The following is a 72,089-nucleotide window of genomic DNA, read 5'->3' as shown; positions in this document are numbered from 1 at the left end:
CGATGTTTAGGATGTTACAAATCTCCCCCTTATAAAAATTCATCCTCGAATTTTCATTGCACAAAAAGGTAGGGATATTGCTTCCTCATATCTTCTTCACGCTCCCACATAGCTTCTTCTACTTGATGGTTTCTCCATAAAACCTTAACTAGTGGAATAGTCTTGCTTCTTAACTGGTCCAACTCTTTTAAGAACTTCACAGGGTCCAATGAACTTAGGACTAAGTTTTCCTTTACGTCCAAAATAAAATACTTTCTTCCAAGGCGATACTTTTAGGAACACTTTGTCACCTACTTGAAATTCAATTTTTCCTCTTCAAATTTGCATATTACTTTTGTCTGTCTGATGCCACTTTAAGATTTTGTTAAATCACCTGAACACTTTCTTCAACTTCTTTAATCAATTCTGGACCATGAACTTCCCGATCTTTTAATTCATACCAATTAAGTGGCGTTTGACAGTTCCTTCCATACAATGCTTCATATGGCATCATTCTAATGCTAGATTGGTAAATGTTATTATATGAAAATTTCGCAAGCGGTAAATACTTTTCCCACGATCCAAAAAAATCAAACACGCACGCTCTCAATATATCTTCTAGAATCTGAATTATTCGCTATGATTGACCATCGGTTTGAGGATGAAAAGCAGTGCTAAAATTCAATCAGGTACCCAAGCTCCTTGCAAAGAATTCCAAAATCTCGAAGTAAATCTAGAATCTCTATCAGAAACTATTGAGATCGAAACACCATGTAGTCGCACTATCTCCTTGATATACAATTCAACATGTTTTTATTGAGAAATTTGTACGCACATGAATAAAATGCGCAGTCTTTATGAGGCAATCCATAATTACCTAAATTGAATCCTTTTTATTTGGTGATAAAGGCAAACATGTTACGAAATCCATAGTAATTCTTTCCCATTTCCACTGAGGAATGGAAATCAGTTGCAATAATCCTGAAGGCACTTGGTGATCAGCTTTTACTTGTTGACAATTAAGACACTTTGATACAAACTCTGTAATGTTTCTTTTCATGCCTGGCCACCAAAAACATCCTTTTATGTAACATCCTCCATACTGGGTTAGTGATTAAATTGTAAAGTTTCAGAATTTGGTGATTAAATTAGAATGATGGAAAAGTTCAACGACTTATTTAAGTCATTTTGTGTAGGATTAAATTATAAAGAAAGAGGATTAGAAGGAAAAAATGGTCTTTTCATAGCAAGATAATTATTTGGGGTTAGTATTATATTAATCACGTGAAAGTATAGGAAATCAAAACAAGCTTCCAGAGTTCACTTCTTCTTTCTTCTTCTTCATACGTGAGACCCAAGCTAAAGGTAAGATCTCTTGTTAGTGAATTTCTTGATGAATTTATGGTTGATTTATGACCATTAGGTAATAGTTAAGCTTAAAGGAAGTTTAATTTGTTTTAAAACCTCAAGATGAGAAGTATATGAAGAATTAAAGAAATGAAGTAGAAAAGTGAAATCTTAGATTAGAGTTCATAATAAGAATTGGAAGTGAGATTTGACTTGTCATCAAGTTAATTAAGGGATAGGAAGTGTTAGAATAGGAATTTGAACATGTTGCAAAACTAGTATGATTTTTGCTATTATATAGGAATGACTAGATTTAGAGTTTAAAGAAGTGATTATGGAGTAGATATTAGTTTAAGTATGTGTATTAAAGTTAGAAATATTAAAGGGAGTTAAATAGAAAGGTTTGAGCTGAAATAAGGTGATTTTTGAGCTCAAAATGGGATTTCTGGGCTATCGGTACCCATTCAAGGGGAATTGATTCCCCCTCAAACGAATATGAATTCCAGAATGCTAGAGGGGAATCGATACCCCCACAGGGAGGAACTGATTCCCCTATAAAAAAAACTATCAATTCCTTAAATTTGTTTAGGCTATTAGAGGTTAATTTCAAGACTTAGGCATCTGATAATCATCTTGAAAATTATGCTTATGTAGATATTGAGCCTAATCGAGTTCTGGAACAATCGAAAAGTAGGATCGATCGAGGGAAAGACAAAGAAATCTAGGTGAGTGCATATCCATAGCATGAATATAGTATTATAATCAGTTTTAGACTTATGATAAGTTTAGATTCAATATTTTGATACATGATTACATTCCATATTATGAAACATGATATGAGTTTATACCATATGCATTATGTGACATGAATATGCAGGAAATGATATGTGTATGTGATAAAGGTATGAAAATACTATGTCTACGTGATACACATTATGTGAATTGTGAAAGCCCATGTTATGTAGATGAGAACTATAGGTATAGTTGGCATGCCAAGGGTACAGGGTCTACGCGGTCCTTCGGGATATATATATATTCTTTGGAACATGTGTGAAGTCTTGTGAGACACATATTTGATCCCTAGTATATGTAAATGATTCTTAAGGAATGATATGTGGTCCTTATGGACATTATTATATGGCACTCCGGTGCAATTCTACGTGGCACTTCGGTGCAATTATACGATCTGTGGTGACAATATAGTGCACAACCTCACAATACTCACATACCTTAGGTTCTCAGTATGGTATCATGGGCTAATGAACTTAATAATGTGAACTTATGAATGTGAAATTTGATAAGTCTATGTGTAAGAATATGGTTATGGTTATTGCATCGATTACATTCATATTATCATTGCAACCCATCTCATTTTGGCAATTTCCTTATATTTTATGGTTATTATTATATTGCCTCACTAAGTCGATGACTTAGCGTGTGAGTGTTGCACACGTAGGATTCGATAAAGTAGACGATCGAGGTTAAGCCACTGGACAACATTAATCCTGTAACTATCAGATCAGAAGCAACTTAATAGTATGTCATTTTGTTATGTAAATCAGTGTCGACATGTAATAGAAGGTTAAGTTGTGTATGCTCTGAGTATTTTGTGAACCTTATATAAACCTATATATATATATTTATGTATATTATCGTATTTTCTTAATATAATTCAAACGTTTTGTTATTTTGTTAAGAATAATGCTTTAAAAAGGCAATGTGATATCTTAGACTCATATTCGGGTCGGGTACAGGTTGGGGTGTTACATTTAATGGTATCAGAGCTATGGTTTAGCCGATTCTAGGCATAAACCAGAGTCTATAGAGTCTTTAAATGGAATACATGCCAACATATAGTGAGAACTTCTTATCTGGTATAGTATGAGCATGTTGTTTTGCTAATAGAACGATGTGTTTATTCTTATTAGATATCCGGACATAGTATCTCCCGAAGTGAAGCGGGAGAGGATAGGCCTGCTGAAAGCAGTAATTCACCTGCCATGGCCAGGCAAATTGAAGGACAGGCATCTCAGGGAGTGCCTGTACAAGACCAAGATACTTTCTTCAGGACGTTGGACGCTATTCTAACGCGTCTTCAACCTCCTGCTCCACCAACTCAAAGAATGAATGTAGCAAAAGAGTTGAGAGGTTTAGGAGCTCCCGAATTTAAGGGAGAAGCTGAGGAAGGTTTGGTTGTAGCGGATCTTTGGTTAAATGATTTGAAAATCATGTTGGATGGTCTCCACTGTTCTGAAGTGGAGAAGTTAGATGGAGTTGTCTCGTTGTTGAGGGGTTAGGCAAGGATATGGTGGACGAACATCACCATGAGGATGTCCAGTGACAAGTTGACTTGGTCTTTGTTCTTAGATGAATTTAAAAATAAGTACATTGGAGATCAGTTCATTCGGTAGATGAAGCAGGAGTTTTTGAATTTGAAACAGATGAACCGCTCTGTATATGAGTATGAGTGCGAGTTCAACAAGCTAAGTCGGTTCGTAGCCGAGCTTGTGCCTAATGAAAAAGATGCTTGTGAATGGTTTGTGGAGGGCTTACGCCCTAGATTGAAAGAGATGCTGATAGTATTGAATTTATCCTCGTTCCAGGAGGTGATCAATCATGCAAAAGCTCTAGAGAGAGCTCATAATGAGAGATTCAGGGATTTAAGAGTTCAAACATCAAAGAGGACAGGTGTTTCTTCCAGCTCAGCACCATCAAAAAGAGGAAGAGATTCGGGATTTCGAACACAAGCTAGATCAGAATCAGTTACATCCTCTGCTAGAGGAGCAAGTCAGGTGAAACCTAGACAGACACAATCTGTGGGATCTGGTGCTGGGAGATCCACTCAGAGTCAAGTGAGACAGTGTCAACATTGTAGAAAGAATCATTATGGGTTATATTGGATGGCTTCTGGAACCTGTTTTCGATGCAGAGATTTCAGACATTTTATCCGGGATTGTTCATTAATGGTTGGTGAGCCTGCAACATCTGAGAGAGTTGGCTCTGCCTCGCAGAGAGGACGAGGAAGAGGCAGAGGAAGGAACCAGTCTAAATCCTCTACGCAACATGAAGTTTGCTCAACTGCTCGGGTATACAGTTTGAAGACAAGTGAAGATCAGGATGATCCTGATATTATAGCAAGTACTTTTTAGCTGTATGATAAATTAGTATTGGTACTGATTGATCCGGGTTCTAATTATTCTTACATTACAAGTATGTTAGTAAAGGAATTGAGGATCCCCTTAGATGCTACGAGTAATGAGATTATAGTAACTAATCCTTTAGGCCATAGTGCTCGGGTGAACAAAGTCTGTAAGGGGTGTCCCATAAAGATTCAGGGAATTGAATTCCCTGCTAATCTGATGGAATTACCCTTTGACGAGTTTGAAGTAATTTTGGGAATGGATTGGTTGTTCCGTTACTATGAAGATGTTAATTGTAGATTGAAAAATATAACCCTGAAGAGTCCAGGAGGAACAAAAATAAGTATGATCAGTGAAAGGCTTAATCCTTTTGCAAATGTAATATCACTGATGTCTGCCAAGAAGCTACTGTTGCAAGGATGTCAAGGTTTTCTTGCTAATGTGATAGATGCTATAACTAAAGAGAAAGGATTAAATGAGATTCCAATAGTTCGGGAATTCTCTGATGTTTTCCCTGCTGAGTTGCCAGGATTACCTCCAGATAGAGAGGTAGAATTTCAAATTGAAGTATTGTCGGGAACCCCTCCAATTGCAATTTCACCTTATCGGATGGCTCTGAAAAAATTGCAAGAGTTAAAGAATCAATTGCAAGAGCTGTTAGAGAAGGAATTTATTCGACCAAGTGTGTCGTCTTGGGGAGCTCTGGTGTTATTTGTTAAGAAGAAAGATGGGTCAATGCGTCTCTGCATTGATTATCGACAGCTTAATAAAGTGACAATAAAAAATAAGTATCCCCTCCCGCGCATTGATGATTTGTTTGATCAGTTAAAAGGAGCTTCGGTATTTTCGAAGATCGATCTACGTTCGGGTTATCACCAAGTAAAGATTCAGGAGAAGGACATTCCAAAGGCGGCTTTCAGAACGAGATATGGTCATTATGAATTCATCGTAATGCCATTCGGAGTAACGAATGCACTTGCTGCTTTCATGGATCTCATGAACAGGATTTTTCAGCCCTATTTGGACCAGTTTGTTGTTGTCTTTATTGATGACATACTGGTTTACTCGAAGTCCATGGAAGAGCATAGCGCACATTTACAAACAGTTTTGCAAATTCTTAGAGATAAGAAGCTTTATGCCAAACTATCCAAATGTGAATTCTAGCTAAGGGAAGTAATTTTCTTAGGGCATGTGATCTCTGTTAATGGGATTCGGGTGGACCCTCAAAAGATAAAAGCTATAATGGAATAATAAGTTCCAAAGAATGTATCTAAAGATTAGAGTTTCCTTGGACTTGCCGATTATTATCGAAGATTTGTTAAGAATTTTTTGATGATAGTGTTGGCCTTAACGAAGTTGATGAGAAAGAACGTACCGTTTGTTTGGACTCCTGAATGTCAAGATAGCTTTGAATCTTTAAAGAAAATTTTGACAGAAGCTCCTGTATTGGTTCAACTGGAATCTGACAAGAATTTTATAGTATTCAGTGACGCATCTCATAATGGTTTGGGTTGTGTATTAATGCAAGAAGGGAAAGTGGTAGTGTATGCATCGAGACAGTTGAAACCACATGAAAAGAATTACCCCACTCATGATTTAGAAATGGCTGATGTAGTATTCGCTCTCAAGATTTGGCGTCATTATCTTTATGGGGAGCGTTGTTACTTATATACGGATCATAAGAGGCTGAAGTATCTGATGACTCAAAAAGAGCTGAATTTGAGGCAACGTAGATGGGTAGAGTTCTTAAAAGATTATGATGTGATAATTGACTATCATCCCGGAAAGGCTAACGTGGTAGCATATGCCTTGAGCAGGAAAACGTTTGCAGCCTTACGAGCTATGGATACAAGATTATCTTTAACTGGAGACGGTGGTCTATGTGCAGAGTTAAAACTTAAACCAACATGGTTGGATCCAATAGGAGAATTGCAAAGCCAAGATGAAATATGTTTGAAAATAATAGAGCAAGTAAAGAATAAAGAGATTAAGGATTTTGTGGTGAAGTTTGATGGGAAATTGTATTATAAAGAAAGAATTGTGATACCATACGATAAAGAGTTGAAGAAAGATTTATTAGCAGAGGCTCATTGCAGTCCAATGACGATGCACCCGGGGGGAACCAAGATGTATATGGATTTAAAAGATCGATATTGGTGGACAGGGATGAAGCGAAGCATTACTGAATTTGTGTCCAAGTGCTCAACATGTCAGCAAGTCAAAGCCGAACATCAAGTTCCGTCTGGATTACTACAACCACTTTCCATTCCACAATGGAAGTGGGAAAATGTAACGATGGATTTTGTTTCGGGGTTACCCCTGACTCCAAACAAAAGAGACTCAATTTGGGTAATTGTTGATCGATTGACCAAGTCAGCACATTTTCTTCCTGTCAGAACATATTTCTCTATGGAAAAATATGCGGAACTGTATATTAGAGAAATTATTAGACTGCATGGGGTGCATGTTTCTATAGTTTCTGATCGAGACCCTCGATTCACTTCAAGATTCTAGAAATCCTTGCAATGGAGCTTTGGGGACTCGCTTAAACTTTAGTACTACCTTTCATCCCCAAACAGACAGACAATCAGAAAGAACTATTCAAATATTGGAAGATATGTTGCGAGCATGAGTCATTGAGTTTAAAGGATCGTGGGAGAAATATTTATCACTGGCAGAGTTCGCTTATAACAATAGTTACCAGTCCAGTATCAAGATGGCACCTTATGAGGCGTTATATAGGAGGAAATGTCGTACGCCATTAAACTGGTATGAGCTCAAAGATCGAAGTGTTCTTGGTCCAGATTTGATTCAAGATGTGGAAGAGAAAGTTTAGGAAATTCAACATAACTTAAAAGTGGCATTTGATCGGCAAAAGTCCTATTATGAACTTAAAATAAAGGAGATTGAATTTGAAGTTGGGGATAAAGTGTTTTTAAAGATATCTCCATGGAAGAATGTGTTGAGGTTTGGTCGGAAAGGAAAGTTAAGTCCTCGGTTTATTGGACCATATGAGATTATAAAAAGAGTGGGACCAGTAGCATACCAATTGACTATACCACCAGAAATGGAAAAGATTCATAATGTATTCCACGAAGAGATCGATCGGATCCCTCCCATATCGTAACCCAGAAGAGATCGAGGTACAACTGGATTTGACTTATGAGGAAGAACCGATTCAAATTTTAGCTCATGAGGTTAAGCAATTGAGGAACAAGACTATCCCATTGGTTAAAGTTTTATGGAAGAATCACAAAGTAGAGGAAGAAACATGGGAATGTGAGGAGGATATGAGGAATCAGTATCCCCATCTCTTTTCTTATTGAAAATTTGAGGACAAATTTTCCTAAGGGGGGAGATTTGTAACATCCTCCATATCGGGTTAGTGATTAAATTATAAAGTTTTAGAATTTGGTGATTAAAGTAGAATGATGGGAAAGTTCAATGACTTATTTGAGTTATTTTGTGTAGGATTAAATTATAAAGAAGGAGAATTAGAAGGACAAAATGGTTTTTTATAGCAAGATAATTATTTGGGGTTAGTATTATATTAATCACGTGGAAGTATAGGAAATCAAAACAAGCTTCCAGAGTTCTCTTCTTCTTTCTTCTTCTTAATACGTGAGACCCAAGCTAAAGGTAAGATCTCTTGTTAGTGAATTTCTTGATGAATTTATGGTTGATTTATGACCATTAGGCAATATTTAAGCTTAAAGGAAGTTTAATTTGTTTTAAAACCTCAAGATGAGAAGTATATGAAGAATTAAAGAAATGAAGTAGAAAAGTGAAATCTTAGATTAGAGTTCATAATAAGAATTGGAAGTGAGATTTGACTTGTCATCAAGTTAATTAAGGGATAGGAAGTGTTAGAATAGGAATTTGAACATGTTGCAAAACTAGTATAATTTTTGCAATTACATAGGAATGACTAGATTTGGAGTTTAAAGAAGTGATTATGGAGTAGATATTAGTTTAAGTATGTGTATTAAAGTTAGAAATATTAAAGGGAGTTAAATAGAAAGGTTTGAGCTGAAATAAGGTGATTTTCGAGCTTAAAATGGGATTTCTGGGCTATCGGTACCCATTCAAGGGGAATTGATTCCCCCTCAAACGAATATGAATTCCAGAATGCTAGAGGGGAATCGATACCCCCACAGGGGGGAACCGATTCCCCCATAAAAAAACTATCAATTCCTTAAATTTGTTTAGGCTATTAGAGGTTAATTTCAAGACTTAGGCATCTGATAATCATCTTGAAAATTATGCTTATGTAGATATTGAGCCTAATCGAGTTCTAGAACAATCGACAAGTAGGATCAATCGAGGGGAAAGACAAAGAAATCTAGGTGAGTGCATATGCATAACATGAATATAGTATTATAATCAGTTCTAGACTTATGATAAGTCTAGATTCAATATTTTGATACATGATTACATTCCATATTATGAAACATGATATGAGTTTATACCATATGCATTATGTGACATGAATATGTAGGAAATGATATGTCTATGTGATAAAGGTATGAAAATACTATGTCTATGTGATACAAATTATGTGAATTGTAAAAGCCCATGTTATGTAGATGAGAACTATAGGTATAGTTGGCATGCCAAGGGTAGAGGGTCTACGCGGTCCTTCGGGATATATATATATATATATATATATTCTTTGGAACATGTGTGAAGTCTTGTGAGACACATACTTGATCCCTAGTATATGTATATGATTCTTAAGGAATTATATGTGGTCCTTATGGACATTATTATATGGCACTCCAGTGTAATTCTACGCGGCACTCCGGTGCAATTCTACGTGGCACTTCGGTGTAATTATACGAGCTGTGGTGACAGCATAGTGCACAACCTCACAATACTCACATACCTTAGGTTCTCAGTATGGTATCATGGGCTAATGAACTTAATAATGTGAACTTATGAATGTGAAATTTGATAAGTCTATGTGTAAGACTATGGTTATGAATATTGCATTGATTACATTCATATTATCATTGCAACTCATCTCATTTTGGCAATTTCTTTATATTTTATGGTTATTATTATATTACCTCACTAAGTCGATGACTTAACGTGTGAGTGTTGCACACGTAGGATTCGATAAAGTAGATGATCGAGGTTAAGCAGCTGGACAACATTACTCCTACAACTATCATATCAGAAGCAACTTAATAGTATGCCATTTTGTTATGTAAATCAGTGTCGGCATGTAATAGAAGGTTAAGTTGTGTATGCTCTGAGTATTTTGTGAACCTTGTATAAACCTATATATATATATATATATATATATATGTAGATTATCGTATTTTTCTTAATATAATTCAAATTTTTTGTTATTTTGTTAAGAATAATGCTTTAAAAAGGCAATGTGACATCTCAGACTCGTATCCGGGTCGGGCACGGGTTGGGGGTGTTACATTTCAAATCTTGATACATCTTATCCTCCTAGTGCATAGCTAAGGGACTACAATGTTCTTCATACATGATCTCTCTTTTCAGCTCATCATCATTAGGGATACAAATTTGGTTTTTAAAGTATAAACACCCATTCGACTTTACATCAAAGTCCTTGAGTTCACCATTTTCTAATTGTTCAAACCAGGCTAAACATTTTTCATCATTCTTTTGCAACTCTCTAATCTAATCTAACAATAACGTTTTCAACATTAACTCAACCATCAATGCACCATTATCCTTTAACACGATTCGGGCATCTAACCTACGCAAAGCGGTAAAAGTCTTCCGACTAAGAGCATCAGCTACTACATTGTCTTTTCCAATGTAGTAATCTATAATCGCATCGTAGTCCTTGAGTAAATCAATCCATCTTATTTGTCTCAAATTAAGTTCTTTTTGAGTCAACAAATACTTCAAACTTTTGTGGTCGGTGAAAATATAGCAACGCTCACCATATAAATAGTGGTACCAAATTTTCAATGCAAAGACCACCGCTACTAACTCAAGGATATGCGCCAGATAGTTCTACTCATGTGGCTTAAGTTGTCTTGAAGAATAAATAACTACCTTTCTATCTTGCATTAAAACACATCCCAAATTATTATGGGAAGTGTCGCTAAAAATCGTGAAATCCTTGTTCGATTCCGCTGCACTAACACAGAGCTTCTGTCAAAACTTTCTTCAATGCTTCAAAATTGTTTTAACAATCAGGAGTCCAATCAAAAGACACATCTTGTAATACCCCAAAAATTTGGATAATGACCAAAATAAAATTTTGAAAGTTTGATGGTCAAAGTAGAAAATTGGGAAAAAGTTTAGGGAATTAAGTGATAATTTCCTAAAAAGAATTTTATTTCCATAAATAGGTGGTTTAATCTTGAGAGTGGAGTTTTATAGAATTCATATTTTTAGATTTGGAATTTTTAGTAAAGAAAAACTAGAAAGGGTTAAAGCCGGTAAGGAAATCGGTATTTCAGATCGAATTGGAATTTTACAAAAATTGGAAGGATGTTATAAATTGGTTGGAAATATTATTTTAATATTTTAGATCAGAGAAATTGATATGGATATGTGCAATTTTTCAGATTTAATCAAAACAGTGGAATTTAGTGACTAAAACGCAATTTTTGAAAATTCAAGGGGAATTTCGAAAATGAAAGTCAAATTAACTCATATTTGACTTTGTAATATGATAGGGATCAGATGGCTTGGTTTTATGGTGAATATGCAGATTCATTAATGGAAAAAATGAAAATTCCTATTGGATTGAATAAAAAATGACATTATAATATATATTGCCATGTGATAGATTTATTTATCATTAAATATCAATCATGGAATAGCATTTCCAGCTTCTTCTTCCTCCAAGGGCCGACACTTTTAAGCAAGAAAGGTAAATATTTTTAGTTTGAATTTTGAAGCTATTTCTTGAGAATTAGACTCGGTGTGGTTAGGAAAAATGTTCTATGTTCAATTCTCTACATTTTGACATGAATATTTCTAGGATTCATGTTCAAGTTCATCTTGAGTTGATGAAGGGGATGTTGATTTCTTATGTTTCAGGGGTTATGAAGAGTTAAGTGATTTTAAAGAATTGGTTGTAAGAATTGATGAAGAACCTAAGAATGAAGTTAAAGAAAACAGTTTGAATTTTGAATCTGGCAGTAGGTTCGAAAATTCACCAGAAATTATATAAAATTAATTTGGAAGTTATTTTTATATATTATGTTCATATATTGATCTAGTTTTTTTTAAAACAAACGGGGATCAATTTCAAGATGTATACAAAAGATATGAATTTTTAACCAAGGAAATGTAAGAAAAATCGAACAACAGATTCTGCAAAACAGATTCTTCAAAACAGATTCTGTTGATCAACTTTGAAAATTCACCATAAATTGTACATAATGAATTAGAATGAGTTATTTATATGGATAGATTTGTATTCGAGTCTAGTTTTCAATGGAGAAAACGAAATTAAATTCCAGTGTGTATATCAATACAAAATATTGATTCTTTAAAGGTAGTGCGAGTTGTCTGAATTCTGGAAAATTGATGGGTTGTTGTGTAAGTGTTATATAATTGATGTACTATGTTGGAAATGTTGTTTGGGAATTGAAATGAGTGTTAGATGTGAAATATGACTATTTTGGAAGTTTGATAAGATTAGTGATTTAAGTACAACATTTGTATAGTTGGGGTACTTAAATGTAATTATGCTTTTGTAAAAGCATTTGAATGGTAATAATTTCAATGCTGGAATTATTGGTATTAAGAATTTAAGTGGTAAAATGGTGAAGGATCATTTTGAGTAAATTGGAAAAGATGGTTCCAATATTAAAAAGAATTAATAAGAGTTAAAGTTGTTGGTGGTGAATCGTTTGAAATATGATTATGGAATTTATTTTGGAAATATGTTTATGTTAGTACAATACTAACATATATATGGGTATAAATCTATATTTTGTACAGATCATGATTTACTCGGTGTTTAAAGCAATTCGAGTATAAAAGGAAAGGGTTATTATGGACAATAGTGAGGCACATATGTTGGAAATTATAAAGTGTCAAGGTGAGTGCAATACATGCATGAAATTATACATGGATGTTTTATACATCATAAGGAAGACTTGCGATAAGTCTACCTTGTTTATATCAATATTATATTATGTCATATTTTTTATAAATTGACATGACATTAATATGTTACAGTATGAAATTATAATGCATTAATTATGAAAAAATGTGATATTTCATTATGAATGTTATTTCGGGTATTAACTACTCGTTAAATATTGATAACATACTTTGCCATGGATGGATCAAATAAAATAGACAATATGCCCAAGTAAGTCATTGAGGGACAGGGTATAGTTGGCATGCCATAGAGTATACACTACAGCAAAACTATTCTGTAGCGGCGTTTTTAGCGGCGTTTGTTGATAAAACGCACAAAAGTGTTACATATAGTAGCATTTTGAATCCAAATGCCACAAATTGAGACTTTAGCGGCGTTTTTTGTAAAAACGCTGTAATAGAGTATAAATATAGCGGCGTTTTTGTTAAAAACGCCGCCATAGGATGGTATATAGTGGCATTTTTTCAACAAACGCCGCAATTAATAATAGTTTTTGCGTCGTTTTTAGATAAACGCCACAGAAAGTTTAATTAATAGCAGCATTTATAGTAAAAACGCCGTAATAGAGTATACATTTAGCGGCGTTTTAGCTAAAACGCCGTAATAGAGTGTTAATATAGCGGCGTTTATACCACAAACACCGTAATAGAGTGGTAAATTAGCGGCGTTTATATATAAAACGCCGCAATATGGTTGTTTAAGTGGCTTTTTTGTATAAACGCCGCAAAAAACATGTGATATAGTGGCATTTTTTAACAAACGAAACAAAATGTTAAATATATTGTCCTCTATTTTCTCTCACCCAAACCCTAAAATCATTTCAACTCTTTTTCCCTCACAGTTTCTTTTTTTGGTACAACAATGACCCTCACACAATTCCAAGCGACGTCGTCTTTTGTCTATCCCGGCGACCAAATCGACCCTCACAATTACTACTGATAACACAATTCCATGGTTTGATCCCTCCTATCACTAATGATCTTTTTCATTTTTGTTTTGGTTGGTATTCTGAAAATGGGGAAAACCCAAAAAGCTAACATATTTGAGAAAAAAAAAGAGCAGGTCTTGCCTTGAGTAAGAGAAATTATCATCGAAATGTCTACGTGGCGTCTTTGCTCTGACGATGGATCAAATTATTGTTGGGAGGCTATCGGTCCGGTTCCACCGTCAAAACTCGATGATGACTCGAAAGGAACTCATATTGCTCCATACCCTTCCATGGTCGATCTCCTACTTGAAGGTAATATTCTATGAATCTTTATGCCGCTATATTTCCCTTTTTGTACGCTCACTCAAATTTCATAGATCGTACGCATGTAGGATCTTCGAAGCTTATTGAGAACGATGATAGAGAAATGGATAAATACCCTATGTTTATAACCGAATTTGGTAACTATGTAGCGTTGAAAGAATCTTCAATTGAAAAAGCAGTATCGATCCTCAATGAAGACGATGTTGCCTCTACTGTTACTCCAAGTAAACGTTTATATCATCTATTTAAATTTATTTTAATGTTTGATTCAATTCGCAAGCCACCTCCAATCAAGTTTTATACTGTAGGTGGAGGGTCGTTATCTGTTTCAAGTGAAGCACTGAGGCGCGCAAGGAGTCTTCTCGGTGAACCGAAGGTAGGAGATTTATTTGGTGAAATGGATGAAGAGTTTCTCCATATAGAGTTTACACGGAGGAAAAACTTAACGATGCGTCGTCAAACAAGGAAAACAGCTTTCCTACGTCCTTTCCCCACGAATGAGCAATGAAGACTAAATTGTACTGAACAATATGGTGAAGACTGTTTATGCATAAGTACTTTAATGTTTCTAAATTATAATTTATTTTGTTGTTAAGTAGTTTTATGCATAAGTACTTCTGTCTTAATTAAAATGTATGGTTGTAACTTTAGGTTATGTATAGAAGAAATGAAATATTTAAAATATGTTAATCTTATATAAATAAAGGTATTTAGCGGCGTTTGTATAAAAAAATGCCGTTATATATTACACCTTTTACGGCGTTTATATCTAAAAATATCGCTAATGAGTAGTACAATAGCGACGTTTTCTTTTACAAATGCCGCAATAGGTGTAATATATAGTGGCATTTTTATAACAAATGCCGCAACATATTTGTATTTTAGTGGCATTTTTAAATAAAAACGCCACAAAAAATTAGATATTAATGGCGTTTATAACAATCGTCGCAATAGGTGTACTATATAGTGGCGTTTTTTACCAAATGCTGCAATATATTTGAATTATTATGGCGTTTCTAGAAACAAACGCCGCAATATATATGGACATTAGCTGTGTTTATTAAAAAACGCCGCAATAGAGTATAACTATAGCTGCGTTTGGATTACAAACGCCGCAACTGTTACTTAAATCCTGCGCGAGCATTTCCCCCCTTGAAATCTCATTCTAAACCTAATTTCATCGAAAACAAATGCTCCCCGTTGCTTCTGCTCGTCGTTGCTTGAAGGGTCCTTTCATGCTGCTGCTCGTCATCACCTACACCGTCGCTGCTCTGGAAAATTTTAACTCTGTCAAAACTCTACTCTTAATTCATCTTTAACCTCAACACCAGGTAATTATTATTTCTATCTCAAAGCTATGTTTTTTTTGTTGCTTTATAAAATGGAATTCAACGAGAGCGTAAGCTATGGTTTTACTAATACTGAGCAAAATGTTGGTCTTACTCGTTTACAATAGTCTGCCATAGTTAACTTTGCTGCTTGTTTTTGCTCATGATCAGCTATTGAAAGATATTATTGATGCGTTTTAGATTTAATTCTTGCTAAGAAGAAAGATTCAAAAGTTGTACAGTGTGTAAATCAAAAATAGGTAGCTTAATCACCATAGAGAGAATCATTCAGTTCATATACACTTGAACAAATTTCATTTCAAAAAGATATTAATGTAGGCTTCATAATGATTTTCGTTTTCCTGCATGATGCATCTTTAGTGAAACTGAGAATGTAAGAAAACAGACGAAAAACTATTGCTTACATTTCATGGCAGGAGCCTTGGTCACTGCCTTTGACTCATCGTGTGCATCCTGCACAGAAAATGAAACATAAGAACATCTTAATCAATACTCAATATTGTTGCTTACAAGATTCATCATTCACAAATCATCTGCCAAATTATGTTTAAGCAAGTTTCAACTGATAAGTGTCAACCAATGTACAATTATCTTGGGCATGAATTCATTAAACAAGATGAAAATACTATGCAAAGTTACACTGGAATTCAACAAAATAGCATAGACTCCATCATAATCTCACGCTTTAGGCCTTATGACTAGAGAGAGAGTATGATCCTAATGCTTCTGAATTAGGACTTTGAAAATCAAGGAAACACAACAAAAGCTGAACAACTTTAAAATCTGGAGGGGAAAAGACCAACTATATTACGATTCTAAAATTGTCCAACATAATACCAACTTTTCTTTCGTTTAGTCTAATGCTTCCAGAAGGACTAAACAAGTATGAAATCCTCAAGGTTTCAGTTGTGCAAAGAACAATTATGAAAATTTGCTAAAATTCAGAGTAGTGAACAAAACAGAGAGTAATGAACAAAACACTAAAGACAGATAACTTCAGGATTCATGAAGCTTTGGTATTACGTAAGTAGTAGGAAAATGTACTAAATCAGATACCTGAAGTTTTTTGAGTAGCTTATCTAGCTTCTCATATTGTTTATCTATCTCTTGAACCTGGAAAAGACGAAGGATTGTGTGAGAACAATGATTCAAGCCATGCATTATACCAAAACAAAGAATTTAAATCCACCTACGGAATAAATATTATGGCAAGAAACACAAGAGGACAAATAAAAGTTGAAGCTGTGTTTTATATACTTCTTAGCATACACGGAACAATTATATCAAAAAGTCCAGAGCACATTTTTAAAGAAATTTTGAAGGCCTAGCTCATCTGTATTCGTTTGAGCTCCTAATTCAATATCCCCACCATGAGATCCTTGACCTCGAGGGATCTCGAATGACTCCTACAACAAATATAAAGCAAGTAAGCAAAACTAAAGTCAACCAAGCTATTCTAATAGTTACTAAGCATAATTCAAGAAAGATCAACCCATCAAGTCATTCTAAACAAATCAAGAAATACCAGAGATACAAAAAAACAAATTTATAGACAAGAACGTAAGATTAAAAAAATGAAAATAAAAATATAAAAACTAATTAGTTAATCTTAAGATAAAAGAAAAATGAAGAAAAAATAATTTCTTTCACAAGCTTAAGCTATAAGTTGTAGTAATCTAGCCTTTCAATCTTATAACCAATTAGTTAATTTAAAGAAATTTCTAAATAGATCTGTATTTTGCTTGAACAAATCATATTAAATGGCGTATTCACTGTAGGTAATGAATCAATCCAACATTAAGGAATTTCAAGTTCAATGTAACCATAAAAACCACACAAGTAGTTTCATTAACCTACATTGGTTGGTAACTTTATCATTTTACATTAACCATAAAAATAAGCAGCAACATTTTGGATTATTCATCACAAATAACATATTGCTTAGAATCAGAGAGTAGGTTGCCCATAATAAAATAGATATTAAATTTCCTGCATTGTTTTGCAAACACCTCTAGCCTTTCTATATGGAATTGAAAAAGAAGTTATCATCTATAAGGCAGCTCATTTGCATCTATATTGACATAACTCAGTAAATAGCTATGCTATCCAACTCGTCATTTTTTTTCATAAAGTACCTCTATCGATCACCTATGTTCCACACATACTCATTCATGGCTATAAGTGTATGGTCCTCCAAATCTATGAAAAAATGATACATATTGTGTGTGTGTGTGTGTGTATGTGTCTATGTGTGTGTTTGACAAATATTTGTATCCAGTATTCATCCGAACAAATGCATCAATTAGCATTTTTGTAATCCAACAGCTTCACTTCAGCATCACTATTCATTTATCAAAATCAATTCTTATGCAAGACGTCTTTAAGGATTAACCTAGTTAAAGCCAGCTAGCTTACAACATATTCTTGCATATTACACTAATAACAAAGCATGTCCCCATTCTATCCTAAAAAGAAACTAAACAAAAAAATGGTATTGCAACACTGATTTTAATGAAGATGTAAACCTACACTGCTTATACTTAGTTAACAACTGAATGAATAAGTTGATGCAAAGACTTCATCCAGAACACCCATAATGTTAGTCCTGTACTGATGATTGATTTGCATTTATGTTTGTGAATTTAGGATTTTTATTTCTTTTAACCAGTGAATACTAAATTTGTGGACCCTTTGTTCAACATTTCTCTACTGTTTTTTTCTTGAGTCGTTGCCATTAAGAGAGTTTTAGGGAACATTAACCAGGTTTGTTTCTTTGAATAATTTGAACCTTTTTTTTATTTGGTTGATTGTAAAATATAAAATTTAATAAAGTATCGACATATAAATATTGTAGGTCACTAAAATATAAATATTACAACATAATATACTATTGCCTTCAAATAAAATATTAAAACATAGAAGGATAAGAGTATGAACGTTCATTGTCAAAACCAAGTTACTTCGGTGGTTAAGGGGTTTGTTATCATCCTTTGAGGTCTCAGGTTTAAGAATCGCATATATAAGATGTATGAACGTTCATTGTCAAATAATTAAAAGTCTATGAACAAATCCTACAGTATATTCATCCTAAATTTATTTAAAAAAAAAACAACAGCCTATTCCTGCATGTCAAAACCTTATATCGTATATGAATGTATAGGTGTTATATATAACTCAAATTAATACTAATCAACATAACACCACCCACCTAGCTTAGCCGTAAATCAAAACTTAATTAGAGGAGAATCAAAATTAAATAAGATAAACAACCTTCTAAATAAGCATAAAACATCCATTTATAGACTAAATTGCTAACCATATACATAAATTACTTCTATTTAGGTTTTAAATTTATCTATAATATTGGTGTATTAACATTTGAATTTGAAACTCCAGAAATACGAAATGGATAAGAGTTGGATGGATTTCTCAAGGGTAAGCGTCGAATATCGAAATGGAGTCGAAAACTTTCTAAATTTAGCTTTTCTGAATTCAAGCCAAGAGAATATGATTCTTTGCCCTTGTAAGAACTGTGTTAACATTAACTGGAATATTCGTGAAGTTGTGTACGGACATCTAGTTGTTTTTGGGTTTGTTCGGGGGAATAGAAAATGGATCTTTCATGGAGAGTTTGTATCAGATAGATCTGCTTCTACGAGTTATTATCATCCTACTTCTCACCATCCAACTTTAAGAGAAGATGACATGGAAGGGATGTTATGAGATGCATTTAATATGCACAATTATCAATCGTATGTTACAGAAAATTATTCTGAGAATGATGTTAATGATTTCATTGAGACGAAAAGAATTGGATGTGATGAAGAGCCAAATGGAGAAGTGGTAAAGTTTTACAAGTTGCTGAATGAAATGAATGAACAACTATATGAGGGATCAAAGTTTTCAAAGCTTTCTTTCTGCATTCGTCTTTTCCACTTCAAATGTCTGGGAGGGTGGACTGGTAACTCATTTACTCAATTGTTAGAATTACTAAGAGAAGTGTTTCCTTTTGCAAAAATCCCTCAATCATGCAAAGATGTGAAGAAAATGATAAAAGATTTGGGTCTTGGATATGACAAAATTCATAGTTGTCCGAATGATTGCATGTTATATTGGGGTGATCGAAAAAATCAGGAGTCTTGTCATGTATACGGAAAATCTCGATAGATGACTACGGAGGCAGAAAATATTACTGAGGATGATGCTCAAGCACGATCAAGAAAGAAACCAGTCAAGATTCTGCGATATTTTCCTCTCATACCTAGGCTACAAAGATTGTTTATGTCCTCAAAGACTGATGAGTCTATGAGGTGGCATCATGATGGCAGAACCGATGGATTATTACGGCATCATGTGGATTCTTTATCTTAGAAGTCATTTGACAAAAAGTATCCAAGTTTTGCGAGAGATCCTCGAAATGTCAGGCTCGATCTTGCAACTGATGGGCTTAATCCATTCAAAATCATGAGTACTTCGTATAGTACTTGGCCTGTTGTACTTGTTCCATACAATTTGCCTCCATGGATTTGCATAAAACAATCATCTTTCATCTTATCCATGATAATCCTCGGCGAGAAAGGTCCCAGAAATGATATTGATATTTACATGCAGCCATTAATTACAGAGTTGAAATAGTTATGGGAAGGGGTCGAAACGTACGACGTGTTGACGAATGAGAACTTTAATTTACGTGCGACTTTATTATGGACAATTAATGATTTTCTTGTGTATGCAAATTTATCTGGTTAGAGTACCAAAGGCCGTTATGCTTTTCCTTGTTGTGCTCTACAAACATGTTCGAGGTGGTTGGTTAATGGAAAGAAGTTCTCTTATATGGGACATCGTCGGTGGTTACCTGATAATCATAGATTTAGAAGTCAAAAGAATATGTTAAATGGTGATGAAGAGTTTCGAAATGATCCTGACCAAATAACCGGTTCTCAAATATTCAGAATGTTGAAAAATATCAATTTTACTTATGGAAAGATGAATCAACCAAGTAGTACACGATTAAAGAAAAAGGCAAAGAAGGTCAATGAAGAGGTTGAAGTTGATGAACAAACTGATGATGAGTCTGATGAAGAGGATGATCCAAATGAGGTAAACTTGTGGAAAAAGAGGAGTATATTCTTCGAGTTGCCTTATTGGAAAAAGCAGATTTTGAGACATAATCTTGATGTAATGCATATTGAGAAGAATGTTTGTGAGAATATTATCGGGACCATTCTAAATGATGGCAGAAAATCTAAAGATAATCTTAAGAGTCGACTTGACTTAGTGGACATGGGAATTCGACATGATCTTCATCCGCAATTACATCCAAATGGAAGAAATTTCTTACCGCCTTTTATTTTTTCTCTTTAGAAAAAAGAAAAAGAAGTGTTTTGCACGGTGTTAAAGGATATAAATGTCTCAGATGGGTATACATCAAACATTTCTCGATGTGTCAGTGTTAAAGATCGAAGACTTTATGGTTTAAAGTCACATGATTATCACATATTAATGCAAGATTTACTGCCAGTAGCTGTTCGCGGTTACATGTCGAGTAAGGTGATGTCTTGTATCATTGAACTTTCTAATATAATGAAAGTCATATATGGGAAAGTTCTAATGGTTGAAGAACTTGATAAACTATAAGATCGAGTCACATTGACTTTATGCAATTTGGAGAAGATATTTCTGCCTTCATTCTTTACAATTATGGTGCATCTGCTAATTCATCTTCCTCACGAAGCAAGAGTTGGTGGTCCAATTTTTTATCGATGGATGTACCCTATAGAGAGGTGTTAATTGAATTACATGTTTCAAATTACTACTGATTATACCTCTCACTCAAATGTATTTACGTAGTATGTTGTTTTGTGTATAGGTTCTTGGGCAAGTTAAAGTCTTATTGTCGTAATAAGCGTTATCCGAAAGGATCAATTGCTGAAGGGTATTTGGCAGAGGAATGCATGACATTTTGCTCTAGATATTTGGAAGATGTTGAAACAAGATGGAATAGACCAAATCGAAATGATGTGTTAAGTACTGATGACTTACCTCAACATTATTTGTTTGGAAGTTATGGTCAGCCATTAGGGAAAGTTGAAATTGCACACTTAGATGACACGTCTTGGGTACAAGCACACCAATATGTTCTTTTCCATCACGATTCAATAGATCCCTCTCGCACGTAAGTCTTTCAGACCCAATCCTAATGAAATCTCTTTATCTTTTATATTTATCAATTTTTAACGACATAATATTCTTTATAGTGAGTTTAAAGAAGTATTGAAATCTCGAGCTCACTCCCGAAGATTAAATCAGCGAGAGCTACATAAGTTATTCACATAAATGTTTCATGAATGGTTAGGCCAGACGGTAAGCAACTAAATCTTACGGTTTTTATATCGACGTCAATATAAATTGATTCACCATTCATGTGTAATAGGTTTGGAGTGGGAGAGAAGTTAGTGATGAAGGTAAATGGCTTTCTCAAGGTCCAAATATAATAGTTAAAAGATATAATGCCTTCCTCATTAATGGGTTCAGGTTCCACACGAAATCTCGTGAAAGATTAAGGAGGACACAGAATTGTGGAGTCATAGTTACTTCGTCAACTACAAGTTATGCTACTGTAAGGGACAATAATCCGCATGAGGGAGAGGTCGATTATTATGGAAATCTTACGGACATTATTGAGTTAGATTATTATGGAAAACGAAAGGTTGTGTTGTTTCGGTGTGACTGGGTTGATGTAAACAGATGTATAAAAAGAGATACATTTGGGTTTAAAATGGTGAATTTCTCTCGATTAATTCACACTGGTCAACGTTTGATGGATGAACCCTATATATTTTCTTCTCAAGTGAAACAAGTATTTTATTGTCACGATCTAATGGATGACGGTTGATATGTTATGCTTCGAAATACTCTCAGAGACTTGATAGACATCGGGGATGGAAGTAGAGATGACATTGAAACAAGATCAAAATGTTTACCTCTACTACCACAAAACTTAGATGAAACTATCACTAATACAACACAATTTCAATGGGTTCGAGAGGACGTTGATGAAGATATTTATGACAGCTGACATTACATAAGACTTTTGTACGATTTTATATCTTCATTTATTTATTTATAATGTTATAACCTTTAACATGTTGTCTTTCAATATATTCATTAATTAATTTATTTTTTTTATTTTTTGTGTTTGTTTATTATAGATATCATGCCGAGGAGAAAAATAACTAATTTGCAGGTTGTTCGAGCTTCTGAAAACCATGAAGAAAGAAATAACAAGGAATCGAATGCACCTGAGTATTTCGAAGTTCCTGAAACTGTTGAAGAAGAAGTAGAAATTCAAAGTAATATTCGAAACATTATTTACTACTTTTTTCATTTTCAAAACTGGCATATAATAATTTATTATATAGTTGAAAATGTTGGAATGCGCAAGACTCGAGGACGTACAACTTCGAAGGAATTATACCAACTTCCTCCTGGGCATCGTGTCAAAGTTTCAAGAAATGAAGTCGGTCAACCAATTGGCCCGGAATCACGTCTTCTAGCATGTTACTTAGGCATAGTTGGACGTAATGCGAATATGTTACCGATCAATTACGAGTCATGGCGCAAAATGCCTAATAGTAACAAAAATCAAGCGTTGGATTTTGTTAAGGTAATAATGCCATTATAATAGATACTCTATAGAAATTCAATACTAATTTATACTTACGGAGCACACTTATTTGTTGTATAAGAGAAATTTTCTTTAGAGGTCTCTGACGATTATGTGAAGCAAGCGTTAGGGAAGAGATTGAGGGACCACCAGAGCTCCTTAAAGAAGAAATACTTCAAGAATGATCTCTGCCTTGAAGAGAAGTTGCAAACAGTCCCACCAGGAATGCTCAGGTACCAATGGGAAGATGCAGTCAGATTTTGGAATTCAAAAAAATGACAGGTATGATGTATTTTTCAGAAATAATTGTAACGAATTTTAAATCATCATTAAAAGTGCTTGTTTGACATTGTAGGACCGAGAGCATGTTAGTGTTGCTAGCATGCAACAACAAAATTTTACACACACGGCTGGATCAAAGAGCTTTGCTTGTATAGCTCATGAGGAGGTATTATAGATTATTGAAATAGCTTTTTGTATTTCATGTACATACTAAATCATAATAATTATATTATGGTACATTGTAGGAAAATACATTCGGTTCTAAAGTTGGTCGAATTCAACTCTTCGACATGACACATACGAAGAAGGATGATACTCCTGTGACTACTGATGCTGTAGAAATTATGGTACGTTTATTGGGTAGATGTTTTAAATTTACCTGACTTTATTTATATTTTTACTTTGACATTTTTATTTTAATTAATTATTCACTTTATTATTAGGAAAAATTGAGGGAGAAAAAGGCGGAGCATCATGCTACTGCTTCGAGTCAAGGTCTTGTTAATGATGATGACATTGAAAATCAAGCTATTAATGACGTTTTGGGTCCTGAAAGATATGGTCGGGTGCGTTGTCAAGGATCATTCGTTACTCCCACCAAATATTTTGGTTCCAGCTCATCACAGTACATGTCATCACAGTCTCAATCTTCCCACCACGAAGTTAGTCATTTAAAAGAAAAGTTAGCTGAGATGGATCAACAAATGGCTAACTTGAAAGCGGAAAATGAAGCAAGGGAAGCAGAGAGAGCAGCAGCGGAAGCAGGCAGAGCAGCAGAGAAAGAAGCAACGCCAGCATAGAGAGAAGCAGCGGCAGCACAAAGAGAAACAACATATCAGCAGATATGTGAAAAATTTGAAAAATGACTCAATGATATGATGCTAATGATACAGAAAATGCAACCTCAAAATCCACCATCGTAGTCTCATTTATGTTATGAGCATTCTGTTAATGTTACTGAACCTCGTTTAACTGAACTTATATTACATTAATGAAAATTTATATTTATTATATTGGATTTGATGTTGTTTATTATGGATATAGAGTTTGATGTTATTGTTATTTTGTTTGTTGGATAATGGAATAGGTTGAAAAAATAGATTTGGGGTAATCAAGCATTATTTTTAAAACTGTTAAATTATGTGTTATTTAGCGGCGTTTGTAAAAAAATGCCGCAATATACCATACATTTAGCGGCATTTGTATACTGGAAATGTCGCTAATTCTCAACCCTTATTGCGTCATTTTCGATACAACGTCGCTAAATCTAAAAACCTACTGCGACATTTATGGGGAAAATGCCGCTAAAAATCATCATCTACTACGACGTTTGTGGGAAAAACGCCGCAAAATATCAAAACCTACTGCGACATTTTTAAGTAAAACGCTGCTAAATCTCAACACCTACTGCGGCGGTTTTAGCAAAAACACTGCTAAACATCAACACCTATTGCGGCGTTTTTCTGAAAAATGCCGCTAAATAACAACACCTATTGCGACGTTTGTTTTTAAAAAACGCCGCTAATTTTAGCAGCGCTTTTTGCGGCGTTTGTCATAATGCCGCATGTGTTTTTAGCGGCGCTTAAAAATGCCGCTATATGTAAAAAAGGCCGCAAAATACCTATTTTTCTGTAGTGATAGCAGCTGTAGGTTTATAATACACCTTGATGTATATGGTGGGCACGACTTTATGTGTAATACACTTCGGTGTATATGGTGGGCACGACCTTATGTGTAATACACTTCGGTGTATATGGTGGGGACGACCTTATGTGTGGAGCTACGGTGCAAATATTACTCGAATACCCAGGGTCCTCAGGGTTGTATATTAGGCGATTGTCTATGGTATATGGTTATGGAATAATGGCAAGTGTATTGGTAAAATAAGCTTTCGAGCTTATGGATAAATGGTAAGTATATGGGTAAAATAAGCTTACAAGCTTATGGATAAATGGCAAGTGTATTGGTAAAATAAGCTTTTGAGCTTATGGATAAATGGTAAGTATATGGGTAAAATAAGCTTACGAGCTTATGGATAAATGGCAAGTGTATTGGTAAAATAAGCTTTCGAGCTTATGGATAAATGGTAAGTATATGGGTAAAATAAGCTTACGAGCTTATGGATAAATGGTAAGTGTATTGATAAAATAAGCTTTCAAGCTTATGGATAAATGGTAAGTATATTGGTAAAATATTGCATATGCAAGTAATATGATTTTATGGCATTTTGAATTTGTCATTGAAATTCATGCATGAATTATATTGCACTGTTTATTGTTTTAATTGCCTCACTAAGTTTATACTTAGCGTGTGATGATTTTCACGCGTAGGTAACAAGCCAGTAGTAGAATAAAGAGTTCGGAATGACATCAAGCAACGAGAGGTATATTTCAACATCAGTAAGACATCCTATGATGGAATTTGATTTAGATAGTGACATGTAATTAAAAATGTTCAATTTATTTTGTTGAATAAATTTTGGAAATTTTTATAGTGATGAAAGGTTAATTTTTATGTAATTTCAGAAGTTACTGTAGCAGTTATTGTAGCAATGAACAATAACCACATTTTAGAAAATGTTTACAGAATGCTTAAGGGGAACCAATTTCCCTGCTACAGGAACTGATTCCCCAACTGTTTACGGTTACTGTTCACGGTTATTATTCACTATTCATAAAAAATCCTTTGAATTAAATTTGTTTATAACGAAATATAAATTATACGATCTGATATTTTTATAATATCAGTTACCATTTTAAGAAATTAAATTTTAAATCAAGTTTTGAAATGAAAATGATTTTAGAAATTCGAGTGACATAGATAATCTGTATAGGTATAATTATACGGGTTATGGGCCTTACACATCTTTTCTTAACAATTTGGTTAAAGGCAGAGATATCATCACAAAGTTCTTGACAAACCTTCGATAATAACCTGTGAAACCCAAGAAACTATGAACTTCTGACACATTATTCGAAATTCCCTACTATAACACAGCTTTAACCTTCTGAGGATCTACCCGAATTCCCTCTACAGAAACCACGTGTCCAAGGAAGGTCACTTCAGATAACCTAAACTCACACTTAGAGAACTTTGTATAAAGCTTCTTGTTTTGCAATGTTTGAAGAATCACATGAAGATGAGCATCATGCTCCTCCATTGACTTTGAATACACTAAAATATCATCAATGAAAATAGCCATGAACTGATCAATTTATGGTTGGAAAACTCTATTCATAAGGTCCATAAAAACTACAGGTGTGTTAGTTAACCCAAATAGCATTACTACAAATTCGTAGTGACCATACCGAGTCCTAAACGTTGTTTTTGGAACATCTTTTTCTTGTATCTTCAACTGATGATACCCTGAGCGTAAATTGATTTTAGAAAACACTGCAGCTCCTTTGAGTTGATCTAATAAATCGTCAATCCTTGGAAGATGATACTTATTCTTTATGGTCACCTTGTTGAGTTGACGATAATCAATACAAAGGCGCATCAAACCGTCTTTCTTCTTTACGAATAATATTGAAGCACCCCAAGGTGACACACCGGGTCTGATAAATCCCTTATCTAAAAGCTCCTGTAACTGAATCTTTAACTCTTTCAATTCCTTTGGGGCCATCATGTAAGGAGCCATTGAAATCGGTGTTGATCCTGACATCATTTCAATCTAAAATTCAACCTCTCTATCTGGAGGTAAACTAGGTAATTCTTCTAGAAATACTTTTGAAAACTCTTTGACTGTCGAAATCTCATCAAACTTTCTTTCTTTAGCTCTAGCATCGATCACATTGGCGATATAAGCTTGGCATCCTTGTAGCATTAACTTCCGAGCCGACATTATTGATATCACATTAGCTAAGGGATTGATTCTCTTGATGACTACACCAACTTCCAATCCATCAAGACTTTTCAACATAACTCACTCAAGTCTATAATCCACAGTGGCGTGATAATGATAGAGCAAATTTATACCTAGGATAACCTCAAACTCATCAAAGAGTAATTCCATTAGATTAACAAGGAATTCAATTCCCTGAATCCATATAAGACACCCTCGACAGATTTGTCTCACCCGAGCACTATGTACTAATAGATTTGTCACGATCAACTCACTACGAATAGGTTCTAACAAAATTCTCAAGTCTTTCACCAGCTTACTACTAACATAAGAATAATTCGATCTCGGATCAATCAAAACTAAAACAAATTTACTAGTTATCTGAAAAGTACCTGCAATGATTTCAGGAGCATCACAATCTTCACTGGTCTTTAATTATACACTCGAGCGGTGGAGTTCACTTCAGGTTCAGTGGTCGACTCGGACTGATTACTTTCTCTACCTTGACCTCTACCTCTCATCAGTGCAACAGTGGATCTTTCTGTTTGGGCAAGTTCTCCCGTCATCAATGGGCAGTCTCAAATAAAGTGTCCTACTTCTCTGTATTTAAAATAAGCTCCAGAGACTATTATGCACACTCTACTATGAGATTTTCCACATTGTTGACATTGATTTGGCTTATCCACTTCGGACTCCACTAAGTGAGTTTGTCTGGTTCTTCTAGGATTTGATCCTCTACCCGAGGATGTAGCTGACTCTGCTCTGGTTTGAGGCCAAAAACTTGAACCTCGACCCTTCTTTGCTTGAAAGGCATTGGACGAGGCACCAACTCTCTTATTCCATTATGTCATTTGCTCCATAAACCTCTCATTTGAGTTTACTCCAGGCTTTGGCTCTGTTCGCTACCTCTTTTAATGAAGAGAGATTAAGTGCCAATATAATTCTTTCAATCAAGGGCATAAACCCTCCAGAAACCAATCACATGAGTTTTTTTCCGTAGGGATCAACTCCGTTGCAAATCTACTTAGCTTGTTGAATTCGCACTCAAACTCATATACAGTGCGATTCCCTTACTTTAAACTCATGAGTTCTTGCTTTATCTGATGAATGAACTGATCCCCGATGTATTTGTTCTTAAACTCTTCCAGAAAGAATGACCACATCACATGATCCCTTGTAGCTCTCATCGTCACATTAGACCACCAAATTTTGGCTTGACCTCTTAGTAATGAAACTACACCATCCAGTTTCTCTATTTTAGAACAATGGAGATTCTCCAACATTATCTTAAGGTCATTGAGCTACATATCGACAGCAACTAGACCTTCCTCACCTTCTCCTTTAAATTTAGGCGCTCCTAGGCTCCTAGGCTTTTTAGCCACATTCATTTTAGGGGCTGAGGGAGCTGATGGTTGGAAACGCGTCAGAATCGCGTCCAACTTATGGAAGAAGATTCCCTGATCTTGTATAGGCATTCCCTGATGTGCATTTTCCTCACCCTGCCTGCTCGGGCAGGTGAGTTGCTACTTCCTTCATTTCTATCTCTTGCTTCACTTCGGGAGCCCTCAAAATCTGACATCTAATTAGATCAATTCACTAATATATTAGTACAATAGCATACTAGTTACCTTATCGGATCAGAAAGACTTAACTAAAAGTTGGCATGCATGTTTTTTAAACAAAATTGACTTTATTTTGAACTTAAAACCAATTAAACCATAGATTTGATACCATTAAATGTAACACCCCTAACTCGTACCCGACCCGAATACGAATCCAAGGTGTCACATTGACTTTTCAAAACATTGATTCATAACAAATAAAGAAAATTTAACTTTTATTTATATTAACAAGGTGAACTCTTTAACTTAAAAAAAAATATAAATCACACATTATTACTTAATAAAAGCCTTTAATAATTTACATAAATACAAAAGTATGAGTTTACAAAAATAGACCAGAGCATTTCAAATTAAACGTGTAATACATGCCAACAATTTACAAAATTACAGAAAACCTACATTCAATTTGTCTTGATCTGATCTTCAAGGGAGTACGCTATCCTCGCCTAGCTTTACTCTTCTGATTTCTTCAAATCTACATGTGAAATAATCACACGCTAAGTCAATGACTTAGTGAGGCAATTGCGAGTAACTAAAGTTATATAAGCAAAATCTTTATTTATTTCATAAAAATATTCCATAAGGATTTCGAATGGTTTTCCATAACAAGAATGTATGTTGTTATACATTAGTCGTTTTATAACTTTGTTTCCAAATGCCCAACGTATACTACTGAGAAATCTATGTATTTGAGTACATTGAGGTATGCACTAATGTTGTCACCACAGCTCGTAATTTGCACCGAAGTACCACATAATTGTCCCGAAGGACCACATAAGTTTGTCACGAATGACCACATAGGTTTGTCCCGAAGGACCATATAATTTTGTCCCGAAGGACCACATAGAACCCTCGACTCTTGGCATACCAATATACCTTTAATCCTCATACATATACCTTGGGCTAATAACCACATAATTATTTGTCATTCATTATTCGAAGTATCTCTTATTCACATAGGCATTTTCATATTGAGTATTTTCGGATACACATTTCACAGGTCACATTTCCATAATCATATACACATAATCATAAAACATAGCTTACATAATATAAATTGAATAAAATATTGTAAAAATATAACATAAAATAAATTGAAAGGTTTTCGATTGAAAACAATGAGGTTGGCTTATCGCAAGCCTTCCTCAATTCTAATACGAAACCAAGAAGTTGCACTCACCTTTGCCTCACTGAAGTACTTAACACTTTTGATCGAAACTTATAACGTCGAGTTGACCGGAAGTTGATTTCGTTCAACGTCTACACAAAACAATCGAAAATAAATATCGGAATTAGAATCACTTATATCCAATCATAATAACTTAAGCTGAAATAAACACTTAATTTCTCATTTCATGCTTAGTAGTATCGGTACTCCCACTACAGTACTGATACTTCCCTTCTATGGTATCGATACCTCCTTCGATACCGATACCATTTTGACATACTAGAATTTCATCTTAAAAATGGTATCGATACCTTACCCTTGGTATCGATACCCCTTTTAGTATCGGTACCTCTTCAAACAGTACCGATACTGATCCTAAATTTGTTCTTCATTAAGTTAATTTATTTTGTTCTTCTTGTTTTGTGTTGCTTGTTGTTACTTGTAATCTTGCGTTTGTTTGAAATTAAGAAGAATGTGAAAATCTTGCTTTCTTATACTTGTTTTGAGAAAAAAAAATTTCTGTATTTTATTTTTCGCTTGCTTAATTCCAAAGATTTCAATAATCGAATATATTATATAAAATATTGAATATTTCTGCTTTTGTTCTGAAAACAATTAGGGGAAATAAAATTGGGAATAAATGTTTGTAATGTCAAAATAGGAATATTTGATTCACTAGAAGTGAGTATGGTATGATCGGGGGCTGCGATGGAAAATTTATTGACTGTTTTGTGTGTTGCATGGTTCAGGCCCCTTTTGCCAAAGGGTATTGCTGACTATGGAAGAAAAGCATCTTTCTTATGACATGAAATTGGTCGATTTGGCAAACAAGCCGGAATGGTAATTGCTTCTAAAAGTCATTTCTTTGGACTATTATTTGTATGGTATTCATTCGTCGAATAAATCCATCGGACGACCTCTGTATACCATACTGTGCTGCCTTCTGATTTGTTAGCTTTATAACGAAATCTATTTGAACAAATGCATTGGTCATATTCAGGTTCTTACAGATCAGTCCTGAAGGGAAGGTTCCAGTAGCAAAGTTTGATGAGAAGTGGGTTCCTGATTCTGATGTAATTGCACAGACACTGGAAGAGAAGTATCCCGATCCACCATTGGTTACCCCGCCAGAAAAGGCATCAGTGTACGTCTTCGTGATCACTCACCTGCGCCCTGATGTTATAAACTGTGGAGTGAAGAGTGATGTGCTGCAGTGCTTGCTGTAGTATTTTAATCTTGCTTTCTTTTCAAATTATTACTCTTGCATCTTATTGGATTAAACATTTAAAACTTAATCAAACAAAGACCTTGAAGCACAGTTTCAGAAACCTCGGCTACTCCATCAGCAACTGAATCTCTAACATTAAAGTTGACAGGATAATAGTTAGAGGTAGACTGCAGAAGATCTTGAATAAGCCTCAAGATATATTTTAAGCCATGGGAAGGTAAAAGGGGGTTCAGTTGCTTCGTATGTGTTGGTTGGATATTTTCTTGGCCTTCGGCCATTTTTATTTTTTTTTTGTGCTTTCAGTGATTGGCCTGCTCACTCTAAAGACCTTAAAGACAATGTTAACATGTCTCATCATGTTTAAGGCTAAGCTTCTTATGTTCAGAGAACCATTTATTTAGCTAGATGAATTAATGTGAAAACTTTCCTCATGGTCAGTCTTTTGATTAGCCATTGGTGTATAAATTTGTATAAGTTGGCATATATAGGAATGACAGAGATGCCATTATTTCCTCAGTTGAGAAACTTGTCATGATATTTTCATGATTGCTTGAACATTATGTCAGTTTTTGAGCATCATCCGTGACAACATTTTAAGTTTCTCGAATTATCAACTGATAATTTATGCATATCTTTTGTATTTCTCCTGCAGTGGTTCGAAGATCTTCTCCACATTTATTGGTTTTCTTAAAAGCAAAGATCCCAGTGATGGAACAGAGCAGGCATTGCTGAATGAATTAAGCTCATTTAATGATTATATTCAAGAAAATGAGAGGCCTCTATCTTAATTTGCTCAGGATGGCTCAAACTTAACAATTGGTTGTGGTTAGGCAGAACAATTTATACCTTATTAATATAATCTTAACACTAATTACTGATTTATCTGGTTCGTTAAATGCAGTAAGATTTGCCAATAGCTATGCTTTTTATGATGATGGGATGAATTGTTGATGTCCAAGAAATAACATATTTGTTTAAATTTGGTCATTGCAACAAGTTACCTGGTGTGCCTAATTGATTTATTCTTTCCCTTGAAGGGCCCTTTTATCAATGGGAAGAAGGTTTCTGAAGCAGACTTGTCTCTCGCACCAAAGTTATACCATCTTGGGATTGCTTTGGGGCATTACAAGAAATGGTCTGTTCCGGATACACTTCCCTATACAAAATCTTACATGAAGGTAAGCTGTTTATGCTCCTAACAACTTATTTTTCTTCTTGTGTCTTTAGCCTAGAATTTCAGCACGAGGAAGCAGGTATGAGAGCAACTGATGACAACTATTTGTCTCTACTGCTTACATCTTAATCTGCTCATATGTGCACAGATAATTATTTTTAGTCCTTGAGGCCAAACGAGAACCAGGGCTCGATGACAGAATTAAATATAAATCTGAGTGTGAAATTTGAGTTATTTGCTCTTGCTTGTTATATATATGTTGATCTATGCTCCTGATCATTTTAATTTCTCATGTACAGACAATCTTCTCAATGGAGTTGTTCGTCAAAACACGTGCAAGTCCCGATGATGTAATTGCAGGTTGGCGTCCCAAAGTAATGGGCTAATTCTTTCTACCCTTCTCCCCAAAATTTGATGTAAGGACTAAGGATGTATAATATTTACAAGAAATGCTACCCTTCTTGACATGTAGCATCTTGAGTGAACCCCCATGCTTTCAGTTTATCAATTGAGCTCAACCTGGCATCATAAACAACTTGTCAGATTTATGCACACACAACAATGGGAAAATTTCTAATCGAAAGCAGTGATATGGAGGCGTATTTATATCAATAAACCTGGTGATTACTGGCCAATACAAGGGCTTCGTGATGGTGGTGTTATGGAGGCGTATTTAGCAGTTGAATTGGATTATCTTCATGTTGTTATGGAGATAGATTCCACTAATGTTATTGGTCAGTTGGAGAATCATCACACCAATATGCTAATGCTTCGTTTCTATCTCGTTTCGGATGGATTCTCACAATCACATTCGTGTCCAATGCTTTAGTTCAGGAGAACTATCAATGGTGTCGTGCACTGTCTTACCCATTATGTTATGCCTCCACTTTTTTTCATGTCATTATATTTTGAATATGATTATCTGTCGGATATCATCATTAACGATGCCATTTTCGCTGAAACCATATAAATACTTTCTTTTCAAATTAATGTTAAAAAAATATTATAATTTGAAAAAAAATATTCAATGTGAAATTTATCGAACTAAGTTTATTAAGATCTTGTTTGACGTGACTTTCTAAAAGTAATTTTAGATAAAAAGTTCGTTTTGATTGCAAAATATAAAACTATAATTTTATCTTAGTAAACATAAGTTTCACTCAATTATGTATTTACATTTAATTTTAATAATTTAATACTAACATCCTTAAAAAATAATATATTACTTAATAATTTATTTCAATTACTAATATTTTTTTATAATATTCTTTTTGTCAAAACAAATATTTAAATTATTATTTTATAATAATTTTATGTCTACATATTTTTTTAATAAAATATTTTTATATAAAAATATTATTAATAAGTTATGTTAAAATATTTTTTATATTTTTATTATAATTTAAATTGATATATTTTATTTATCAAAGTATTAATAAGTATAAATATAATTTAAATGTTATATTTTTAATTTATAACATAACTTAAATTTACCTTTAAACTATAATTTCAAATAATTAAATTTTAAACTATAATTTTATACGTATCTTTAAAAATTCATTTTCACAACACTTTTAAAAATAATTTCTCAAAAACTGCACTAAACTAGCTCTAGGAAACGCGATTAAAAGGCGTTTTCTCATCATATAATATGAGAATACATAGTATTTTTTTTAATAAAATATCCCTATTATATCCAGAATCCAGATGTCCAGTATCAACCTTCACCCTCTCATTTATCAGAAAGCTAAAACTAAAACCCGCCACCATTTAAAAGAGAGAAGGAAATTTAATAATTCTGAGGAGATGAGTCTCCACCAAATGGCCGTCTCTCATCCTTTTCTCTTATCTTCTCGCTCTGCTTACAATCTAAACCCTCTTTTCTTCTCCAAACGCAGTCGTTTTCGCTTCCCTCTTTCTCACTCTCGTTCCACCTCCATAAACCGTCGGAGCTTTACTGGTAAGTCAATATATCCCAACTAAAATTTTTCTTTACTTTGTTTTCTATCTCTCTATTTTTTGCTTGTTTGGCTGCCGAGGAATGGAGGACAATTAAATTGAATCGTATACTTGCTCGATTCAATTGCTATTTGTCTTAGAAAAATTCATCCCGAGAAAATGAACTTAAAAGTCGAGCATTTTCTGTGAAAATCTGATATGAGGAAAAATAGTTATTTTTTTTAATGAAGGAATGCCTTTTTTTTTACTTTTTAAATGGGTAAAATCTTGTTTGAAGTTTGTTGCATATACTTAATTGTTTACTTCTCAATTAAAGAAAATTTTATTTTGTAACAAGTGATAAAAGTATTAGTTCAGCGGTAGTAATGAAAGAAATTAAGAGAATTCTTTCTAAAATATTTAGTAGGGAGTGCATTTTTAGTTGGGTATGAGTTTAATTTCGTGTTGCATTTTCAGTTGCTGCATCAGAGAATGGCATTTTCACTTCTCCAGAGTTGGCAAAGTCGTTTGATTTCACTTCCGAGGAGAGGATATACAAATGGTATTTATTTCTTGAATGTGGTAGTTTGCTATTTATTTTCTCTCTTTTTATTAATGAGTCCTCTTTCTAATTGAATGTTGAGGTTTTCATGTTGTTTGCTACTCATATTTATACCAAATAAAAAGTTTTTTTTAATTGAAATTAAAACGAAAGTGAATGAATGTATAATGTAAGGGAAGGGACTATTTTAGTTAATTTATCTTTAAGTTACACCTCAATGTTTCCTAGACTTGAGATGAGTGTTAAATATGAGTGTATGCCTGAAACTAATATGCTCAGCTTTTTTCCATGTCCACATATGTGCCAGGTACACGTGTTATATTTGTGTGTGTGCGTGTGAATGTAAAGAGAGAGAGAGAGGGAGATAGAGTGAATAAATATAGTTCCTTTATTTGTGTCATGTTTGTATAGTGCTTTAGTTTTTTTATTTTTGTATCCTGTCCAGTATTCCAGGTCTAGATCCATTTACAGTAGTTTAAAAATAAATTAGTTTTACACACTTTTATAACTTTTAATATGAGTAATATTATAACAATCTGATTGTTAGATTTAACAATATGAATGTACTTGTAGTAGAGTACTAGACTTAGAGTTTTGGATTGGCCTGATATTTTTATCTTGTCATTTAAGACTTTGTTTTAAAATGTTGAAAGCATTTTGTATTGAACAAATAGTTTTTTTTACTTTTGTATCCTGTCCAGTATTCCAGGTCTAGATCCATTTACAGTAGTTTAAAAATAAATTAGTTTTACACACTTTTATAACTTTTAATATGATTAATATTATAACAATCTGATTGTTAGATTTAACAATATGAATGTACTTGTAGTAGAGTACTAGACTTAGAGTTTTGGATTGGCCTGATATTTTTATCTTGTCATTTGAGACTTTGTTTTAAAATGTTGAAAGCTTTTTGTATTGAACAAATAGTTTTTTTATTTTTGTATCCTGTCCAGTAACCCAGGTCTAGATCCATTTACAGTAGTTTAAAAATAAATTAGTTTTACACACTTTTATAACTTTTAATATGATTAATATTATAACAATCTAATTGTTAGATTTATCAATATGAATGTACTTGTAGTAGAGTACTAGGCTTAGAGTTTTGGATTGGCCTGATATTTTTATCATGTCGTTTGAGACTTTGTTTTAAAATGTTGAAAGCTTTTTGTATTGAACAAATAGTTTGATAATTTTGATTTACTCAAAAATCAACATGCATGATATACAGGAACAAATATGAAATATGACTCTCAGCTTAAACAAATATAAATCATATAAAATTATGCAAGTGTGTGAAACCAATTTAGGTTTACACTAGTGTTAGTGGATTCCTTCCCATCTATACATGTATATAATGATCTACATGAATGAAATATGAAATATAACTCTCGGCTTAAACAAATATAAATCATATAAAAGTTATGCAAGTGTGTAAAACTAATTTTGTTTTACAGTCGTGTAAGTGGTTCCCATCCAATATATACATCATACTTTCTTACTTTAGTTGTTAATTCCATAATAATAAGGGACACCCTTATTTGCTTGCTTGATCTTTTTTCTGTCGATATAGGTAGCATGACACTAGATCACGTTTTTTTCAGGTTAAAATTTTGACCAATTATTGATCTTAAATATTTCATTTATGCAAGTTCTGCAATTATGTATGTTTGTAAGCTTAGGCTTGTATATTTTATCATGGGAAAACTGTGTCTATAAATTCTGTTTTTAGCAATTGTTCTGAATTAACTGTCAGAAAGCATGCTTTTTATGCTGCTGCATATGTGCATTCACCTTTTATAGAATCTGGATCTGGTTATATGTTCATACTTGCAGCAAACTTTGTTAACATATATTTGTGCGGAGAGTATTTATGGAACTCTTGGATCTCAGGTGGCAGTCTCAAGGTTATTTCAGACCGAAATTTGATCGGGGAAGTGATCCATTTGTCATATCAATGCCACCTCCTAATGTTACTGGCTCTCTGCATATGGGACATGCAATGTTTGTGACTCTTGAGGTTGTGAAAATGATTTTAAGATGCTCCAGAGAGGACTTAGTTTTATTATTTATTCCACTGTCAGTGTCAAACATTTAGGATGCATTTGTCAGGCATTATTGACACAAGACTCATTGTGGTTTTCCGAGTTCATTTATGAACTTGAGTCTAGATAATTAAGTGGGAAACTGTTGCATCTCAATTTCGAAAGATGTTTCATATAGCATGATTTTATTTTATTTCAACGTATTTGAGCCTACACTGACCAATGTAACTCCTTACCCTCAGAAAAATGTTTTCTGTTTGAAACAGTTTACACTTTTAATCGCAATTGGTTAGTGATTTGGTCCAACAAGGTGAAGATGTGGAGGAGGATGAGATATAAAGATAAAAGGATCCTTCTAGTTCCAATAGATTCTAACCTTTACTTTTTAGACATTGCAACTATTTTCATTTTTATTGGCTTTGCTATTGGTCTTGCAATGCTTATTTTTCTGTTATATTTCTCCTTTTTTGGTCATTTTTAGGATATCATGGTTAGGTATCATCGCATGAGGGGAAGACCAACACTTTGGCTTCCTGGAACCGATCATGCCGGCATTGCAACTCAGGTTAGTTTCTTGATGGCCTTGATTTCTGTTCATCTGATTCCTAAACTAGAAAGAGATAAAAAAAAGAGATATTGGAATAGTCTAATAATCTAATTAAACCACCTTCAGATTTAACTTGTGTAATGTTTTCTGGAAAAAATTGATCTTTATGGTCATATTATTTTTAATCCACTTTGTAAATATATGTTATCAGTTTCAGTGTTGATTTGTATCCTGCCCTCATTATACCTTATGTTCCATGTAGAAAATGAGTATAATTGAAGCTATATTATTTTTCTTTTCCCAGTTGGTTGTGGAAAGAATGTTGACTTCTGAAGGAATAAAAAGGGTAGAACTTGGCAGAGATGAATTTGCAAAGCGAGTTTGGAAGTGGAAAGAGAAGTATGTTTTCCATTAAATTGTTTGAATACTTAGTTTTCCCTGCTGTTCTTTTTTTTTTGCTAGAAATGGGAGACCTCATTAAAACCCCCTTCATAACCTATGAAATATACACTATTTCACAGGAAATTGAAAGGAGGAAAAGAGTGTCTCAAAATTTTATTGAATATCATAACCATAGTACATTAGAGTTTACATCATACATCATACACCATACTACTACCGCTAACAAGCATACAAAAAAACCCCACATAATCAACCTCTCTTTCCTACACACAAACCCCACTCAACCAATTCCCTCTTTAGCAAGTTTGTCCGCCTCCCAATTAGACCCTTTGCTAATATGCCTAACAATCACATCCCTATCCCTAACTAAAGATACAATCTCCTTCAAAACAAGGCTCAATGAATCAGAACAGCCCCCTTGGTTTTTGATCTAATTCACAACTGAGAGGCAATCACTTTATAATATTAACCCCCCTTTATTACACCAGTTGGAATCTATAAAAAAACATCAATCCCCTTTTAACTGCCAACAATTCAGCTACTGCAGGAGGACCCTGACCAACAGCCTCAGAGAAGGACCCCAACAGTAAACCCCCTGAATCTTTAAGAACCCCACCAATGCCCCCTTTTAGCCAATCACCACTAACTGCAACATCAACATTCAATTTAAAGAATCCCACAGGAGGCGGAACCCAAATAGACCGAGATAAACCAAATCTCTTATGGCTCCTACAATGGTCAACAACAAATGGGTCTCCAATCAAACAATCAAAGGAAGAGGAAAAATGAGGGTGCTTAGCAGAGAACCAAGCCACCAGTCTATACCGCGCAAGGAAGAAAAGATTATGTTGATCCATAGACCCCCTTCAAAAACTATTCGATTCTTATACTTCCATATAGACCACATCACGGCTCCCGAAATAAATTTCCATATTTCAGACTTCGGAACCAGCCCCCACCAAGCCTGAAAAAAAACTGAAGGATCAAAATGAAGAGGAGATTGAAGATTCCAAAAACGCAGAGACCTGCACCATAAACCCCAGGACACACAATAATTGAAAAACAAGTGAGAAACCGACTCTGGAAACAACCTGCATAAAGGACAACTAATGTCACTAATACCAGGAACCTTCATCTTCAACAATTCACACTTCACTGCCAACATTTGATGCACAATCTGTCAAAGGAAGGATTCCACCCTAGGAGGGACAAGTCCACACCAAACCATACTAACCCAAGTCGGACCAGGCCCCAACACATCTGACCAACACTTTAGACAAGACCTCACCGAATAAGCACCATCATCACACCCTTTCCACAACAAACAATCATCTATCCTTTGATCGATAATCACACTCTCCAATAACTTAATCAAATCAAGCCACACATCCAATTCCCAATCGGCTAGATTCCTCCTCAATTTGATCTCCCAAACCCAGGATGACGAGCAGAACGAACCAAAATCTGAAATTTTACCCCATTTATTAACAGATAGGGCAAAAAGTCTAGGGAACCTATTCGTTAACAGCAGCCCACCAATCCACACATCATGCCAAAATAAAAGAGATTTTCCATCCCCAGCATTCAATTGCATCAACTTTCGGGCACACTCACCCAAAGCATCCTCTTTCAGCCAGCTTTGAACTACATTCTTCCACAACCAGGATGCATGGCTTGGAAACTCCTTCAAGAGAATATCACTACTATCCAAATTGTATTTACAACATATCATTCTTTTCCACCATAAGTTCTTTTCACAATAGAATTTCCACGCCCATTTACCCAAAAGAGCTCTGTTCACTAACTGTAGGTTAGAGATTCCTAGCCCTCCACAATCCTTTGGCAAACAAATAGTCGACCACCTAACCCAGTGGATCTTGTTTCTCTCAGCTGAACCTCCCCAAAGGAATCTAGCCATAATAGAATTTAATTTTTTCAAAACAGAAGCTGGAATTTTAAAGATAGTCAGAAAGTAGATAGGCAGCGAGCTAAGTACAGATTTGACTAGAACTGTTCTGCCAGCCAACGAAAGGGAGGAAGCTTTCCACCCAGCCAATTTAGAATCGAATCTTTGAACCACCGGTTCCCACATTGCAGCCGAATTCCTCTTAGCACCCAGAGGAATTCCAAGGTATTCCGTTGGGAAAGTGCCAACTGAACATATCATATACGGTGTTTAATGTTTTTGTTATTTTGGACGAAAAGGGGGACTAGGTCTATGCAACTAAAATGAATTCTATCTCTTCTCGCTCCAAATAGGGATACTTATAAAGTTTTATTGCTTTCGCCTCTTGCCTAATTTCCGGTATTTATTATTCATAAGGTTGCATTGATATAGGTAATACTTTGTTCTGTATATTTTTATTTATTTTTCTCATTGCTGACTTCAATTTTTGTTTACCTTTTAAGGTATGGTGGGACCATTACTAATCAGATTAAGAGACTTGGGGCTTCTTGTGACTGGACTAGAGAATGTTTCACCCTTGATGAGCAGCTAAGTCGTAAGACCAGTTTTCTATCTAGTAAAAGTGATCTAGCTAGTCTTCAAAGTCTTTTAAATTATGTGTAAAGTTGCAATCCTTGCCTGTTTTACTTGTTAATCATTTGCATCCTTTGCGTTGCATGCATGATGTTGATAGTAATAGTAGTGATAATTATAAAATAATAATCAGGCACTTACATTGTTGAAATATCACTAGGGTAAGTTCATGTATTCTGAACCTTGCATTCCTATTGCAGGAGCTGTTATTGAGGCTTTTGTTAGACTTCATGAGAAAGGATTAATTTATCAAGGTATATGTCAAAATTCCATTGATTACTACCATGTTCCACTTTGCTAGCTGATATTTATCATGCTTATGTTAACCTTATTTGAGCATTTGATCTTAATATTCTATTCTTCCTCCTTTGCTTTAGCTGTCTATAGTAGGGAAAAGAAAAGAATGTAAATATCATCTTTCCCTTCAAAAAGCTTAAAGAAACTACCATATCAAATGGAAAACAATAAAGAAAACTAGTATTAGTATTTAAAAGGTATTTTGTATATCTTTTCCCCCTTGGAATTCATTGGTGTAGGTATACCTATGTTTCAGTTTGACTTCTAATCCAAGTAGTGGCTATTGACTGGTCCCACTTGGTAACATGGAATTGATGTAAATAGACTTGTCTGTACTTCCATTTCTGTACATACACATATACAAGGTCTGATCTGAAAATAGCTCAGCAGAAGACTTTAAGGGAAGGAGGTTTTAAACTTAGAAGTTCCCTTTAGGCCTTCAATACAGTTATTTTTCATGGTGACCTGAATAGATTCTCTGCTGCTTGATGGTAGGATGTGGAGCCTACTTCCTTTTTTTATTTGTTTATTCGTCAATTTTATTAAATATACAATTATACAACTCAGCTCAGATTTTTTTTGATTGTCCGTTTCACAATAGTACTCTAAACCTAGTTTAACTGATCTGATATTTTCTTTTAGGATCTTACATGGTTAACTGGTCTCCAAAGTTACAGACTGCTGTTTCAGACTTGGTATGGATGTTTGTTTTCATGAGGATATTGCTTCTCTTTTCTGCACTTCGTTTTTCACTGTTTAACATTCAACTTTGTTTTTTCAATGTTTCCTTAGGAAGTAGAATATTCTGAAGAGCCTGGTACCCTCTATCATATCAAGTATCGAGTTGCTGGAGGTTCAAGGTATTTAGCTTTATTCGTTGTTTGTTTGTGTTTGCTTACTTTTTCTGAGAGTATGAATGGACTTAAGTAAATCAAAGGGGAAAAATCAGTAGGACAACTTGATTCATAATTGCAATAGTTAAAAGATATAGGATGGAGAGAAGGCAGGGAATCTCATGTAACCTTGAGAGCTTGAAAATTTTAGCCATATTGGAGTGTCAAATTTGGCAACTAATGGTAGGGAGTCTCCTTATTCTATACTTATATTATTCTGATTTTTGATTGTAATATAAAATTATATATACTTTCATTTCATATGGAAATATGTCCTCAAATAGATAATCTTGAACCTACCTTTTTAGTATTGCCATGTGCTGTGACTGATGCTTAAATGTTTGTTCTGTATATAGGAGTGATTTCTTAACAATTGCAACCACACGACCTGAAACTTTATTTGGTGATGTAGCAATTGCTGTGAATCCTCAGGTATAGCACCTTTAGTTTTATGCTTTTCATTTTTTCCCTTTACATTATATTGCCAGCAAAACTTGCACATTAAGTTATAACATCAGAACTCTATGCCCTTGTATGATTGACACATCACTTTTGTCCAGGATGAGCGTTATTCCAAATATGTTGGTAAAATGGCAATTGTTCCTATGACTTATGGTCGTCATGTTCCTATTATCTCTGATAAGGTAAAAACACTTTTTACCCTTTTTCTTAAATATTGTTACATTCTGCATCAATGTAATAATGATAATTTTCCTTATGCTTTGTCACTCAAAATGATAGGAATCTACATGACAGGAATTTAAATACAATTTTAGAGCACAGAAGTGTTTTGGATTGTTCTTGTTTGGTCTGTGATGTTTTATTCTCCTTTTTGGGAGGTGAGGGTGTGTGTTAAGTTTGGTATGTCTAGGTGTGAAGGGGTTTTTTAATGAGACATCCAATCCTTATAAAAAATTAGGTGTAGTTCAAGGAGTCCTATTTACAAATAGAATAGAGTTCTATCCAAGTCGAGAGTTCTAACTAATCTAAATTTTTTTATCTAAAAAGTAGGCTGCTAGAGTTAGTGTTAGGATGAAACACTAATATTTACAAAGTAATAACCGTAATATAACCCACACTCCCCCTCAAACTGAGGAGTAAATATTATAAAGACCCAGCTTGGATGTGATTTCGTCGAAAGTAACCTTTGGAAGTGATTTGGTTAAGACATCTGCTAGCTGATCTTTCGAAGAGACGTAGTTTAGTCTTAGTATTCCACCATTCACCTTCTCATCAATAAATGTTTGTTGATCTCCACATGTTTTGTTCTGTCGTGACGTACTGGGTTCTTAACAATGCTTATGGCTAACTTACTATCACTCTGAAGCTCAAAATGGTTGCTATCGCGCACCTCTAATCAAACTCCTTCACAAATTCCAAGTGCTATTGCTCGAAACTACTTCTGGAAACCACAACTTGTTTCTTGCTTCTCCAAGTCACCGAGTTTCCCCAAACAAATGAACAATAACCTTTAGTAGACCTCTGATCCGTTAGCTCTCCAGTCCAATTGGAATCTGAGAAAATCTTGTCGTCCTATCTTCATGTTTTCTGAAAATCAATCCATGTCCCAATGTCATTTTTAATACCTCAAGATTCGATTCACAACCTCCAAATGTACTTCTCTAGGATCATTTATGTATTGGCTCACAATGCTAATAGAAAAAGCTATGTCTAGCCTCGTTAGTGATAGATAAATTAACTTACCTACTAACCTTTGATATTGTATTTATTGGACTTCCCTATTTTCGTAACTTCAGGTTCGCTTCCATGGGAGTTTTCAAAGGCTTGAAACCAGTCATCCCAGTCTCAAAAAATAAAGTCCAGAATATACTTTCTTTGATATATAACAATTCTCTCTCTTGATCTTGCCACTTTCATGCCCAAAAAATACCGCAAGGTCCCTAAATCTTTGGTTTCAAACTTTCTGGCTAGCAATGCCTTCAATCTCTTTATTTCCACTAGGTCATCATCTGTTATGATGATATCATCAACATAGACAATTAAGATTGTTTTTTTTGGTGTAGTTTTTATGAATAGAGTGTGATCAGATTGGCACTGCTTATAGTTGTCTCGCAAAAGTACCTTCATGAACATGTCGAACTAAGCCCGAGGTAACTGTTTTAGTCCATATAAAGATTTCAACAATTTGCACACTCGCTGATTTCCGAATTTCATTTAACTCCCGGTGGAACCCGCATATAAACCTCTTCTTCGAGATTACCATTAAGGAATATCCTTGACATCTAGCTGATGAAGTACCCAATCCTCATTTACTGCTAAGGATAGTAATACCCTCACAGTGTTGAGTTTCGCTACCAAAGTAAAAGTCTCTTGATAGTCTACTGTATAAGTCTGAGTGAAACCCTTTTCCATAAGTCTAGCCTTATACTGTTCATCACTGCCATCCGCCTTGTATTTCACGGCAAAGACCCATTTGCAACCAACTGGTTTCTTGTCTTTAGGAAGATTGACAATAATCCAGATTTTGCCATTTTCAAGCGCCGAAATTTCTTCTACCGCCTTCTTTCACTTGGGACTTTTTAATCTTCCATTGTGTCTAGAATGCGAAGGTTGTCTATTTTAGCTGTAAAATTATTAAAGTCATGCATTGATTTACCATAAGCAACAAACTTATTAATGAGATGAGTTGTACATCATCATACTCCCTTCCTCTGAGCAATTGGTAACTCACTAGTATCATCTAATACATCCAACTTACTCTGGTCACCTTCTTCACTCTCCAAGGAATTCAAAATTGGTTCTGATTCTTGACAGTGAATAGGCGGTGTGGAGACTGGTGGGATGTGTTTTGGTTGTCCTTTGTATGTAAAAAGGTTATTCTGAAAGATAAACGATGACATAGATGGGCTTGGTGTTCGAGGAGAATTCAACGGGTTTACGGTTTTTTGTAGATCTATTTGGCCTTCATGATCGAAAAATATTCACTACAATTGTTAGACTTAAACATCTCAACAGAACTCTGAAATTTGTTCTCAATCATTTTATAGAATCGCTTAAAAATGTCATCAACCTCAGATTTATTGTGCATGAGAAAAATCCATGTCATACAATAATGATCATCAATAAAAGAAATAAACCAATGAACTCCATTCAATCTTTTTACACAAGATGGACCCTAAATATCAGTGTATGATCGCAAAAGGTTCAGAAGAGCGATATGGGGAAGGATGATTTGTACTGCTATGTTTAGCAAGATGGAAAATATCACAAGAGAAAGATGTAGGATTTTTTTATCAATGAAGAGTTTGGGAAACAACTTTGCAAGATAGAAAAAATTATGATGACCTAACCTAGAATTCCATAAAACAATCTCTTTTTTTCTTATAAGAAGTGGAAGCCTCATTAAAAAACCCCTTCATGATTACTAGAACACCCTAAGATGTTTCATAATCAGCGGAAGGAAGAAAAGAGTGCCTCAAATTTTTTTTTTGATAAGAGTTGAAGGCCTCATTAAAAACCCCCTTCTTGATTAATGGAGCATGTAAAAAGTTCCTTAATCAGCGGAAGGGGGAAAAGAGTGCCTTAGTATTTCATTGAACATAAGAAAAATTACAACCTAGTGAAAGTAAACCAAATACCCTTTACAAGAACGAAATCCCCCAGCCCTTACTGGAACCAGAAAACCAAATGAAAATTTCAAACACAACATAGTCAGCCTATACCAGCCTTTGCTAAATCGTCAGTGACTATATTTGCTGACCTTGCAACCCATCTAATAACCCCGTTAAAAACTCTAAGATTGTCAACAATATCTCTAACAATAAAAGCATAAACTCCTGGGCAAGAATCAACATTATTGATCCAGTCCACTGCCACTCTGCTGTCACTCTCAATAAGTAGCCGATAATTTACCATCCCTTGAAAAGATGCCATAAAGGACAAACCCCTTTGAATAACTTTAAGTTCCATCAATGTAGGAGGTCCAGAACCAGCAGACTCCTTGAAGGAGCCTAAGATTGAACCATCGTGATCCCTAATAACACTCCCAAGACCACTTTTCTTCCAATCCCTGGTAGTGGCAGCATCAACATTCAATTTGATGAAGCCCATAGGAGAAGGAGACCAAGGGAATAAAGAGGACTTCGGGAAATTGTTGGAAGAGCAAGAATCCCCTAATGAAGGATCAGAAATTAAAGAATCCTTTGGAATATCAATCTCCTTATGCTTGGCTAAGAACCAAGAAGCAAACCTAAATCTTGCTAAGAAAAATAATTATGTCTGGTCAAGCTTCCCCCCTTCAAAAACAATATTATTCCTGACTTTCCAAATGGTCCAAAGAACAGCCCCAGGAATGAAAGTCCAAATAGCAGAATTTTTCTTCAAATCATCCCAAGCTTGGAGAAATGTTTTTGCTTCTGCATGAAAAACGGAACTAAACCTCCAGAATTTCAGAAACTTATTCCATAAGGACCACACTACCAAACAAGTAAAAAATAAATGTGTACAAGACTCCGCAACCAACTTACCCAGAGGACATAAACCGTCCTCAATGCCTTGAACCCCTCCTTTTACCAGTTCTGTCTTAACAGGCAGCTTCTGAAGAACAATTTGCCACATTTGAAATTCTACTCTGGGGTACCAAACCCCTCCAAACAATATTTTTCCAGAACTGAACCTGTTCTGAGCCAATTGAGCACCTCTTAACGCAAGAACTGACTGTAAAAACACCATCCCCACTACCTTTCCAAATCAAGCCATCACTAACATCTCTTGACAGAGAAACAGTTGATAAGATGCTCATCAAATCACACCATTGTTCAAGTTCCCAATCATTTAAATTCCTTCTCACTTTAACATCCCAAACCCAGCCTGTAGTTTGAAAATCACCAAACTCGCATAACTTGCCAGTTTTATTAGTACAAATTAGAAACAGTCTAGGGAAGAGAACATATAACGGATAATCCGCAACCCAACTGTCTTGCCAAAATCGAATTAACTTCCCATCACCAACATGTAAACTGCACAAACTTCAAAAAATTAGAACCGAAGGAATTTTCTTTATAATGGTTATTAACCACTGTTTTCCATAGCCAAGAAGTTTGAGATGGAATCTATCAAACAGCAACATTGATGAATCGATGTTATATTTGCATCAAATAAACTGCCTCCACACAGAGCTTCTCTCATTTGCAAACTTCCAAGACCATTTCCCGAACAATGCTCTGTTCATGCTATTAAGGTTTTGAACACCCAAACCTCCCTCATTCTTTGATTTACATACGTCGGCCCAACTAACCCAGTGTATCTTTTTTTTACCATTACCACCTCCTCATAAAAAATTAGACATAATTGAATTGAGAGACTTGAGAATTGATGTTGGAATTTTAAACATTGACAGAAAATAAGTGGGCAGAAATCTGAGGACAGATTTGATCAAAACCAATCTCCCTGCTAAAGATAGATTAGAAAACTTCCAACCCGCTAATTTAGTGTTAAAATTCTGAACCACCGGATCCCAAATAACAGATGAATTCTTAGAAGCACCTAGTGGAAGGCCTTGGTAATTGGAAGGAAAACTTCCTACAGCACATCCAATCGAATCTGCCCAAATTTTAACCTTTTCTTGAGATGTGTTAATCCCGAACAGTTTGGTTTTCTTGAGGTTTAGTTGAAGCCCTGACATAACCTCGAAAACTCTAAGAACCCTATTAACATTCATAATCTGTGTCTTCGAAGCTCCACAAAAAATAATTAGATCATCAACAAACTGTAAATGTGTTAAATTAAAAGACCCTTCCTCCTTTCCAATTTCCATTCCAGAAAATAGTCCCTTCGAAACAGCCCTTAGAATTAATAAGTTCAGCAGCTCCCCTACTATATTAAATAATAATGGAGATAAGGAAAAGCCCTGTCGAAGACCCTTTGCCATTGGGAACTCCTTCGATGGAACCCCGTTGACTAACACCGAAACTAAAGCTGTTGTAACACACCTCTTAATCCAACTGGTCCAAGAAGAGCCGAAGCCCATCTTTTCCATCACCATGAACAGAATTGGCCAATCAACAGTATCATAGGCCTTCTTAAAATCAACTTTTAGAACACAACCCTTGTGCTCTTTCTTCCTCCAATAATCAATTCCCTCGTTAGCGATGAGAGAACAATTCAAAATTTGTCGACCGGGTATAAAAGCAAACTGTGTCGGGCTAATAATATCACAAATGTAGCTTCTCAGCCTCTTGGATAGACACTTGGATATAAAATCTTGTAAACTCCTACTAAGCTTATCGGTCTATAATCATCAAGGCTTCCGATGTTGGAACCTTTAGGGATTAAGGTGATAAAAGTATGGTTAATACCATACTTTACAATCTTTCCCCAAAAAGAAGTTGTGGAAAAAATCCATAACGTTTCCCTTAAGGACATACCAAAACCTTTTGAAAAATCCCAAGTTTAATCCATCAGGCCCCGGAGCTTTATTACTATCGCAAGACTTTAAGGTCTCCAAAACTTCCTCCTCGGAAAATTCCTTCTCTAGCAGAAATCTTTTGTCCAATGAAATTCTAGAAAAATTCAGCCCTATATCTCCAACATCCAAAGTAGAGCGGTCATTGAAAATTTTAAAGAAATGATCTTTAACAGTGGCCTTAATAACCATATGGTCATGAATAATAATCCCATCAACTTTTAGAGCATTCAACGCATTTTGCTTTCTCCTAATTGAAGCACAAGTGTGAAAGAATATGGTATTTCGATCTCCATCATTTATCCACTTCGATCTTGACTTTTGATGCCATATTTGCTCTTCAATTCTGTGAAGTCTCCATAATTCATTTAGACAGATTTTTAATTCATCTGCTATCCCCTGAATGGGACTATCCTGCAACTTCTGAGCATCCTCCTCTAGCTTTTGGATTTTCTTTTCTAAAACTGCAATTGAAGCTCTAGGGTACTGGTTTTTCGTACCTGTCTAATTCATGATGGCTAATTTTGAAGTCTTCAATATGCTCATAATTCCATCTTTCCTCCTAGTCTTCTTGTAATCTGCAATTGAAAGGCTAACCATATCCTCAAAACCTTCTTCCTTCATCAAATAATTAAAATAGTCTAAAAGGTTTTTCCCCCATTCAATTCCTCCATTTTCTAGAAGTATAGCATTGTGATCTGAAATAGACTTAGGAATTAATGATCGGACAAGATCAGGAAAACTGGCCAAAAATTGAGTATCCACGAAGAACCTATCCAATCTAACAAAAGTGGGAACATCTTGGTTGTTACACCAAGTGAACGTGCCCCCAGACAAAGGCAGATCAATTAAACTCGAGGACTGAATAAACCGATTGAAAATCTCCATTGAAAATCTGTTTTGCGCTCTACCCACCTTCTCGTCTTCACACAAATAGACATTAAAATCCCCCTACACAAACCGGCAGATTCTGGCCAGAAATGAACAAATTGAGTTCTTCAAAAAAACTTTCTCTCATCCTCCACAGAAGGCCCATAAACATTAATGAGGACACTTCTGAACTGATTAGAACGAAACTTTCCAATAACAACAATGAATCTTCTGTTAATGCAATGATTTTCCAGCTCAAACATTTTGACATCCCAACAACATAATAATCCCCCTGAAGAGCCAACTGCTGGAGATTCAATAACACCTTGTAAATTATTCAATCCATTTCTTTGTAGAAAAGACCTGTGAATCTTTTCAGATTTAGTCTCTTGTAGCCAAAGAAAGAAAGGATAATTGTTGGAGACCAGTCGCTGAACCGCTCTCTGTTTCTCTTTTTTACCCAAACCCTTTACGTTCCATGAAATTATAGATAGTTTTTCCTTCATGACTGATGATTTGATAATCCAAATATCCCCTGTAGGCTCCTCAATTTGTCTTATTCAAGCCTTTCTCTAGATTGATGATTTTTTCAAGAAAAGTTGCTTTCCCCTGCTTAAAAGAAACCCCCAATACCTAACTAATTTGCCATGTAGCAATTGTTTCCTCTAGAAGGTCCGAGAAAACCGAAGATGAAGCTGTAAAAATATTAACTTGTTCTAAAGCTTCCCTTAACAGTATTCTTTTAGATCTTCTACTTGAAATGCCAATATATAAATTAGAACAATTTCTTTCAGCAAGACAACCGTTATGCTCTTCATCCAAACTTCTAGACCCAGCTCTTCTGACTGTAATAGGATCTTCACTGCCTTGGATATTAAAATCTGCTGTAGAAATTAGCTGTTGAACTGGTGTGCAGGACAGTTCTAAAACCTTCTTTGAATTTAAATCAACCTCTCTAGCAGGATTTCCTTTCAGATTATTCCCAAACCAGAAATTTCTCTCCCTAGATCTGCTATATAAAATCTTCTATAGCTGCCCATTCACCTCCTCTCCAAAGGGACACTTTTTGAAAACAGCGAGCTTCTATGCGGAAACAACGATCTACCTCTTGAATGTCTCTGTTGGAATTCTGAAATATGAGTTGTCAGCATTAAATTGGATTTTTCTGCCTCAGTATCTTCACAGCCAACTTGATACACGGAATTTCTCCCCCTTTCACCTAAGCTTGAATGGCTGCCCGCATTAAGATCAATAAGGATGTCTTTCTTAGCCCCCTTCTTCTTTGGACCAAATCTTTGCTTAGCTGAAACTTTACTCCTCGCTAAATCTGTAGACTGCTCTTTTTCCATGCCAACGTGCTTTTCACTGCTTGATACATCTTTCTCCCCTCCTGAAATTTCTTTCAACTGCCTAACCTCACCTTCAAGAGCAGTGTCCCTAGGAAAAGCTAAAAAGTTATTGGGCTGCGATAAAAATGTACCAGTATCATTATCCTCTCCAATCCAGTTTGGATTCAATACAGGCCCAAAAGGAATAATTTCCTTAATGGGTGAAAAAACCGCCCCATTATCATTAGGTTCATCAATATCATCCAGGACCACAAAATCCCTCAATCCCAGACCCACGTGGTTCCCATAATGCTTAATGCTATTTTCTAGGGGAACTGCCAGCCCACAATTAAGAAATTCTTCATTTGACTTCCTCCATGCAAGTTGTCCCCCACTATTTCCACCCATACCACTAATCTGTCCACTGATTAGCAACGGCATAACTTTTTGACTGGAATCCTCTGAAAATTCCTGATTATTGGCTGCTGCCAGATCTGGACACTGCCCATTCCATTGACACCTCCTGAGAACCCATGTGGGCTTCCATTTGTACCTGAACATCCCCCTACTCCAGTCCGAGGAGCTGTCCTCCCATGGAACCTCTGAAACATCATCTACAACCATTCCTGATAACTCTGGAAAGTAATCTTCAACACAGTCAGCCTTAATTTTAACCAAAAATTTCCTCCCATACGAATTGATGGAAATATGCTCAGGAATATCAAATGGACTGGCCACCCTAAGAAGCATTTGTGCCACTCTGCAATCCATTCTTTGGGTAGTTTCATCTTTGAATCTTCACTAATTTACCCCATTTGGATGCCAAGCTAGTAAAGAACAGAACCGACCAGCAATTTAATAGAACTCCTACCATTGAAATCGCACAATAAGGTAGAGGAATACCTCCCTCATCCAAAACAGATTCCAGTCTTTCAAACCAGAAAGACAAAGCTTCCCATTTTTCTTCCATCGCCATCCTTTTCTCCTCCACCGTTTGGAAAACTACCAAACAAGCATTCTTTGCAAAGCCCCACTTTACCACCTTTGCATTGATACCATCATTCCTTATAGCTTTCTGCAAGGACTCCACTTCAAAAGTTGCTTTACAAATACCAGTAAGGGATGATTTCAACCAGGCCCTTTCTTCCACCTGGATAAAGACTTCCATAGAATTTTCCAGCTCCTTCTTTTTGCTATGTCTACCCTCATAAACACCCCCAGGAACTTTGCTCACCCCAACCATCGTATCTTTATAGGTCCTTCCATCATGGAACCTATTCAACAACTTGATCTTTGTAACCCCACCAGCTGAAGAAGGCAAACTTCCAACTGAACCCCTCCTTTGTCAACGCTATTTGGACCCTCAACTCTACCTTCGTCCTGCCTCCTCTTCCCGGAAAGTTTCTCATATTTCGCTACTGTCACAGAGATCCTCCTTCCATCGATCATAACGTTGTTCATCTTTTCCACCGCATTACACAGATCCTCCTTGCTTGCGAAATGGACAAACGCAAACGTACGAACCTTATAATTCGGTCTATTGTTGATAAAAGGAATGAACACCCTACTGACTTTTCCATAATGACTAAAACGAACCCATAAATCACTACGACACTCTCCTACTAAGATTATCAACAAACAAAGACCAAGAAACTACTCCATTGCATTTCGAGAACTCTCTCGCTCTCACACTCTCTCTCTCCATTTTAGACAAATCTTATGGTTCTTAATTAGCATGTGCTTCACTAGTTATTCTAGATCTCTTTGACCCTTAAAATATTTTTACCTTTCAGTTTGAAGGACGAGGAAAATACTTTATCAGAGCATCTCTCAGCAGAAATGGAAGCAATGAAGAAGATTAATGAAGACATGAGTGCCTCAAATTTTATTACTAAAAGATTAGTACAATGCATGTGATTACAACAGAGCTTACCCCCAATACAATTGATAAACCTGGACACAAAAAGAAAAACAACCCAACCACAAACTCCCTAGCCTATCCAATTCCAGACTTTGCTAAAACGTCTGCCTCTAAGTTTGCTGGCCTAGCTACCCAACGAATGATGCCCTCCAAGTTTCTTATCTTATCAGCAATTTCTTTAGAGATAGAAACATACAAACTTGGGCATTTATCCAAATTCTTAATCCACTCCACAGATAACTTACTATCACTCTCAATAACCAACAGTTTCTTAGAACACCAGTAAGAAGATTCAAAGAAAATTAAACCCCGTTTAATGGCCTTTCATTAAAGAAGGAGGACCCGAACCAACAGCTTCTTGAAAAGATCCTAGCATCGTGCCAGACTCATCTCTTAGGATCCCGCCTAAACCACTTGCCTTCCAATCACCTTTGACAGCAACATCCACATTTTGCTTTAGAAATCCCATAGGGGGAGGGACCAAGAAATTTGTTTTGTTATCTGGCTTTTTGGCAAAACAAAGATCTCCAAGGGAGGGAACACTGATGAGGGAGTCCTTCGAGATGGAAATGTTAGTGAATTTAGCTAAGAACCAAGATGCTAATCTGAACCTTGATGTGAAGAATAATTGAACCAGATCAAACACACCCATTTTGAAGACAATGGCATTCCTGCATTCCCAAATTGTCCATAAAACTACACTAGGAATAAAGGTCTAAATAGTTGAATGAGGCACCAATTCTTCCCAAGCTGAAAGGAAACAGTGTGCGTTTTCATGTATGACAGCTGATATTTTCCACAAATTCAGAAACCTATTCCACAAACCCCACGCAGCAGTGGAAGAGAAGAATAAATGTGAGGAAGACTCCAATTCCAGCTAGCAAAAAGGACACAAAGGATCGAATATCCCCGGTACACCTCTCTTTAATAATTCAACCTTTACGGCCAGTTTTTGATGAACAATTTACCACATGAAAGTCTCCACCCTTGGAGGCACCAAATCCTTCCAACGGTATCCCTTCCAAAAAAGATCTAAATCCGAATCTTTGGAACACGTTTTCATACAGGAACTAACACGTTCTGATTTCCAGATGCATAAAAAATTCATTTGGTTTTTTCCAGTTGTTAAACCTCTCTCTCACTTGATCATTTTTTTTCTCATTTTGTTTTGGGTAGAGGGCTAGTCTTTTGTAACAACATCAAGGTTAAAAAGGAAATAGTGCAAGATGAGGCAGATTAACTATAGTAAGCTGGTGTGCAAGCCCTTTATTATTATTTTAGTTGAATTTTACTTAACTAGAAAAATGTTAATGAAACATAGATATTGAAGTCTGTACTGTTAAGGCTTAAACATTTTATATTATTCAAGATATAAAAGAGAGAAAAATTCTTTCTATTGATGGAGAAACTAAAGTTGAATAGTGATAATTGTACAGGAAAACATTAGATAAAAGACATGAGCTAGTTTATGGTGTTCGCACTTTTGATTGTCTGATACAAATATGTGTCAGACACAGGCTTTTTTATTCTTTTTCCATGTATTTGGTGGTCCCTTGAAGGTTATATTATACTCGTGTCATTCAAGGTGGGTGTCAGATACTGGATACTTCAAGAAAAATAATGAGTTGGAGAAGCATATGAGCTAATACTTCTGAAAGTTGACTGCCTTAGCATAATAAAATTATACCATTTGATTTGTAAAGGGTGAAGTGCAATTTGGAGTCCCTGATATCCATGTCCCTGATTTCCTCAATCTTCATGGCTAATAGAAGTAAGATATTTGGATGCATCGCCTTTGGCAAGCTGTGGGATAGGTGTCTTGCCTAAGGTCGCATTGGGCATCATGATGACATTGTGCTCCAAATTTTGGACGCATCTTTTTCATTTAATAACCTGTAGGCTTCTTCATTGTGGGTTTCATCTCTAGTTTAAGAATGAATAGTTTGCTTGACCCACTTAGTGGGGTTAGTGGAGGTGGAAAACGTTGCAACTGTTCCATTAAATAAATGAATTTCAAGTTAACAATTCCATTATGTCAATGGTGGCAGTATGTAGATAAAGACTTTGGGACTGGTGTGCTGAAGATAAGTCCTGGACATGATCATAATGATTATCTTCTGGCTAGAAAACTTGGTCTTCCCATTCTTAATGTTATGAACAAGGATGGGACACTAAATGAGGTTGCGGGACTGTACTGGTAATATTTGTTAGGACTTTCTGAACAAATAATGAATTAAAGTCGCCTTTTTACCTTTTCCTAATTTATGCTGGTGGCTCTTAAATTTTAGTGGCCTTGATCGGTTTGAGGCACGGAAGAAACTGTGGAATGATCTTGAGGAGACCGACTTAGCTGTGAAAAAGGAACCCCACACTTTACGAGTGCCGAGATCTCAGCGTGGCGGAGAGGTGTGGATATTTCATTTAATTATGTTCTTTTGTTTTTGAAGTTACGGTGTTGATAATTACTCTCAGTAATTCTTTCTCGTATTTTTCCCATGTTTGGTTCTCTTATTAGATAATAGAGCCACTAGTAAGCAAGCAGTGGTTTGTAACGATGGAGCCCTTAGCTGAAAAGGCTCTTCATGCAGTTGAAAAGGGAGAATTGACCATTATTCCTGAAAGATTTGAGAAGGTATGATGAAAAGCATAATTGCATTTCCCTTAAGATATGCTGCTGTCTTTTCATTCTTTCCTAAAATACCTGCATTTTATGCTCATATCAACATGTTTAAGCAGACACGGAAAAAAGGTATGACCAAAACACAAGTAAAATTTTGGGAAACATATATGTACCCAGTTAGGACACACTGTAATCTAATGATGATACCGTTTGTCATTCTCCAATCTCCATCTAGTTAGCACCCCCTCCCTGCTTAGAGGATGGACCACATTTAGTCATCTTTCATGTGCAACACCCCTCGGCAAATGCCACTGTCATCTGGGACCTGTCTTCCTGTTAATCGATATTTTACTTAAGGTTACTTCTGTTGGTGAGTATCTGCCTTCACTCACATCTGAACATTTTGATTGCAGATTTATAATCATTGGCTGACAAATATCAAGGATTGGTGCATTAGTAGACAGCTATGGTGGGGACATCGCATACCTGTTTGGTACATTGATGGAAAAGATTGTGAAGAGGAATATATAGTTGCTAGGAGTGCTGAGGAAGCTCTTATGAAGGCTCGTGATAAATACGGAAAAGATGTAGAAATTTATCAGGATCCTGATGTTCTTGACACTTGGTTCTCAAGGTTGGTTTTTCAATTTTGAACTCCGTAACTATGACATCCTCTCTTTTAGGATGGAAAGTCATTTTTACCTAGAGTTTCTCCCTCTGTTGGTACATTATTTAACTTCCTTTTTTCTTTTCTTTTCTTTTTTTTTTAAAAAAAAATCCTTATTGCCTAAGAAAATCTAACTGATCTGATGGAGCTCTATTATATTACAAGCTAGAGTCCACAATGTTATGCATTTAAAGTCTAAAAGCAGTCTTTGTCCGTTCTATTTTTGCTGTCTCTTTAGCTTACTCTCTTCTATGTTGTGTTTGTTTCTGTCAGCACCTTTTCAATTCTATAAAGAACCTTCTTTATAAACCTCAAATGATATTTGTAATGTAATCTTTAGTGTAATGTAATAAACACTGCATTTAAATGATGAATTATTTTCAAGCAATCAATCAAATGAGTACTCTCTACTTTTATCTTCCTGAAATAAGTTCTTGATTAGATATGTAGAACTATGCCAAAAAAATCTGTCGACACATCAATGAATCATGTTTGAGTCTTTCAGATCGCAACAGAAAGCAAGTAATTTTTGAAATTGTCATTCAAATAAGGCTATTATATTAATATTCTCACAGAACTTTCTTGCATGATTATATTAGATTTTCTTCAAAACGGAAAAAAAAAATCTCTCCATATGGTTGGATTTCCTGTCACTTTCCTACTAGGACTACATCAGCAGTTGAGTAAAAATAAGTTTGATATCCAACTCTGGTGCAAAAAGCATTGAGGCAACTATCTATCTATCTATCTATCTATCTATCTATACTATTATTAAGCTCCTGACTGAGTTGGTGTCACTGGTTAACCAGGTTCTAGCTCAGTGAAAATTACTAGAATACCCTTTCATTTAAATAATAATTAATATTATTATAATGGCGCTTTTGTATTTTCATATTTTATCTAATTTTTAAATAAGAATTAAAAACTACTCATTTAAGGGTCAAATGCTTGTTCAGTATGATTTTATAAATTCTTTACCACTCAATCTGTAATAATTATTGGATAAAATTTCAAAAAAAAATTAACATGAAATATTTTCTTTCACCCACCACGTGGGTGTGAAACAATTTACTGTTCATTATTTGAAATAGTTTGTGTAGTGCCTGAAATTACCACTCTAGATGAGTTCACTTGGCGAGCTTTTTAAGTAATGCAGTAACTGGTAGAAAATGGAATATGTTTTTTAAGCCATCTTGTTCAACTTAAGTTTTTGATTATTAGTTCATTTAGGAGATTTTGGTAAGGTCCTATCATGCACTGGAAATGAAACTTGTCTGCACACATCAATCTTTTTTTGTGTGAAAAATGTTTTTTGACTATACATGAACTGCTACTACTTTTCAGTGCATTATGGCCTTTCAGTACTCTTGGGTGGCCAGATGTGGCAGAGGATTTTAAAAGGTTTTATCCGACAACAATGCTTGAAACTGGGTACGAGCCCCTTTGTTTAACTACTAATACTTAGATTTTATACCCTATTTTTTAAGTAACATAGTGCTTCTATTACATTATTCAATAAGAAATTAGATGGCTTTATTGCATATTTGGTTTTAGGAATTTCCATTTGATTACTTCTATATGTTTTGACTGTTGGCATTAACACTTCTTCACTTTGGACAGGCATGATATACTGTTCTTCTGGGTTGCAAGAATGGTCATGATGGGAATTGAATTCACAGGAACTGTTCCATTTTCATATGTTTATCTCCATGGTCTAATCCGTGATTCACAAGTAAGTAGAATGTCTGAATTAGGCTATTACTTGGGAATACATTTTAAAGTCCAAAACGTTTTCTTTAGTGGTGTTCCCTTATATCTTCATATTTTCTCAAGTTGCCCATGGTGGTTTGTTTATATGAGAGCTTTTGATATTCAATTGATATAAAAAAATTAAACCGTCATATCTTCATAGTTCATATCTATCCTAAGGGGAAGGTAATTGTCTTTTGATTCCTATAATTTGATCATATCAACCCCTCTCCCCTATTTCTTTCCTTTCTCTTCTCATGATTTCCTTTCTTGTAAATGTTACTACGGGTGTTACATTGGGTTTCAAATGGACATGAACAATGTAGATTTGTCAGTTGAAAATTACTGGCCTTCATATGACTGATTGGTATCTATAACCTGAAATAGAAAAAGTAAAATTGTGGAGTGGGTGGGTGGGTTGGTGCATAAACAGAGCAAAGAAGGGGAAATGTATTGTTGCTGTGTCTATATTTTGTCCTTACAGTTTGTTTTCCGAAGAACATGACATTAGTTCCATCACTCACAGAGCTCAAAAAATGTCTCTCTAACATGTAAGCTTTTTCAGGGGCGTAAAATGTCTAAAACTCTTGGCAATGTTATTGATCCACTTGATACTATCAAGGAGTTTGGCACTGATGCATTGCGATTCACTCTTGCATTAGGAACTGCTGGTCAGGTTTGTCTTTTACTATAAGCAACAAGTTGGCACTTCAATATTGAAAAATTGTGTCATAGAATGTTTGCTACTGTTTCTACATGTGGATGTTTTCTTATAACAGTATGCACCTTGAATTCTCTCTAGGATCTAAATTTATCTACTGAAAGGCTAACAGCAAACAAGGCCTTCACGAATAAATTATGGAATGCTGGCAAGTTTGTGATGTACAGTCTGCCTAATCAGGATAATGTTTCTGGTTGGCAGAACATACAGGATTGTAAGGTTCGTTTCTCTTCAGTCAGATCAGTGAGATTGACTATATCACATCTATCCTTGTATTGGGAAAACTGTATGCATTTGCTACCATATCATTTCTTGCAAAATCACAGCAAGTGTATATGTATTATTTCTGATTATTGGAGAGGCATTTATTGTATTTGTTGGTTGTTCTATCAATGGTATTATTATGAGTTGTGCTTGCATATGGAACTATCATTATTACATACGGTGTAAGTTAATTTTACTTTTGACACCATCACAATGTCCATTTCCTATGAAGATGGGTGCCATCCTATTGTAAACTGAAAGTATTGTTTCTTTTTCAGTTTAACACGGAGGATTATCTTCTAAGGCTTCCTCTTCCAGAATGTTGGGTGGTAAGAAAATAATACTATGGTGATTTTGCTTCTATCCTTCTTCCTTTTTTTTTTGTAAACTTGAACCAAGATAGCTACTGTCATTCATACCTGATTATCCCTTTTTTGAATGAGACAAAGAAGTTATTTAAGTATTGTTTTTCATTTTTCAGGTCTCAAAACTGCATATGCTTATTGATGATGTCACTGAGAGTTATAACAATTTTTCTTTGGGGATGTTGGGAGAGAAATATATGATTTCTTTTGGGGTGATTTTGCCGACTGGTATGTTGAATGTTTTTATGATTAGCTTTCTACTAACAGAACTATGTTCTATTGTTTTATGCCATTAAGGTCTAGATCTTATTCCATTCACAGATCATTGAAACCAAAATGTATGCCCTTTGTTCTGATGTGAAAACTGAAAACACACAAAGTTTATGCTTTTGTTATATAGCACATAATGCCCTTTTTTCCCTAAGGGTGAAGGGGTAAAATTCAATTGGTGGATCGCGTGTGCTATTTTTGGGTATCAGTATAAGAATTCAATTGTAAGTTGGATCATTACGCATACATGAAAATGCCCGTCATATTTTGTATATTTTGGCAAAATTTAGTGGTACTGTGGTATAGTATTTACTTTGATTAACTGTAGTTATTTGTTAGAGTCGGAAGAGAAGAGGAAGAAATCGGAGGAGAAGAGGAGGAACGAAGGAGCGAAGATGAATTGGGAAGAGAGGAACGAGGGTTAGGGATTTTGGAGAGTAATTTGGGAATTGAATTAGAAGAGGGAATTGAAGCACGAGGAGAAAAGGAGTTGAAGTTACCTGATGGGTTGAAGCGGGCTGAGGAGGTCCAAGGCAAAGTGGAGTGGCCCAACCGGATGGCCCAATACCTGTAATAGCCAAAGAAGGATAAAAACCAATCTGTTAGGAAGTTTGTTAACAGAGAATGCCAGCTGGCATTGTTAGATTCTCTGTACAGCCTGTAGCTAAATAAAACTGCTGTGTAATCACATTTTCCATTATGAAATTAATGATGAATTTCTTTTCTACTATCTATCTTCTCTAAATTCTTCTCTCGTGTCTACTCTTTTCTCTTATTCTATAACAATTGGTAATCAGAGCCTCGATTCTGGCAAAGTTTAGTGGGTATGCCAAAGAAGAATCAAGCTATGGCAGAAACTGATTTGTCTGGGATTCAAAAACAAATTGAGGATCTAGTTGCGTTGGTGAAGAAAGGCCAAGATGAAACTGATCCACCTAAATGGTGGGAAAATCAGGAGAATAGAATCACTGCTTTGGAGTCCAGAATGGCTACTAATCAAGGCTATGTTGAGGAATTGCTTAGAATTTTGACAGGCAGAACAGTGGAGCAAGAGCAGTCTGCTTGAGACCAGGTACAATCTCCTGATACTTCTAAACATAAGGAGAAAAACCCTGTTGTGGTGACTGTGGTGAATGACAAGTCTAGACTTATAAAACGGATGAACCTGTGATATTAAAGAGTAAACCTGATGCTTGTTTAGCCATTAAAAGCAGTTCTAAGCCTATGAATCAAATGGGTGAAAACAGTGAATCTAGGCCTATTATGTTGGGATTAGAAGATGAAAAAAGGGGTCAGGGGGTTCATTTAGCAGTGCAAGAACTATGTGGCATAAACCTAAAATAGAACTGCCTTTCTTTGAAGGGGTTAATCCTAGAGGATGGATTCAGAAATGCCTGAAATATTTTTCTATTTGTATTGTTCCTGTTGAGTAGAGGGTGGAAGTAGCTACAATGTATTTAACAGGCAAGGCTGAAATTTGGTTTGATGGGTATATTATGAAAAAACACCATGTAACATGGCATGAGTTTGAAGATAATTTGTGTCACAGATTTAGTGATAGAACCTTTTCTGATATTGTGGAGGAATTTACTAAATTGACTCAAAAGGGTCTGTGAGGATTATCAAGAAAGATTGAGGAATTACAACCTCATATGCTGTTACAAAACCCCACTTTAATTGAGGAATTTTTTGTTTCACTCTTTATTAGTGGGCTAAGAGATGATATTAAACATAGGGTCAAGGCTTTGGATCCTAAGAATTTGTCTTAAGCATGAAACAGGCAAAACTTTATGAGTTATCTGTTGAGTTAGAAAATAGAAGGTTGAGGCCTAATTTTAAATCCCCACCCTACCCAAGCCCCATTATTAATTCTAATGCTGCTTCACTGCTAGTTAATTCAAAACCTACAGCAGTGCAGAATCCAAGGCAGGATATTATTGATTACAGGAGGCAGAATAATCTTTGTTTCAAGTGGTGATAAATTTATTCCAGGTCACCAATGTAAGAATATACAATTGAATATGATTACTGAAGATTGTGAAAATCCATCTTTGGAAAATTTTCCTACTGATTCAGAACAATTTCCACAAGCAGAAGAGGAAACTCTAGAAATTTCTATGAATGCGATTACGGGCTCTATTGGACATACTACATTGAGAATTCAAGGATCTATTCAGGGCAGATCATTGAATATCTTAATTGATAGTGGGAGTACACATAGTTTTTTTGACTCCAAAGTGGGTTATGCTGGCATACAAGTTACTACCCATCCTTTGGCCATCACTGTGGCTAATGGCCAACAATTATTTAGTTCTGCTAGATGCAACAAGGTTGAATGGCAAATGCAGGGACATACTTTTGTACATGATTTTAGATTGCTTAAATTGGGTGGTAGTGATATGGTATTGGGAGTTGATTGGATGAAATTGTTTAGCCTATATTGATGGATTTCAATAATATGACTTTAAGTTTTGACCATCAAGGAGAAAAGATGTATTCAAGGACAACAACCTTCATCAGAATTACAGCAGATTTCTGGGGCTACCTTACTTAAAATGACTGCTTGGGATTCAGATATTATGGGCCACATTGTTTTATTGACTATGTCAGGAAATTCTCATCCTATTCCTACTGAAATACAACAATTATTGGACAGGTACAACACTGTTTTTGATGAACCAGAAGGATTACCACCTCAGAGGACTCATGATCATGCTATTCCTTTAAAGTCTAATGCTACACCTGTTAATCTAAGACCCTATGGTTTCCTCATAATCAGAAGATTGAGGGGGAAAAACATATTGCCAGTATGCTTTCTCTTTGTTATTCAGCCTAGCAAAAGTCCTTTTGCATCACTGCCTTCTTATTAAAAGAAGGATGGCACTTGGAGATTTTGTGTGGATTATAGACATTTAAATAGCATGACAGTCAAGGATAAATTTCCTATTTCTATAGTGGAAGATTTATTGGATGAGTTGCATGGGGCAGTCTATTTTTCTAAGATTGATTTGAGGTCTAGTTATTGGCAGATTAGAATCAGACCAGAGGATATTTATAAGACAGCCTTCAGAACACACCAAGGCCATTATGAATTTAAGGTGATGCCTTTTGGCCTTACTAATGCTCCTGCTACATTTTAGGCTCTTATGAATGTATTTAATTCCTTCTTAGGAATTTGTTTTGGTCTTCTTTGATGATATTTTGGTTTACAGCAGTAGTATGCAGGATCATTTGAGGCATTTGCAAATGGTTTGGAGGTTTAAAAGCTAATAAATTATTTGCAAAATTGTCCAAGTGTTTTTTGGACAACAGGTGGAGTATTAGGTCACATAATTTCTGCTGCAGGGGTGTCTACTGACCCTAGCAAGGTTGAAGCAATGCAGACTTGGCCAAGACCTAAAACCATTAAATCTTTGAGGGGATTTCTTGGATTGACAGGGTATTACAGGAGATTTATCAGACATTATGGTATTATTAGCAGACCTTTAACACAACTCTTACAGGAGGGGTTTCATTGGAATTCTGATGCTTCCATTGCTTTTGAAAACCTTAAAAGAGCTATGAGTTCTGCTCCAGTTTTAGCATTGCATGATTTCTCTAAGATTTTTTATCTGGAAACAGATGCAAGTTCTGGAGGTGTTGGGGTTGTTCTTTCACAGGAAGGTAGACCTATTGCTTATATGAGTAAGGCTCTAAGCCCTAGACATTCAGCATTGTCTATTTATGAAAGGGAATATCTTGCTATTCTCTTGGTTGTTTCTAAATGGAGGCATTATTTGGAGAGTGGACCCTTTGTTATTAAAACTGATCACGAGCCTTTAAAATTTCTGTTGGAACAGAAATTGACTACCACTATTCAGAAAAAAGGATTAACAAGGCTATTAGGGTTGGACTATACTATACAGTATAGAAAAGGGAAATTAAATGTTGTTGCTGATGCTTTATCTAGAAGATGGGAGGATCAAGCTCAGTGTTTTACTTTAGGGGTGACTGTTTTAATTCCTACTTGGGTGCAAGAAGTGGAGCATAGTTATCAAGGTGATACTTTAGCTCAGAATTGGATTTTAATTCTGGCTATAAATCCTACTGCAGACAGTAAATGGAAAATTTCTAATGCTGTTCTTAGATACAATGGAAGGGTTTATATTGGAGTTCATGGAAATCTTAGGTTGAAAATTATTCAAACCTTACATGACTCTCCACAGGGTAGTCATTCAGGAGTACAGGCTACTTATTACAGAGTTAGGTCTAATTTTTATTGGCCTAAAAGAGATGGTGCTACTTATGTGAGAGGTTGTACAGTTTGTCAACAAATAAAAGTGTAGCATATTTCTAAGCCTGGTTTATTACAACCTTTGCCTGTCCCTAATCAAGCTTGGAGGTCATTACTATGGATTTCATAGAAGGACTGCCTATCATTCAAGAAGAATTGCATCTTGGTTATAGTGGATAAATTTACAAAGTATAGCCATTTTTTGGCCCTCTCTCATCCCTATTCAACAGCTGATGTTGCTAAATTGTATTTAGACAATGTTTACAAATTACGTGGCCAGCCTAAGATGGTCATTTCAGACAGAGATAAGACTTTTATCAGTTCTTTTTGGAAAGAACTGATAAAGCAGTTGGGTACTCAGACAGTTTTCAGCACGCTTACCATCCAGAAAGATGGTCAAACAGAACGAGTTAATCAATGTTTGGAGCAGTATTTAAGGGGTTTTGTTTCTATCAACCTAAGAAATGGCTAAATGGCTATTCAGGCAGAGTGGTGGTATAATACCACTTATCACACTATTAAGCTTACTCCTTTTCAAGCTTTTATGGATACAAACCACCTATTATGGTTTGGTCTACTGATACAACATTACAAACAGTATAGAATATTGTCACAAGCAGAGATCAAATCAGACAATTGGTAAAACAACAGTTAAAAGTGGCTAGTAATCGTATGAAACAACAGGCAGATAAGAAAAGGTCAGAAAGGGTTTTTACTATGGGAGATAGGGTTTACCTAAAGCTGCAGCCTTATAGGCAAACCTCGATTGCTCTGCAAAAAAACCTCAAGTTAGCATCCAAGTATTATGGTCCATATACGATTTTCGAGAAAATTGGAGAGGTGGCTTATCGATTAGACTTACCAAATTCCTCGAAGCTCCACCCAGTGTTCCATGTAAGTTTCTTGAAAAAGTTCATCGGAGACTCTTCCACTGCTGCCACAGATCCTCATGCAGTTGATGAGGAGGGAGAGTTAAGTATTAAACACCCTTGAAGATTATGGGACGGCGTATAATAAATAGACACAATCGACCAGTAACTCAACTTTTGGTGGACGAATCTGGATGCCTTGAATGATACATGGGAGGATTACTCGGTTCTCAAAGGGCAATTTCCTGCTTTTGATCCTTGGGGACAAGGCTCATCTCGTGGGGTGGGTATTGTTAGAGTCGGAGGAGAAGAGGAGGAACAAAGGAGCGAAGAGGAATTGGGAAGAGAGGAACGAGGGTTAGGGATTTTGGAGAGTAATTTGGGAATTGAATTAGAAGAGGGAATTGAAGCACGAGGAGGAAAAAGGAGTTGAAGTTACCTGATGGGTTGAAGCGGGCTGAGGAGGTCCAAGGCAAAGTGGAGTGGCCCAACCGGATGGCCCAATACCTGTAATAGCCAAAGAAGGATAAGAACCAATCTGTTAGGAAGTTTGTTAACAGAGAATGCCAGCTGGCATTGTTAGATTCTCTATATAGCCTGTAGCTAAATAAACTGCTGTGTAATCACATTTTCCATTATGAAATGAATGATGAATTTCTTTTCTACTATCTATCTTCTCTAAATTCTTCTCTGTGTCTACTCTTTTCTCTTATTCTATAACATTATTTTAGTGTTGTGTGATTGGTTTTTATATCTGCATCCCATGCTCGGGATATTTTTTTTCTTGTTTCCATAGGTATATTGAAGCCAGTAAAGCTCGCCTTTACCACTCTGGAGATGATTCAGTTGCTTTAGTAGCACAGGCTGTTCTACTCTACGTTTTCGAGAATATACTGCAATTATTACATCCATTCATGCCATTCGTAACTGAGGAATTGTGGCAGGTGTGGGCTTCATTGTGTTTTACTATGCTTTTGTTAGTAATTTTCCAAATTCAAACTAATTTAGTTTGCTGTCTTCTTGAATGTGGCCGTTCATGTTAAGTTTAGATTAAATTCTCTGGAATACATTTCTATTAATACTTACAGGTCATAGGAACCTCTTCCCCATTCTTCCTTATCACAAAGCATGTATTGCGCCTTTCCAAGTCTAGATTTTAATGTGCACATCTGATTGCACGCATGCACTTGTGTGAATAAGACGTGAATAGTGCCTCAAACAAGAAACTTTTTTCTATAGTTTACTGTTTTTCGTAGTCCCAAAGGTTTTATATGGATTCAACTTCCACATAATTCTTGCTCCTGGAATTTCTTTTGGTTTTTATTATCTGCAGGCACTTCCCAATCGGACAGAAGCTCTTATAATATCTGCTTGGCCTGAAACTTCTCTTCCCAGGAATACTAATTTGGTAAAAATTTGAAAATTTACAAGCTCTGGTGAGTATATAGATGTGTTCTTTTCCCTCTACATTTCCCTAGGCTCCATTCCGGCTTCAAGCCATAAGTACTAAGGTAAATCAATCACTAATTTCTGGTAACTTGGTGATAGACTCGAGCAATTCGGAATGCTAGAGCTGAGTACTCTGTTGAGCCAGCAAGCGTATATCTGCTTCTATTGTTGGCAGTGAAGAAGTCATTCAATATATGTCTGTAAGTATAGCTTGTTTCTTTAGAGATTGTCTTATTAGCCGTAAAGAAAAATAAATGGCATTGTTTGTTTCTTTTCTTGTTTGATCCATCTTACAATGCATTGCATAACTCGTAACCAGGCTACCTCTGGCTGTTGTCAAGTCAGGTGGAACAAGGATTGGCTTAATGAGCAATGCCAATGTCTTTTCCATACGATTAGCATGTCTGCAAATAAATAGGTTGTATCCTCTTGATGCAGGAAGAGAAGGAGGTTTTGGCTCTCTTATCCAAGCTAGATATAGACAATATTAATTTCAATGATTCTCCTCCAGGTATGCTTACTTTGAACCATATATCTTTTGGTCTTTGGACAAATAAATGTTTTGCATGTTCATTTCACCTAATAGTACTTGCTATTGGTTGACTCTTCTATGATATGAAAAGCTGTGTATAAAAATTTATGTATACTTGCAGAGGATGCAAAACAATCAGTTCACCTTGTTGCAAGTGAAGGACTAGAGGCATATCTTCCCCTTGCTGATATGGTTGATATTTCTGCTGAAGTCGAACGCCTTACCAAGTGCCTATCAAAGATGCAAACAGAGTATGAGGGACTAAAAGCTCGCCTCAGCTCCCCTAAAGTAAGAACTTCTATTTGGTCATTGTTGTAGATGCACTGATATTATGCATTACCCTTGGTATCGATGTGATAGAATATCAAAGCAGTGGTTTAATGGATCTGTTACGAGTAAGACGTAGTGACTTACAACTCATTGACCACTGTGCTTAAGCTTCTCAAATATTGTGGAGCATACGAATTAAAATTAGGATAAAATAAAGGCACGGAACTTATAAAAACAACACTATTTTGTTGTAGTAGTCAGTTTCTTGGAGAGAATTCCCGAACATGTTCAGTATGGCATTTTGTTTATCATATGTCGACTTTTGTGGGAGCATGTGCCCAGAAACCTTGATAGAATTGACTTTAGGGAGAAACTCAAGTCATCTTCTTTCCGAAATCAAAGAATGTTGTAAAATTTGGGAAAGTATATGTGCTATGTTAACTGATAGTTTACTGTTTACTGTTTACTCGCAGAAGTGTTCATAGGGTGTCAGCTGATGGCTTGGTTTTCTCCCCAACAAGCTAAATTAATTGTCCTATGGATACTGATGCCTGCAATTTCTTATAAGCTTCTTAAAATCTCTACAATATGTTCTCTTTGCAGTTCATCGAGAAAGCTCATGAGGATATCGTCCGCAGTGTTCAGGAAAAAGCTGCAGAAGCAGAAGAGAAGATTAATCTGACCAAACACCGATTGGATTTCCTCAAATCAACTGTTGTACTTTCATAATAGGCTCCACATTTGGTCATATTTTTGGTCTTTTAACAAAGCTAGACATTCTGCTGGGATGATCGGCTCTCCTTATTCATTTATGTCAAAACGAACCCCCACTTCATGTTATGCATATTCAACCTTTTGAGAACTTGCAGTTTTTCCATTGTTAGACTCATATTATACCCGGCAGCTACGTATCGATAGTCGGACTGGTTCCAAAATAGACACACTCAAAATTCTGCACAGATCACCAACTAGTTCGATCGGATAAAAAGGTTAGAGCAATCGATAAATTGAGTGGAATTGAAATGCCATAATTAGGCTTTTATTACTTCATCAGTTAGGGAAGATATTAAACCCTATTCATCTGACTTCATTCTACCTTTATCCAGATCATTTTTTTTCTCATTGGTTTCTATTAAGACACTTATTATGTAAGAGTTGTGGAAAGTTATTGTGATTAAAAAGTTATTAGAAAAGGAGTTTTATTTATCCTAAATTCTAATTGTAATTTACGTGTATTTTATTATTAGACTTTATCTAAGTATTTTAGGAGATAAATGTTAGAAAAACAAATACCTAGTTAACTTTATTGTTGTAATTCTAAGTCTATAAAAAGTAGGTGGTTGTTTTTTTCCAGCAAGAAATAATCGAACCTATGCTTTTTCTTCTACCGATTTCTTCATCTTTGTACGTTCGTATTGTTCTTTGAGGTTCTCAATTTGAGCATTTCAAAAATTTTGAAAGTCATGAATATAATGTTCACTGTCAAATAGTTTAGTTATCTTTAAACATATATTATTCTATACTTTACCTAAATTAATAAAAAAAAACACTTGTTATCAAGTTAAGTTTTCACCCTGAATTATTTATGTAGAACCCGGCTGGCAGCTACATAATCTTCGGAGATCAATTTAGATTACGACATCTTTAGATTACGGCATATACCCCTCACTCATTCTTACCCCAAACCACATATAAAATGACAAAATTATTTTGGTTGAACCCATCAACTCCACATAGACCAAGAGTTTTAGCTATTATTTCTTTTGTTGCAGATAATAATAAAGTGAAATCTTGGATAATCGAGTTTGGAATTTCATATCACATGAATGAGAATCTCTGTCACACTTTCGATCTCAATTTTAAATTTATTGAATAAAATATTTGATTTTAAGACTAAAGTGCAAGTTTTTGATATTTTTTTGGCTAGTTTTGAAAATTTAGAAAGTTTAGGGACTAGTCCTATAAATATCTTATTTTTCTGATCAGTTGAAAAATTAAAAAAAAAAAAAGATTAGGTGTGGTTAGGATCACGGGTACTCGTGCCTTAGCCACTAGACTAGACTCATATTTATGTTTTTAATTAATAAATATATCTTTCATTATAATTCGATTGAGTTTTAACATATTTTTCAGAACCCTCAATCGTTAAATCCCTAACCCCAATTAAACAAACCCCTATCCACGCCACTTTCCATTCAGCCCACTCTGGTCGGCGGTAAAGTGCACCGTCGCGTCCACCAAGCTCAACAGCGACCGACGATCCAACCCCAACCCTCTGATCACTTAATTCGATCATCGTTAGGCGCAAAATTGTGAAAACTTATAGGCTCGCCCTCCTCGATTCAACACCATTGCTCGTCGATTGGAGACATCGCCAGTACCATCAGAAGAGCTGCCTTAGTCCGATCGCAGCTCGGGGTTCCAATCACCGAAACCCCGCGTCGTCTGTCGTGGGGGAGCGTTCGAAAAGTCGTCGGAAAACCCAATTTATCCCTCAGTTTTACTTCGATTTCATTCGTTCCAGCCGTTGTTTTGCCTTGTTGTCATCCCCTTTGTTCCCCGCATCACTCCGGTGAAGACCCAAACGATCCAAGTGGACCGAATCGACCTAATCCAGTCTGAACCGGGTCTGTTTGACCCGACCGAGTCAACTCAGACTAACACAACTCAACCTAAATCGTTGACTTTGACCTGAATATTGTTCGTTGACCTGCCCGTTGACTTTGACCAGTTTGACTGTTGACTTTGACCAAAAAGTTAACTTTTTTGAAAAATCATATGTTATGTTTTTCGACGTCCTAAGTCTGGATCTAAAGTCCGTTTTACTAAATTTGAACTCGAAAGCCTCCGAATTGACCGTTAAACACGAGTGTACGTATGTAATTTAAGTAATTTATTTTAGAGATTAATCTAAGTGCATCTAATTTAATTGAAAGTCAATGACTAATTTATGTTATCGTATATTTAAGGTACTCGTGGATCTCTTGATCGCTCTTCTTCTCGATCTGATTCCTCCAGATCTGTCCGTCAATGTGAGCATGTGATTACCTGTATAGTTCTGTAACATTGTTAAATATTCATTTTAGATTATTCCTCCAATTATAACCATGTTCTAATATAACCTAGGTTCGCGCACAACAAAAGAAAGTAGTGAAGCTGGAACTCAGTAGATATTCTGGATTGTTTCTTTTTGCGATGCATGTTGCTTGTGTGTCATATAACTGTTTTAAATATATGTTTGAAATACTATGTGCACATGATTATTTTCTATGATTTGAAATGAATTTTTTGCTCTGATTTGACTACCGTATGACATATCTGGTTTAAGCATGATTCCTGATTTATTGTATTTTAAATCATGCTTACTTGACACATATTCTATGGTTACTATATTTACTGATAAACAAGCATGTATGAAACCTGATTTCCTGCTACCACTTGTTACTGTCTGAAAGATGTTTTTCTTTGGGGTACTCTGCATCTACTATGAAGTCTCTGCAGGTTCAGCTTCTGTCAAACTTGTAATTTCTTATATAGCTTTAGACCGATCAAGCTGATAATTCCTTATGGACCTAAGGCGACCATTGGGTAGGCTCTTAGGTCCAATGGGCCTAGTGGTAAGACCTTATAGACCCTAAGGTACTCCCTTAGGGTGGCACCTCTGCTATGTGCATTGGGTTAGTCCTTATGGGCCTCAGGGCACACCCCTCAAGTGGGCACCTACGTTTCGGTTAGGATAAGACCTTATGGACCCAAGGTGCTCTCTTAGGTTTGCACATACGCCCTTATGGCCTAGGGTAAGTCCCTATATATGTAGTTTAGAGGGCTGCATATGGTGTTCGGTTGGAGGGTGATTCTATATTTTAAGTTAAAAACACTATTTACGTTTTCATAACTTGGAACTAAATTGTTTTCGAAACTTATATGTAGGTTTTATTTCTGCACTATTGGAATACACTGAGCTCCCTAGCTCACTCCCCCAAACTTTTCTCTTTCAAATACTTTTGATAGGCTTCCCGAACCTGGCACTTGGAGGATCGAAACATTCGTACGGTTCATTTTGTTGTAATGTATTTATCTTCCGAGTTGCACTTACTTTGGGTGTCATGTGCCTATATTTTGGAAGTATTTGTTTTACGACTTATATTGCTTTTGATACTGATGATAGATTGGTTTCGAAACTGATTTTAGAATATTTTATTTTACTTAGTCCTGATTACGACTTTTAAAATACTAGAATTGAACTTTAATATTATCAACTATATTTTTAAATGATGTTTATTCAAAATATGATTTTAAGTTATTGAAAAAAAATTTGAAATTTTTTTATTGTAATTTACTAGATATGGTCGTAACGCATAGGTCGGGTCTAGGGAGTTATATTTTGGTAACAGAGCTTTTGATTTTTAAACCTCGAACTATGAATGGATTTAAACTAAAAATATGATTTTCAAATATTTACAAAATAAGTTACGAAGGCCATGTTACCAAGTTTTTACGAGTTTAGCTGTATGTGAGACTTCAAGTGCCAATCTAATCTTAGGTTTTACCTTTTTGTAGTGAACTCGAGGTTTTCCAAGACGAGTTCTAGGCATGGTCATCGACTTAGTCGTGGAGGAAGTTGAGCGACTAGATTTGCAGACCCCATAGACGAGATGTATGTAGATCCCTCATCTCTGATAGATAATTCTGCTCCTGCAGACTCGATGGATATGCCCCCTACTTTTGGTATAGGTTTGACTACTCCAGTTAGAGGAGTGACTATTTCTGAGTCTGAGTCTGAGTCTGCGAGGGTAGTATTAGATGAGAATCTCTGTAGATAATTTTTCTAATTGATTCAGGGAGCGGTTCGAGCTGCTGGAGTTACACCCGAAGTTCCTATCTATCAGACTTTGATCGCTAATGGAGTTAAGACCTTTGGAGGCCCTACCAGTGAAGCTCCGACTAAGTTCGAGGACTGGCTTTATGATATTGAGCGACGTATGGACCAGCTAAGATTAGACCCACAGCGGTATTATTTGGGAGCTGTCTCTATGTTGGACGGGAATGCCCACACCTGGTGGGAGTCTGTAGTGAGTAGTGTTCCGGTCGACCGTCTGACCTGAGATTTTTCAGAGAGTATTTTAGGAGTCATTTTTGGGAGAGAGTTTTCTCGCACAGAGGCGACAACAATTTCAGGACCTAGTTCAGGGAGATATGACAGTATCTGAGTATGAGGTCGAGTTCTTGAAGTTGTTGAAGTATGGATCTAGTCTGGTACCTACCGAGAGAGATAGGTGCTGAAAGTTTGTGTAGGGACTCCGGTATTAGTTGTGTCGTCATGTGGTTATTCATAAGGATGAGGCATTCTATGTTGTAGTAGGGAGAGAAAAAGATGCTTATGAAGCCGAGGCTTCTGCACCTGATAGAGATAGGGTAGATTGAGATCGATCTAAGTGGCCTTCAGGTCAGTCTGAGTTTTATGCATGCCCTGATAAGAGGACTCGTATTGCTGCTCATCAGAGGAGTCATACTGGTTTGGGCCTATATCACCTTTATCTCCATCTATTAGTCGAGGTGATTTTTCATGTTTCACTCCGATACCGATTTGTGAGCACAATAGAAACTGACATGGGGCAGAGTGTCATAAGAGGATAGGTACCTATTATCGTTATGAATCTAGTGGCACTTTCTGAGGAATTGTCCACATCTAGCTTCTATCGATTAGACCCCCACTCAAACTCTTGCACATTCACAGGCTTCTGTTCAGATTTTCGCTAGGAGTCACAGTTAGGGTAAGACTTCCATATATGTTTTAAGGCCGATAGTAGAGCTCGATCGTAGATTAGAAGACTAGTTGCTTTTGAGGCTAAACAAACTTCCCTTTTCTATGCTACCCAATGTTCTGGTGATCGAGTTAAACCAGGAACTTCTGTAGGTATATTTATGGTTATTTATGTTTTCTTGTCATGCATATCTTATAACACCCTTTCTATACTCAAGTTTTGCATCTTAAGACCCTTGGATTATCGATTTAAGGCATCGAGGTCATCATTTTCATTCTAAACCTAACGAGTTTTTCCCGTTATCGTAAATAACGTGATTAGCTTTTGTCCTCTAAAGGAACCTTG

At 35.6% G+C, this 72,089-nt stretch overlaps 1 protein-coding gene and 1 pseudogene across 1 annotated transcript; both read left to right on the top strand.

The window, feature by feature from the left end:
- The first annotated feature begins 30,486 nt into the window (after window positions 1–30,486).
- On the top strand, window positions 30,487–32,605 carry LOC120182767 (glutathione S-transferase DHAR3, chloroplastic-like). The gene is made up of 5 exons (XM_039187638.1): window positions 30,487–30,602; window positions 30,763–30,906; window positions 31,643–31,760; window positions 32,028–32,168; window positions 32,464–32,605. Exons 1-5 carry the CDS (start codon window positions 30,541–30,543, stop codon window positions 32,548–32,550), a joined length of 552 nt encoding a protein of 183 aa, XP_039043569.1. The 5' UTR covers window positions 30,487–30,540; the 3' UTR covers window positions 32,551–32,605.
- Window positions 32,606–33,921: 1,316 nt separating this feature from the next.
- Window positions 33,922–67,062, top strand: LOC120182747 (annotated as a pseudogene).
- The last annotated feature ends 5,027 nt before the right edge of the window (window positions 67,063–72,089 follow it).

This window comes from Hibiscus syriacus, unplaced genomic scaffold (assembly GCF_006381635.1).
Source record: "Hibiscus syriacus cultivar Baekdansim isolate YM2019G1 unplaced genomic scaffold, ASM638163v2 tig00112738_pilon, whole genome shotgun sequence".
NCBI lineage: Eukaryota > Viridiplantae > Streptophyta > Magnoliopsida > Malvales > Malvaceae > Hibiscus > Hibiscus syriacus.
Note: the sequence above shows the minus strand (reverse complement) of the source record. Positions and strands in the feature narration are given on the sequence as shown.

What these genes read in the sequence shown, in the direction of transcription:
- LOC120182767 (XM_039187638.1), top strand. Translation starts at nt 30,541, where the DNA reads ATGGAAGAAAAGCATCTTTCTTATGACATGAAATTGGTCGATTTGGCA. An exon ending in TTGGCAAACAAGCCGGAATG is followed by an intron (nt 30,603 to 30,762) that starts GTAATTGCTTCT and finishes GGTCATATTCAG; the next exon opens with GTTCTTACAGATCAGTCCTG. An exon ending in CCGCCAGAAAAGGCATCAGT is followed by an intron (nt 30,907 to 31,642) that starts GTACGTCTTCGT and finishes TTTCTCCTGCAG; the next exon opens with TGGTTCGAAGATCTTCTCCA.